This window comes from Momordica charantia, unplaced genomic scaffold (genome assembly GCF_013281855.1).
Source record: "Momordica charantia cultivar OHB3-1 unplaced genomic scaffold, Mcharantia_2.0 BLBB01000129.1, whole genome shotgun sequence".
Classification (NCBI taxonomy): domain Eukaryota; kingdom Viridiplantae; phylum Streptophyta; class Magnoliopsida; order Cucurbitales; family Cucurbitaceae; genus Momordica; species Momordica charantia.
In genome coordinates this window covers 1-51,507 of record NW_028275285.1, presented here as the reverse complement: position 1 = coordinate 51,507, position 51,507 = coordinate 1, and the positions used below count along the sequence as shown (strand labels likewise).

Here is a 51,507-nt window from a genome sequence, read left to right as displayed (position 1 = left end):
CTTTCCTCGTTGAATCGAGCTACATAGTCGTGTAGACTCTTGCTTAATAGTTAAAGATAAGCCACGGATCGGCTCCAACACGGGTCCTCAGTTTGCTCCCTGCACTGTTTGTTGACTCCTTAGTCCTCGCTTTGTGCTGGGCCCTTCCCTTTTCTTGGGTCTCTGAACAAGGGGTACCTCATCGGGCTCTTGTTGCTCGATTGTTGAAGAGATTGGGTCATGCGTTGTAACATGCCCTCTACCTTGTCTTCCAAGGCCACGAACAACTTTTGGAGCGGCTCAGGGGTCGTTATTGCATGCGCCTCGGGCAACCCTTCCTGACACCGAGTTCGATCGGTGGTCCCATCCTCGGGGTCGTCCAAGTTCAACTTCCTCTTGGCAGAGCATTATCATTAGAGCATCAGGGACTCCTTTCTGGTGGGCGCCATTGTTGAGTGTGGGATCTCGGTTCTCCGGTTCTCCTCCTCGCACACACCTAACTTGATTATTCGGGACTGATACCTACAAAACCAAATCGAACTAAACCGGTGGACTCTAGTCACACGGGCTCCGATGCCTAAGTTAGCAAGGGAAGTGGGAAAGTAGTAAACTCGAGATGTCGCCTTACCCTCCAGGGTTGGACCGCTACTTATAGCTGTGAAGATAATTCCAGAACCTTCCGTAGCTAAACCTTAATTCATAGTTGCAGGGCCTGAGGGAAATCTTTAATCGCGGGCGGGAGACTCACGGGCTAGGCCATGGGCCAAGCCCAGCTCGAGGCCGAGCAGGGGTCGGGGTCGAGCAGGGGTCGGGACCGAGCCCTTCTCGGCCCAGTTGGTTCTCCTTCGATCGCTTACTCTTGATCTTAGCTGGCTATTGTCGATTTCTGTTGCATAACAAAGTTCATTAGAGAAACCATGGATAATTGAACTCGTTTAAGGGTTTGCTCGTGAAAAAGTCGTTGATGAAGCCTTGTTTAAATGTCATTGGTTTTCTGGAAAAGTTTGGGTTTTGAGAAAAGATGAGAAATAGGGATTGTCCTACGGACGTACTAATTGTTCACACGAGATTTTTGGAGAAATTGATTCGTGGAGTTAATATACAGTTACAATAAGAGTAAACAGGTCAGATCTTGTCATAATTACAAGTAACAAATGTAAATAGAAATGGGATTTATAAATCCATAAACGAGAGGTAAACTACCTCAACGATATTTGCACTTAGCTAAATATGCATAAAACCAAGCAAATCAAATACTGAGAGCTAATAATCATAAGTAAATCCATGAAGAATGATTCAAAAATTATTTACTTAATCTTCTTCCTCATCCATAAATCTAGAAATGAGAACCGTAAATATCTATTAACAAGAATAATTCCATAAATCTAAAAACAAGAGGTAAATATGCATAAATCGAAGGAAGCAAAATAATAATGCAAAGTTCTAAAAACTAGTTTATTCAATTTTGAAGAAGCATAAGTTTATTCTCCATTTTCTAATAGAAGTAACGAAGCGTGTTTCTTTCGAAGGATTTTTAGAGGAGGTTATAGCAGTGACCTTTATTCGTGAATCACTTCAGTTTTAATCTTAAAAATGATTCTGGTATAGATTTACATAAATTACGCAGTTCGAAACTATTTTATATAGAAGTTAAATAATAAAAAATTTACATTTGACGTGGTATGCATAAAATATAAATACACATCTTAAAAATGAGGAAAGAGGTGAGTGAATATTAAAAAAATATAATTTTTTTTTTTTAAATGTAATCCCATTTAAATCTAGATTACAAAATCTCAGTTTGTAGATAAACCTACAGACAATCCACCATCAGCACACCATCTAAATAACTTGTCCGCGGGAAGAATGAAGGTCACGTTGGAAATCCTTGTCTGCGGGAAGAACGACTCGGTTTAAAGAATGAAGGTCGGACGGAGAGCGGAAGGAATGAGTTGGGCGGCGGTGGCTATTGCTCGGAGATGCAGAACGGTTACGGCCGAACCAGCAAACAGCAAATGCAACTGCAACACGATGGACCAGGATTGGATGCAGCTGTGAATGGAATGGCACAATACCCTGCAACTGTGATCTAAAAATTCATTCACCCTAGTTTTAAATTTTAAATTTTGAAAATTTAGAAATTTTAAACTTAGAACAAACTATCTTAGTATTAAATCTTTAGTTTCAAAATCTACCTTTTACTTAAATTTAGTTGTTTTGATTTGATTCTTCATTATTTTGACATGGTTCTTAAGCTCTCTTATTTGTCAGTTGTAGAAAAAAAAATCTTTCTTATAGATGTATATTTGTCAAAAACAATATTTAGGATTTATTTTGATCAAAGAAATATTGTCGTATGACCGAATTGACCAAGTTAATCTAATCAAATGGCCCTTGAAAAGACGTGTAGCATGATTGGAATTTGTCATTATTTGTCTTTCTATTTAAATTAGGGACATGTTAATCTGTCATTGCCCCAAATTCAATAGCATATATTTTGCCACGATGATGTTGGCAGTTTTTAATTGGCCAAATTTTATACTTCTACACGAACGTTTTTTTTCTTCACATAGTGGAGGTCGAATTATCCAACTTTAGAATGGAAGATACTTTATCCCACTGAGATACGTTTGGATTGGATTAACTCTATACAGACTTAGGTCAAAAAAATATATTGGTTGATTAAGATGTTAAAACTAGAGCTATGGAAGTGTGACTGCCCGTCCTGTAGGGCAATTGAGTGGCCAATGTTTTATTTTTCTCCGGAGCTTTAAAATGCTATTTGTGAGATTTCTGCATTCTTTTTATAGAATATATTTGTTTAGTTCAAAAATTGTAAGATGGGGATCGAAGCATCAATCTTATAAATAGTAATAGATATCTTATCCACTCCATCTACACTTTTGATGAATAATTTTAATTGGCACCGGAACAAAAGGCCTATATTGATAATAACATAAGCTTAGTCTTAATGAGCCTATAACAAAAAGCTACTCGGTATAATCACTCTTTTGAATATGTGAAAAACAATGTTAAATTACAAATTTGCTTCCTAGGATTTTGATACGGTTTAATTTAATCTCTTTGATTACATTTTTTTCAATTTATCATTATGGTTTGTAGGTTCTCAATTTGATCTTTATAATTTATTTGAATATAAAAATTGTTCCTATCATAACAAGATCTTATCACATTAAACACGTAATATGTTTTCTAAGCTAGTATATTAGTTAATTGTATCAAAAAGACTATTTGTGAAGATTTTCAGTGAATAGAAAATGATTTAGAGACCATTTGTGAAATTTTAACATAATCATATGAACTAAATTGAAAATTCTAAAATTACAAGGACCGAAATAAACTAAAACTCAAACGATTGAAACTTTATATCTAAATCAAATTTATAACTCAACGGAAAAGATCTGATCATTGTATTTTAAAAAGTACAAGAACTCAATCGTGAAACTAACCAATGTTATAATTTAATGTTGATACTTTTCAGAAGATTCCTGAAGCATTTGGAAGCCATAATTGAAGGTTGAAAATGAGAAATATCTATGAATATTCAATGGCCGAAAACAACTCGAACAAAACAATGGGCTAACGTGGCCTCTCCCACAGTCCCTCAAAGAAAGTTGCACCAAAAATGGCATTTAATTCCACTCGATCGTGAAGAAATGTTCCCTTTTTTTTCCTTTCTTCTCAAGAAAAATTCCCTGAATTCGCATGAAAACCCAACGCCCCAATTCGGCTCTATATATATATGTAATGGAACCGCCCTCTTCTGTATCCCCAAGTCAGAAAAAGGCAGCTTTTCCCCTCGATCTTCGGCCTTTCTTGAATCAAGCTTTCCCGGAATGGGCTTGAAGTGGATTCTGAATTCTGCGTTTATGCAAGTTCTGGGGCTCACGGAGAAGCAAAAGAATCAGGAGGAGGCGCGAGAAGGAATCAAGAATGTGAAGAAGGAGAAGGAGGAGGAGGAGGATTCTTATTATGATGGAGGTTTGAATTTCTCAGGTGGGTTCCGAATGCCCCTCCATTACCCCAGGTACACGAAGGGGGACTATGAGAAAATGGAGGAGCCCTGTTGGATTTGCTTCTGAAACAATATGGGCTCTGTTTTGATGGAACTCTTGAGGAGAAAAGGGCATTTGCTATGGGGACGTTCCTGTGGCCAGACCAACTCTGAATCCGCCCACCAAGTGTTTGATGAAATTCCCCATCCCCAAAGAGAAAAAAGGAACATATAGCTCTACTTTTTGAGCGTATAAATTTGAAGCTTGGTGTTTGTATAGTTACGTTATATGGATGTGATGCTAGTTTAAGATGCGGATATATTAGCTTAGTCCTTTTTTTTTCTTTGCTTTTTCAAGCTTTGTTTGGCTGGCTCTGTATCTGATGATCTTGGTGGGAATTTAGAGAGTCTTGTACAAATCTTGTACATAATGGTTTATTAAACACCCTTTACTTGCCTTCCTCATCTTTCTATCTTTACTGCGTTCTTTCTCGCTGTACAAAAATTTTGGTAGAACCAGGAGAATTTGGTGTTTGTTGTTTGTTGTTCTTCAAGAAACAGAGGAAGAAAGCAGTGAAATATTAACCATAGTCTCTCTACATAATCTTATTGCATTCCAAGCTCTCAATCTCCATAAGAATTGAATTTATTAACCAATCAATCTGAACCATCACCATCTATATTTAATAATCAATAATTTTGACCTTATTTGATACTTTTTTTTTATTTTTTATATTACTAGTTTCTCTTTCTCTCACCTTTTGTACTAAAAAAAATGATTATTGTACGTAATTTACTTGCTACAAGATAAAATATAACTACTCACTTATGAAAATAAATCTCAAGCTGAATCTGAACTAAAACGAATTGTATCACGTTAAGTAGTAAACATCACTATTAACTATTTGTAAAATAATCTGAGTCGGATGAGAAGCACTTTCATGATCCTAAAATTATGTTCTCTCCAAATGTGAGAAATATGTTGATGACAACGGTAACCCAAGTATAATTACAATAGTATGATATTGTCCGCTTTGAGCATAACCTTCACAGCTTTGCTTTTGGTTTCACTCAAAAGGCTCATACCAATGAGATAATTGTCCTCTCTCATATACCATGAATCAATCCATTCCCTAGCCAATGACGGACTTTGTTTGCATTTCCCTCATAAACCCAACAATCATCCCCTTAACTAAGTACCACCGAGTCTCCCTTGAACGAGAGTTTGCTCTTATCCAAGGCTTCCGCCATATCTTGATAGAACACACTCATGGATTACTTCATGACTAATACCTTCTGAGGCTCACCACTTCTTTTTTTTCGGCACCCGAAGATTTCACTGATATAGCTAGATTTAGACCATGGCTCTGATACCACTTATTAAGGACAACGATACTTGAGTATCTCCACAATGGTATGATATTGTCCGCTTTGGGCATAACCCTGATGACTTTGCTTTTGGTTTCACCCAAAGACCTCAAACCAATGGAGATAATTATCCTCTCTTATATACCATGGATCAATCTATCCCTAGCTAATGTGGGACTTTGTTTGCATTTCTCTTACAACCCAACAAAATAGCTAGAGGTGGTCCAAGAAATTGTGTATACTCTATTTCTAGGTGAACAACCTAGCTCTACTAATGCGACAAATCCATGCAAGCTTGGTATCTTATAGGCAAATACGTCAGTCCATTGAGATATGATATGCTACGAGTGAATATTTGCGACCTGAAAATTGATGTGAAGAGCTCGTCGATGCAATCATACCTTAATACAATTTGCCAAACATGCACTCAAACGAAATATGGTCCTAAGTTTGAATCTCATCATAATAAAAAAACATACTCAATTGGAGTAGAAGACATCAAGGACATATAAAATCTCTAGTCCATAACAATCACGAATAGCCAACCAACTCAAAAAGAAATATTTAGGGATACAACCAACAAACAATACTAAGGCACCTAAGAGCCTGTAGAACGAAGGACACCTCAAGCATTGAGACAGAGAATAACCTCGAGTTCGAACCTAGATATATAATGTTATCATCATCAATCCATAGACGAAGGATCACAACTACCACATAAACTTGCACAACTAAAAAGATAAACGGAGATAAATATATGTTTATAAATGATTTTCAACCATTCCATCTTTTAATATAGTAAAGATTTAATTTCTATTCTCATCATAAAATTTTATACCTATTTTATTTTGGGAGTTCTCTAAACTTTGTATAAAATAATATTTATTCAAGTTTCGTTCATCATTTTAAAAATTATAAATTTGTGATATTTGATCTATATTGTATACTTATTCACAATAATTAATTGATCGGGTAAATCTACAAAATAAATGTCTAATATACTAGGTGTTTATTTTTTTATTTTATTTTATTTTTTAGTAGGGTGAGATTCGAACTTACAATCTCAATTATGGTTGAGCTTCGTTTTGATCATAAAATAGTTTATTAAAAATAATTGATAGCAAGGATAAATAATATTTTTAATGCAAAGTTAACCACTAAAACAAAGCACACATTCGGGGAACTAAAATAAGATTTAAACATGTTATTTATTTTAAGGATTTTTTACTAGGCATATTTATAAACATAAATCAAATCCAATATTCCAGAGAAAATAATGAGTGTTATAGTCAACCTTTTAAAATGGAAAGCTGTTGATTAGAAGTTGTTGATCTATATTTTTTGAATAGTTTCTTTTCCGTAATAGTTTTTTTGTTTGTTTTTTTTTCTTTTCCAAAATGCATCTGAAACTTAGTCAAAATTCAAAGATAGAATTAAAAAAAAAAAAAACTATTTACTATTATTATTTCAAAGATTAGGTTAGAATTTAAAAATGATTAAAAAAATGGAAAATGTACCCAGAAGAAATTATTAATAAATACTAATTTAAAAAAATGATTATTTTCCCCCATTTTTTCAGGTTTCAAGAGAAAATAGTGTAACTGTTATTATTATGATTCTACTTTTCTTCCTAGTACAACAATTTGATTGGGAATTCAAACCTATGATCTAATTACCGTTGAACTATGCTCATGTTAACTATTAAAACTATTATTTTTACTTGTAGTTAGAGTAAAGACATTTATGACTCATTTAGTGACGTTTCTGTTTCTTTCTGTTTTCAGTTTTTTAATTAAAAAAAAGAATTACATGGCCTCCAACTCCCATGGATTCAAGAATGATAAAACAAATCATTATTTGTATTGGAATAAATTGGAAACAGGAACAAGAAACAAAAAACTTGTTTGGGGAAGGGAATACCCTGGACACGTGGAGGACCCCTATTGGTGCTCCAAGATGGCTCATGAGTCATGCCCAGCTCGGATAGCCGAGATGGCCGCCACCAACGCCGACAAATGCTAAGTATGAGGCCGAGGTGAACCTGGCCCAGGTCTGACCTATCGGGAGCTCGGTAGGGGCCGAGATGAGCAACTGTCTGCGGCGTGATTATCGGGCGTAACCGTCGGTCCCGAGATTACCGGGTGTAACCGACGGTCCCGAGATTGCCGAATGTAACCGTCGCTAGATTAGGGGACCACCACCCATAAGTAGAGGACCTCACTCCCGATCAGGTACGATGATTTCTGGCTTCGAACTAAACTTGGAATCCGACCTATACTGATTTGATCGTCGGAGTGCTCACCTTTTTGTGCAGGTCCGCCCAAGTGTTCAGGTCGGTCCGGAGGCCGAGTTCGAGCTACAATCAGGAACACACTGTTGTGCACATCTTTGCATAAACATTTGGCGCCGTCTGTGGGGACGACTGACAATCTAAGTCATCCCAATTCCTTTAAACCAACACGCGAGCGAACATGGTTCAACCAGCGAATTCGACCAATACGACAGATCGAAGGACTCTAGCTGCCAGCGATGCCCACCAGAGGGAGGTCGGAGCAGCGGCGGTAGAGGGGCAAGGTCACGACGGCCTAGCAACGGAACCCCTCCGCAGGTCGGCACGGATCACCGCGCCTGCCCTACCGCCTGCGCACCCGAGGACGTCCAAGGCCACCCGTGGTCGAGGTGGGACCTCTAAGAAGGGCGCCCGGGGTCCAGCCCCGGCTCCAACAAGCGAGAACTTTGATGCGCTCCAGAGAGAGATGGAGGCAATGCGCACACAAATGCGCTCCATGGAGGCAATGTATAACGAAATGGTGCTGGCTGCAGGCGCAGGGTCCCGATCTGAAATCGAGTGACGCGCATGGACGTACGCGAGCAAAGGGGTTCCCACCTCGGCCCAGCCGAGGAAGAACGTCCCGAAGACAACGAGAGTGAGGGGTACACTCGCCAGAGGGGAGACCTCCGTGAGCATCTCAACAGAAAGAGAGGCTCGTCTCTCCGAAAAGGGCAGTCACCATCTCGCTCCCGCAGGAGCTCCAACCAGCAGGCTGAATCCTCTCACAATCCCGCAGGGATAATCACAAGGGAGGAGTTTCGACCAGCTGAGGGGGGAGTTCGATGCTCAGGTGGAGGCCTTAAAGGCCAAATGTGAGCAGAAAGACGATTCACTGAACGATGGCGACTTGGGAGAATCGCCTTTCACCTCGGACGTTTTGGAAGCACCAATCCCTCCGAAGTTCAAAGCTCCTACCGTGAAGCTTATGACGGGACGAAGGACCCCAAGGACTATGTTGAAGTCTTAGAAGGCCTCATGGACTTCCAAGCGGCATCAGACGCAATCAAATGTCGCGCTTTCAGATCGCGCTTACTGGCAGCGCGCGATTGTGGTACCGGAGACTGCCAGCCAGGTCGATCTCGACCTACTCTCAGCTGAGAAGGGAGTTCCTCGCCCAGTTCTCTTCTCGGCACTATGACAAAAAGACAGCGACCCATCTCGCCACCATCAGGCAGAAGAAGGGTGAGACGCTGCGGGAGTATGTCACCAGATTCCAGGAGGAGCAGTTGAAGGTTGCACACTGCTCCGATGAATCGGCCATGTGCTATTTCCTCACCGGTCTAGCCGACGAAGCCCTCACGGTGAAACTTGGAGAGGAGGTCCCGCCACCTTCGCCGAGGTGCTCCAGAAGGCGAAGAAAGTCATCGATGGACAGGAGCTCCTCCGAACCAAAACCGGCCGACCTGAACGAAAGATCGGCCGGTGCAGAAGTGAAAAGATGAAAGGGCAGATCCCAAGTCCAAGGACAAGGGATCCTTCTCCAGCGGCCGAGCTGAGTATCGAAGGGCAGAGAACGGACCTACCAGGAGCCGACCTTACGAGCGCTTCACCCGAACCACGATTCCAATTTCCGAGATCCTAACGAACATCGAGGATTCTGGAATGGAAAGCTACTCAAGCGTCCGGAAAACTTCGGGGAGCCCCGGAGAGGCGCAGCAAGGACAAGTATTGCCGCTTCCATCGGGAGCACGGCCACAACACGTCGGACTGCTGGGAATTGAAGCGCCAAATTGAGGATCTAATTCAAGACGGCTACTTCAAGAAGTTTTGTGGGAAAGCCCAGGACCAGCTCAGCAGAGAAAAAGGAAGAGCGAAAGCGTTCAAGGACGCCACCCCGGCGCACCGACCGACCTGCGGTCATCAATACCATTTTTGGAGGGCCAAGCGGGGGTCAATCCGGACATAAAAGAAAGGAGTTAGCCCGTGCAGCCAGGCGCGAGGTGTGCATCATCAGGGAGCAGGGGCCGACCTGCCCAATCACCTTCGACGGTGCAGACTTGGAGGAGGTCCACCTGCCCCACAATGATGCCCTTGTGATTGCTCCCTGATTGATCATGTGGTGGTCAGGAGAGTGCTGGTAGACGGGGGCGCATCCGCTAACATCCTGTCCTTACCGATCTACCTCGCCTTGGGCTGGACGAGGTCGCAATTGAAGAGAAGCCCGACGCCGCTGGTTGGGTTCTCTGGAGAATCAGTCATCCCGAGGGTTGCATCGACTTGCCGGTCACGCTGGGGCAGGACCAAACTCGAGTCACTCAAATGGCCGAGTTCGTGGTAGTTGACGGTAGATCGGCCTATAACGCCATCTTTGGGAGACCCATCATCCACTCATTTCGGGCCATTCCCTTAACACTTCATCAAATTTAAAAAAATCATGCTATTTTCTTTGGACAGTCGTTGTGTCAGTCGTTGTTTCAAAAAGATAAGGTGTTATTTATATTTAAAAAAATCATGCTATTTTCTTTTGAAAAAGAGTCAGTTGGAAAGAAAGAAAATGTTGAAAAAGCACTTAGCTAAAAAAAAAAGAAAAAAAAAACGAAAGAAAAAAAAAAAAAAAAAGTTGCAAAAGAGTAAAAAGAGTCTTGTTGAGAGAAAATAAGAGTGGGGAAAAGACTTGTGTTAGAAAGAAAAGAGTGGTAAAAACATTGAGAATTAAAGAAAATGTATTTATGATTCCCGAGTCCTACTGTAGACACCCATTTAGTTTTAGGTTGGGTGTTGACTTTGAAAATAGCAGTAAGGATGGTGATAAGTGACTTCGTGTTTCTCATTGTCGTCGTTTTATGACCTAGCTGTTAGTTCAAAGTCTTTCTACGAGTAGCTGTGGTTGAAACCGATGTTAGTGTGTGGAAACCTCAGGGGCTAGTAGCCGGTCTTTCAGATGTAAAAGTCTTAGTGTAAGGAGGGAGTGTGCAGATTCCTTAGGGGTATTTGAAAACGTTTTCTGTTTTTGAAAGAGAAAAAAGATTTTGAAAGAAAAAGTTTTTATCATTTCAAACTTGGTTTATAGTGACTAAGTTTACAAAGGCAATAGAATGGTAGGCTTTGACATCTTTTCCCTGAGACAATTTATGATTGAACATCTCGGTTGCTTTTGCTTTTCCTTATCCATGTGTTAGAAAGCTGATTAAAGTTGCTAAGTTTTGCTTGAGGACAAGCAAAAAGTTAAGTTTGGGGGTGTGATTACGCTTGTTTACATGCGTAAAAAGAAGGTTTTAGATGCTGTTTTTACTATTTCAGCTTTGTTTAGGATTTTTCTCGATCGTTTGAGTTCCAATTCATGCAAAATTCATATACTATGGTTTGTGGATGGCTTATATGGTATTTATGACATTTTAGGACCATTGGGAGTGCAAATTAATCAAAAGAAGCAAAAAGACGGAAAAAACCTTCATGGAGGCGCCAGGCGCCTGGGAAGCCTGCAGAAAACAGTTTTTCTTCCAACTTTGCCCTTAATGAAACGCGTCTTCCAATGCGTTTTGGTGGTTCCAACCGATGCATACGTGTAGAAGAAGTGTTCCACTATCAGCTTGAGCACGATTTGGTCAGTCAAAAGAGTTGGAAATGGGTGATTCACCATCGTTTTAGGACCTACCTAACCAATTCTGCACAGCTATAAATTCCAGCAACTTCTCCACCAAATTCATCAAGCCTTGCTTCCTTCTCTTGATCATTTTTAGTGTTTCTTTGTTGCTTTCTAAGTACTTTTGAGTTGCTTTCATTAGTTACTTTTGGTTTTTAAATCCCGAGCACTTTACATTCTTTTATTGAGCTTTGTTTTGTTTCCATTTGTACTTAGTCATTTTCTACTTATTCAAATATATAAAAATCTAGCACTTTGCTTATCTTCTCTTTGCCTTTACTTTATTTTTAGTTAAGAGAGTTGTGTTTTTGGAGGAAAGAGCACGTGACACTCTCCCTTGCTTGAAAGAGAAGGGCGAAGCTCTCAATCCCGATAAAAACTCTCCGTTAGTTAACTTTCGTTTTTCACACATGCATTCCACATTCAACCATTTTACTTGCTGTATTTTCTTCAATATGTCTTTCTAAATTCCCGTCTCTAGCCGGTTATGGATAGTTAGCCTTTTATGTCTAAAAAGGGTTGCTAAGAAGTAGTGTTTTTACTTTCCATTCATTGCTCAACATGTTTTCCCAAAAAGTTAGGATTTAGAGAAGGCCACTGTAAGTCTTAACAAGTCAATACTGAAAAGGTTGCTTATTTGCATTGTTGAGTGGTTTAAACCGAGGAGAGGAGCGCCTTAGACATAAGGGTTCCGCTTAAGTAGCCTAGACATAGGACCTTAACCCGAGGTTGCGACTATTTCCATCCTAAAACTAAGATATATCTCATAATAGACATATTAGGGAATGTCTTAGGACTTTGAACTTGCTTAGATATAAGTAAAGTGAGAAGCGTAGTCGTTAGTTTCTAAAGTAAAACGCATATTGTCCTTAGCATGTCCTTGATTCTTTGTTGGCTAACTTGAAGTAATTCGGGCTAGGTTTTATCATTCTAAGTCCAAATCCCAAATCCAAACCATTATTTGTGACCACTTCCCATTTTACAAGAATCACTCATTCCAACATTCACTATTCTTTAAAACTTTAGAGTTTGGAAATTGTTTAGAAGTCCTTGAGGATCGATACTTGGATACTCCATCCATTTTATATTACTCTGACAGGTGTGCGCTTGCATCTATATAATTGTTACCACGCTTAGCGCGTGCGTTCAGCATAAACGCCCAGTCAAGTTTTGGCGCCGTTGCCGGGGACTTTAGTTTTAAAATTATTTTCAAATTCTTTTAGTTTTTATTTTTGTGAATTGTTGTTGGGTGTAATTTCCATCCACCGTTTTTGTTCTATATTTTGGTCGTTTATCTCACAAGGGTACGTTAAAGTGCATGAGCACAAGATCTTTTCTTCTACCCCTTGACCCTGAGATTGAGCGGACCCTTCGAAAAACTCGAAAGGAGCAAAGACTTCGAAAACAACTAGAAAAGCAAAAAGAGAGAGAAGGTGAAATCAGTCCTGAAAGTGAGGTAGAGAGTACAAGCACATCAATGGCAGATATTCCACCTCGTGATCCGGTTGATCCACCTGCTGTTAACGGTAATATGAGGGATCATGCAAGAAATAATGAATTCAACCATATCCAGATGGCGGACAACAGAGACGTGGCAATGCGAGAATATGCCGCCACGGCTTTTCAGAACTTTGATTCAGGGATAGTCAACCCTATTCCAGCCCACGCAAACTTTGAGCTTAAACCAATGATGTTCCAAATGTTGCAGACAATTGGACATTTTGGAGGGCAGGAACATGAGGATCCACATGATCATCTGAAATCATTCATTCAAATTGCAAATGCATTTCGATTACCTGGTATAACAGACGATGCTCTGAGCTAACACTTTTTCCATTTTCTTTGAAGGACCAAGCTAGAGCATGGCTCAATGCATTTCCACCGGGATCCATCACCACATGGGGGTCGTTAGTGGAGAAGTTCTTAACAAAATTCTTCCCACCTACTCGCCACGCTGATATCAGAGAGGAGATCATCTCCTTTAGACAGTATGATCGTGAACCTGTTCACGAGGCGTGGGAGAGATTTAAAGAACTAATCAGGAAATGTCCGAACCATGGCTTACGGCATGCATCCAGATAGAACATTTCTTTAGAGGTTTAGATCATCCTACTAAGATGATGCTAAACAATGCTGCCAACGGAGCCTTTACAAAGAAGACATTCAACGAGATAGTTGACATCCTAAATGACTTAGCTTCACATAACGAACTATGGTGTTCGCAAAGATCTAGGGCAGCACCAAAGAAGCAAGATCCAGCTGAGTTTTGGCTCTGGACATTGCGAGCTCGATGCAAAAAGAGATGGTTACAATGAACCAGAGGCTGAAAGAGATGGCATTGGGAATAAAAAATCCATTAGCCACGCCGATACAACCTGTGCAGTCGGATTATTGCACTCCTGCCCCTGTTTGCCAAGTCAACGATCTCATTTGTTCATTCTGCAGTGAAAACCATATTTATGATAATTGTCCACATAACCCTGCTTCTGTTTTTTATGTAGGACATGGGAACAATAGGAACTTTAACCCATATTCGAACACCTACAACCCAGGTTGGAGGCACCACCCTAATTTCTCATGGGGAGGACAAGGAGGTTCGAGCGGTTTTAATCAAGGGCAGAGCCAGCAGAACAAGCAGCCCTATGTTCCACCTACACAGCAATACATCCCACCACCGCAACAGCAGTATAATCAGAGAACACAGACTCCACCAGTTCAAAATAACAACTCAAATCTTGAGAATATGATGAAGGAGTACATGGCCCGAACCGACGCAGTGATACAATCCCAAGCGGCATCAATGAGGAATTTCGAGACCCAATTGGGACAGCTCGCCAATGAATTGAAGAATAGACCACAAGGTTCTTTTCCAGGCCATACTGAATTACCAAAACGAGAAGGGAAAGAACAGTGCAAAGCTGTCACCCTCAGGAGTGGACTGACATATGATGGACCAACAATGCCAACAACAGATGTACAGATTCCGTCCACTGAACCAATTGTAAAGATACCAGAAAATCCAACAACACCAGAAAAAGAAAGTATTAGAAAAGGTAATGAGGACACCCCGAGTGTTCCTCCACAGGTACAGCCTTCTTTTACCCCTACTCCCCCGTTTCCACAAAGATTAGTAAAGAAAAATAATGATTCCCAGTTTAGAAAATTTTTAGATATTTTAAAACAACTGCATATAAATATACCATTAGTAGATGCTCTAGAACAGATGCCAAATTATGCTAAGTTTTTGAAAGATATAGTTTCTAGGAAGAAAAAAATAGGAGAGCATGAACTGGTAGCCATGACAAAATGTAGTAGTGAAGCTGTAGGCAGCCCGCTACCCATGAAATGTAACGATCCTGGCAGTTTTACCATTCCATGTTCCATAGGAGGAAAAAACTTAGGTAGGGCATTATGTGATCTAGGCGCTAGCATTAATCTTATGCCATTATCAGTTTTCAAATCTTTAGGCATAGGAGAAGCTAGACCTACTACGGTTACCCTCCAACTAGCAGATAGATCTATCATAAGACCTGAGGGAAAGATAGAAGATGTTTTAGTCCAGGTGGACAAATTCATTTTCCCTGCGGACTTTATCATCCTAGATTGCGAGGCAGACTTAGACGTTCCCATTATTTTGGGAAGACCATTTCTAGCCACTGGGGATACAGTTTTTAATGTGAGGAAGGGAGAAATTACAATGAGGGTAAATAATGAAGAAGTTTAATTTAACGTTCTAGACGCCATGAAATTACCAGGAGACTTTGAAGAGTGCTCTGCTATAAATAGCTTGAATCCTACTATGTTTGATGAGTTTTATGACTTATTAGTTACAGAGATTGAAGAAGAGCTTGATAAGATAGCAGAAGGACCAGAAGATATGGCTAATCCTATTGGAAAAATACAAAAAGAAGAATGCAAGTCGTTACTTCCGTCCATAGTGGAACCACCCACGTTGGAGCAGAAGCCATTGCCGTCGCATTTGAAATATGCGTATCTAGGGGATAACGACACTTTACCAGTTATTATAGCTTCCAATTTATCACCTACTAATGAATATTCTTTATTGCAGATTTTGGAGAAGCACAAAAAGGCCATTGGATGGACGATAGCAGATATCCGAGGGATAAGCCCGGCCTTTTGCATGCACAAAATTCTATTGGAAGAAGATGCTAAGAACTCTATTGAGAGTCAAAGGCGGTTGAACCCGAAGATGAAAGAGGTTGTAAGGAAAGAAATTCTCAAATGGCTTGACGCCGGTGTTATATACCCAATATCTGACAGCAGCTGGGTAAGCCCAGTACAGTGTGTACCAAAGAAAGGGGGTATAACCGTGGTGGCCAACGAGGAGAATGAGCTCATCTCAACCCGAACTGTGAGCGGGTGGAGAGTTTGCATTGACTATCGCAAACTCAACAAGGTAACAAAGAAAGACCATTTTCCTCTCCCGTTTATTGACCAGATGCTCGACCGTCTGGCAGGTAAGGATTTCTATTGTTTTTTAAATGGATATTCGGGTTATAATCAAATTACTATTGCTCCAGAAGACCAGGAGAAGACAACATTTACGTGTCCGTATGGTACGTTCGCTTTTAGGCGAATGCCCTTTGGACTATGCAATGCACCCGCGACTTTTCAGAGGTGTATGATGGCCATCTTCTCTGACATGGTAGAAAATATTCTAGAGGTTTTTATGGATGACTTTTCTGTTTTTGGAAATTCTTTCGACGCATGTTTAGTTAATTTGGAGAGAGTATTGGAGAGATGTGAACAAACAAACCTAGTCCTAAATTGGGAGAAGTGTCATTTCATGGTACAAGAGGGTATTGTTTTGGGTCACAAAATTTCCAAGCAAGGAATAGAGGTAGACCACGCTAAGATAGACATCATTTCAAAGCTACCTCCTCCTACAAATGTCAAAGGGATTAGAAGTTTTTTAGGGCATGGGGGATTTTACCGCCGCTTTATAAAAGACTTTGCTAAAATTTCTAAACCCTTGTGTCAATTGTTAGAACATGATAGACCATTTGTTTTTGATGATGACTGTTTAAAATCATTTGAAATGTTGAAAGTTGCTCTAAGTTCAGCTCCTATAATTATCGAACCTAATTGGGATTTACCTTTTGAGCTCATGTGTGATGCTAGTGATTATGCAATAGGAGCTATGTTAGGACAACGTAAAAACAAGATCTTGCATCCTGTGTATTATGCTAGTAAGACTCTGACCGGTGCACAACTCAATTACACTACTACTGAAAAGGAACTGTTAGCAGTTGTGTTCGCCTTTGATAAGTTTAGGTCTTACTTGATAGGCACAAAAGTCATTGTTTTTACTGACCATTCTGCTTTAAAATATTTATTTGCTAAAAAAGATGCTAAACCACGTTTGATACGGTGGATTTTGTTACTTCAAGAGTTTGATATTGAAGTTAGGGACAGGAAGGGTACTGAAAACCAAGTTGCTGATCACCTGTCTAGATTGGAATCCCCGCTCTGTGATGATGGAACTGTTATTCGTGAACAGTTTATTGACGAGCAACTCTTGCGAGTTGATTCAGTTCCGTGGTATGCCGATATAGCAAATTATTTGGTAAGTCGAATAGTTCCTTATGAGTTCAACAAGCAACAGGTAAAGAAATTTCTAAATGAAGTTCGATGTTATCGTTGGGATGAGCCTTTTTTATATAAGCTAGGACCTGACAATATCTTACGCAGGTGTGTCGCAGAAGAAGAGCACGAGGCGATATTAGACGCTTGTCATATGTCTCCATATGGAGGACATTTTGCAGGACACAAAACCGCAGCCAAAGTTTTGCAAAGTGGGTTCTTTTGGCCCACTCTGTTCAAAGATGCACATAAGTTTGCCCAGGTTTGTGACAAATGCCAACGGACAGGTAATATATCTAAACGCCACGAAATGCCTCAAACCCCGATCCTGGAGATTGAAATATTTGATGTGTGGGGTATAGATTTTATGGGTCCATTTCCATCTTCTAATGGTAAGCTTTATATATTGTTAGCAGTAGATTATGTTTCGAAATGGATAGAAGCCATTGCAACTGCTACCAATGATTCCAAAGTTGTCATTCGTTTTCTGCAAAAGCACATTTTTACGCGTTATGGAACCCCGCGTTGTCTGATAAGCGATGGGGGGGCTCATTTTGTGAATAGGTCTATGCAAAAGTTGCTGACTAAATACAATGTGCGTCATAGGGTTGCAACAGCATATCATCCTCAGTCGAATGGGTTAGCCGAAATATCTAATAGGGAGATAAAAAACATTTTAGAAAAAACTGTAAATCTTAACCGTAGGGATTGGTCTTTTAAGCTTGATGATTCACTTTGGGCATATAGGACAGCATTTAAGACTCCCCTCGGCATGTCCCCCTATAGGCTAGTTTTTGGAAAAGCATGTCATTTGCCTCTTGAGCTAGAATATAAAGCATTTTGGGCTACTAAGAAATTAAATTTTGATTTGTTGGCTGCAGGTGAAGCGAGGAAGTTACAATTGTTGGAATTAGAAGAACACAGGCACTTTTCTTATGAGAATGCTAAGTTGTTTAAGGAAAAAACTAAACAGTGGCATGATAGGCGTCTTCGGCCGAACAATCTTCAAGAAGGTGATCTGGTTCTGTTATTCAACTCTAGGTTGAAACTTTTCCCTGGAAAACTTAAGTCTAGATGGTCTGGTCCCTTTCAAATTTTTAAAGTCTACCCATATGGGGCAGTGGATCTAGTTGACTCTAAGGGAAATGTTTTTAAAGTAAATGGGCAGAGACTTAAGCCGTATTTTGGAGAACCAGTGGATAGAGGAAAAACCTCTATTCAACTTTCAGGTCAATAAATTTTGCGAAAAATGTTTTTCCTTCTTATCCGTTTGGAAAGAACAAAAGTAAAGGAAGGAAATTTTGTATCTTACATTCTTTTTGTCTAATTATAAAAAGTTTTGCTTATTAAGAATGTTTTTGGAAAACGTTGAAAAACAAAAAGAAAGAATGAAAAAAAAAAAAAAAAAACATTGAAAAAATTTTACGCAGGCGCCTGGCGCCTGCCCTTTGCGAAAATAAATCACGCAGGCGCCTGGCGCCTGCCCTGTTTTCCAGCAGTTCGAGTTTCGTTTTCCTTCACGGTTTGGGTTTTAATTTTCGATAGCATGGGCTTTATTTTGGGTCAAACATTAATCCTCTATGATTTAGCTTTAAGAACTTCTCTTCAAACTCAAATTTTGTTTCCCTAATCCTATTTTGTATTCAAATTTGTTTTCTTTTCCTTTTAGGTTTAGGAAAACTTGGTTGAACTTAAATGTCAATCCCTTTCCATTTAGGATTTAGTTTTGGGAAAGCTTTAAATAGACCCATTGCCTAAGCTTTACAACTCCACCAAAACCCACACAACTCTCTTCTTCCCCTTGTTTTTTCGAAAAAAAAAACCACTCCCTTCATCACCCTTGTTTTCGATTTTCAGCCACCAAAGAGAAGAAGAAATTTCCAGCATTTGCTTACATCTATGGCTTCCTCTTCTCAACATACTTCACTTCCTACCTCTTCCACTCAAGCTCCAAATGCCACAAGCATTCCTTTTCCACCATTGGAGAACTTCCAACAACACATGGGTTCAGATTCTAGGCTAGCTGCTGTTAGGGGAGGAAACCCGCTTCAAACATTTGAATGTCCTCCATCCCAAGCTCCTACACAACATCCTATAATGAGCCCACATGGTTATGTTAATTTTCAGCAACTACCCACCTTTAATATACCTCAAAACAGTGAGTTTAGGGCTGAAAATCCTCAACAACTTCCTCCAATGATCAATCCGGGTATGTACCAACCGTTTATGTTTAACCCGGTTCCTTCATATCATTTTCCCTTGTCCCAAATGCAAATTCCAGCTAGTGTTCATCCTTATGGAATGCCAAACCCATCTACTCTATTTCCTAGCCTTCCACCTTATTATGGAATGGGTCATTGGGTACCTCCAACCAATTATGGGATGCTTTCACCTAGGGTTCCCCCACCACCTCAACTTCCATTCCTAGAAAGAGGACCTCAAGCACCCCAATTGAACCCTAACATATCGAGTACCTTCAACATGGGACAACTAAAACCCTTAGAGCCTCCTAGGATGCCAACCCCAATCAATATGCCAATGGATGCAGGAGATGAGCATGGAGGAGAGCAAGAGAAGAGCCACAGCCATAGGCTAGAGCCGGGGTTTCGATAGGGCAAAAGAGGAAGGGCAAGGAGGTGATGATAGACCCAGAAATTGAGGAAGATGGGAGTAGTAGGCGTCTGACGCCTAAGGATTCATCTATGGAGAACAGGGACGAGGAGCAGTTTTATTCATCTCCATTGATTATTACACCGGAAGATGGTAATGATGATTTTCTACTGGTTTCACGAGGACATTGTTCAAATATGCCGGAAACAGAGGATACCGAGAACGAAGTGGTGAGAACAGATACTCAGGAACCTTCCCCATTGGATACACCTACAGAAGGAGCATTTTGTAGTCACCAAGAGTTGCCTACTGGGGCAACTGGATCTACTCCGTTGGCAACGGATGAGTATGTCACACCGATGGCCACTCTACCAGGGGTAAGGGATGCTCACACTATTCCTTCTAATACAGTTAACCCGCTTGGGTGTGATACAGGTAGATCCAAGGTTGGGGAGAATAGTACTCAAGAACCTACCAACGAAGAAGATCTTGAGGACACGCAGACGATAAGGGAAATGTTTCAATACAAGAGGCGGGAGAAAAAGAGTTCAAAACGACGTGCAGTTCAGGCTAAGAAGCCAACAGTGCCCATGAATGAACCTAAAACGAGAGCTGCGAAAGCTAAAGCAGCTGAAGCTAAGAAGAAGGTAGTGGCACCTGGGCCAGTTGATACAATTGAACTGGACTTGTCTGAGGGAGAGGAGGTCGAGACGAAATGGAACGCAGCAAATTTAGCCACTCGAATTCATTAATGAAATCCCGTAAGATTATGACAGAATTGGGATTTAATCTCACCCTAGGAGATGTGCCTGATGATTGGAGGGAGACCGCTAGAGACAAAGAGTGGAGACCACTCATTCAGCCCATACAATGTGAGACTTTGGAGTTAGTCAGAGAGTTCTATGCTGCTGTCCATCCCCAGTCACATATAGCCATAGTGCGCGGGAAGGAAATACGGTTTGATGCCACTCAGATCAACTACACCTTCAACATTGAGAATATCAGAGACGCTGTGGGCAATAAGATGTTAGTGACTCCGACTCTGGAACAGCTTGATGAGGCTCTAGAATGTGTTGGGAAGTCCTCTGCCACTTGGGATTTGACTACTCATGGCAAGGTACGACTAAAACCCGAGGATGTTTCCCTAGCTGCTGCAGGATGGTTATACATAGTCAAAAACAGAATTCTGCCAACGGAGCATGATGAGCATGTCACTCAGGATAGGGCATTGCTGGTTTATGCCATGCTAAAGGGCATAGATGTGAATTATGGAGAATTGATCAATACTAGTATCCATGAGTGTGCCCACCGAACACGTGGTAAGCTTTATCACCCACGTTTGGTCACTTCTTTATGCTTACGACAAGGTGTACAGCTCCCTGAGGATCAAATTAAGAGAGATGCCCCAATTGTGGAAGAGAAGAATATTCGGCGTATTATCGCCCATGCGTTACAAAGAAGGGAAGGTACTGGGATGTCTCCTACATCGGAGATCCGTCGTCTTCGAGAGGAGAACCAACAGCTGCGAGATCAGGTTCGAGAAGTCGTGCAACATATCTACAACTTAAGGACTTCATTGGATTTTGCGGTTTTACCTTCATGGCCTCCAGCGCTAGCTGCTATCCTTGGTCATCCATCTCCCAGTACTGACACTGATCCTAGTCCACAACCTCCGACTTCATGAAGGGGAGGTTCCTTCTTTGCTATTTTTTGTGTTTTATTCTTTTGGTTAATGACGTAGTTGCATATTCTAGCATTACTACGCATGTTTTTTTTGTATTGATTATGTTTCGAGCTCAGTTGAAGCATGAATAAATTAGTATCGTTTATCTTCTGATCACTTAAAGTATGCCTTCACTTAACCTTAGTTTAGCTTTTCACATGCCTATTTTGAAGCATCTGTGCTGTGCATGTGATTTCATGTCGATGATGATTATAAGAGATTGTTGAGTTTTCTGTTCTATGCCTGACTAAGCTTTGAGCTATTTCCTTTGTTTATGTGATAAACTCATTTTCTTTTATGTCTTTTTGATCTTTACAGACTTTAAGCTTTTTCTTTGCCCTTATATAGGAAGTCCTTGTCCTTTTTACTGTTAAGCCTTTTTTCATCCGATGCAAACGTCTTTCCCAGTGAGGACACTGTCTCTCTTAAGTTTGGGGGGGACAGTCGTTGTGTCAGTCGTTGTTTCAAAAAGATAAGGTGTTATTTATATTTAAAAAAATCATGCTATTTTCTTTGGACAGTCGTTGTGTCAGTCGTGTTCAAAAAGATAAGGTGTTATTTATATTTAAAAAATCATGCTATTTTCTTTTGAAAAAGAGTCAGTTGGAAAGAAAGAAATGTTGAAAAAGCACTTAGCTAAAAAAAACGAAAGAAAAAAAAAAAAAAAAAAAAAAAAAAGAAGTTGCAAAAGAGTAAAAAGAGTCTTGTTGAGAGAAAATAAGAGTGGGGAAAAGACTTGTGTTAGAAAGAAAAGAGTGGTAAAAACATTGAGAATTAAAGAAAATGTATTTATGATTCCCGAGTCCTACTGTAGACACCCATTTAGTTTTAGGTTGGGTGTTGACTTTGAAAATAGCAGTAAGGATGGTGATAAGTGACTTCGTGTTTCTCATTGTCGTCGTTTTATGACCTAGCTGTTAGTTCAAAGTCTTTCTACGAGTAGCTGTGGTTGAAACCGATGTTAGTGTGTGGAAACCTCAGGGGCTAGTAGCCGGTCTTTCAGATGTAAAAGTCTTAGTGTAAGGAGGGAGTGTGCAGATTCCTTAGGGGTATTTGAAAACGTTTTCTGTTTTTGAAAGAGAAAAAAGATTTTGAAAGAAAAAGTTTTTATCATTTCAAACTTGGTTTATAGTGACTAAGTTTACAAAGGCAATAGAATGGTAGGCTTTGACATCTTTTCCCTGAGACAATTTATGATTGAACATCTCGGTTGCTTTTGCTTTTCCTTATCCATGTGTTAGAAAGCTGATTAAAGTTGCTAAGTTTTGCTTGAGGACAAGCAAAAAGTTAAGTTTGGGGGTGTGATTACGCTTGTTTACATGCGTAAAAAGAAGGTTTTAGATGCTGTTTTTACTATGTTTCAGCTTTGTTTAGGATTTTTCTCGATCGTTTGAGTTCCAATTCATGCAAAATTCATATACTATGGTTTGTGGATGGCTTATATGGTATTTATGACATTTCAGGACCATTTGGGAGTGCAAATTAATCAAAAGAAGCAAAAAGACGGAAAAACCTTCATGGAGGCGCCAGGCGCCTGGGAAGCCTGCAGAAAACAGTTTTTCTTCCAACTTTGCCCTTAATGAAACGCGTCTTCCAATGCGTTTTGGTGGTTCCAACCGATGCATACGTGTAGAAGAAGTGTTCCACTATCAGTTTGAGCACGATTTGGTCAGTCAAAAGAGTTGGAAATGGGTGATTCACCATCGTTTTAGGACCTACCTAACCAATTCTGCACAGCTATAAATTCCAGCAACTTCTCCACCAAATTCATCAAGCCTTGCTTCCTTCTCTTGATCATTTTTAGTGTTTCTTTGTTGCTTTCTAAGTACTTTTGAGTTGCTTTCATTAGTTACTTTTGGTTTTTAAATCCCGAGCACTTTACATTCTTTTATTGAGCTTTGTTTTGTTTCCATTTGTACTTAGTCATTTTCTACTTATTCAAATATATAAAAATCTAGCACTTTGCTTATCTTCTCTTTGCCTTTACTTTATTTTTAGTTAAGAGAGTTGTGTTTTTGGAGGAAAGAGCACGTGACACTCTCCCTTGCTTGAAAGAGAAGGGCGAAGCTCTCAATCCCGATAAAAACTCTCCGTTAGTTAACTTTCGTTTTTCACACATGCATTCCACATTCAACCATTTTACTTGCTGTATTTTCTTCAATATGTCTTTCTAAATTCCCGTCTCTAGCCCGGTTATGGATAGTTAGCCTTTTATGTCTAAAAAGGGTTGCTAAGAAGTAGTGTTTTTACTTTCCATTCATTGCTCAACATGTTTTCCCAAAAAGTTAGGATTTAGAGAAGGCCACTGTAAGTCTTAACAAGTCAATACTGAAAAGGTTGCTTATTTGCATTGTTGAGTGGTTAAACCGAGGAGAGGAGCGCCTTAGACATAAGGGTTCCGCTTAAGTAGCCTAGACATAGGACCTTAACCCGAGGTTGCGACTATTTCCATCCTAAAACTAAGATATATCTCATAATAGACATATTAGGGAATGTCTTAGGACTTTGAACTTGCTTAGATATAAGTAAAGTGAGAAGCGTAGTCGTTAGTTTCTAAAGTAAAATGCATATTGTCCTTAGCATGTCCTTGATTCTTTGTTGGCTAACTTGAAGTAATTCGGGCTAGGTTTTATCATTCTAAGTCCAAATCCCAAATCCAAACCATTATTTGTGACCACTTCCCATTTTACAAGAATCACTCATTCCAACATTCACTATTCTTTAAAACTTTAGAGTTTGGAAATTGTTTAGAAGTCCTTGAGGATCGATACTTGGATACTCCATCCATTTTATATTACTCTGACAGGTGTGCGCTTGCATCTATATAATTGTTACCACGCTTAGCGCGTGCGTTCAGCATAAACGCCCAGTCAAGTTTTTGGCGCCGTTGCCGGGGACTTTAGTTTTAAAATTATTTTCAAATTCTTTTAGTTTTTATTTTTGTGAATTGTTGTTGGGTGTAATTTCCATCCACCGTTTTTGTTCTATATTTTTGGTCGTTTATCTCACAAGGGTACGTTAAAGTGCATGAGCACAAGATCTTTTCTTCTACCCCTTGACCCTGAGATTGAGCGGACCCTTCGAAAAACTCGAAAGGAGCAAAGACTTCGAAAACAACTAGAAAAGCAAAAAGAGAGAGAAGGTGAAATCAGTCCTGAAAGTGAGGTAGAGAGTACAAGCACATCAATGGCAGATATTCCACCTCGTGATCCGGTTGATCCACCTGCTGTTAACGGTAATATGAGGGATCATGCAAGAAATAATGAATTCAACCATATCCAGATGGCGGACAACAGAGACGTGGCAATGCGAGAATATGCCGCCACGGCTTTTCAGAACTTTGATTCAGGGATAGTCAACCCTATTCCAGCCCACGCAAACTTTGAGCTTAAACCAATGATGTTCCAAATGTTGCAGACAATTGGACATTTTGGAGGGCAGGAACATGAGGATCCACATGATCATCTGAAATCATTCATTCAAATTGCAAATGCATTTCGATTACCTGGTATAACAGACGATGCTCTGAGGCTAACACTTTTTCCATTTTCTTTGAAGGACCAAGCTAGAGCATGGCTCAATGCATTTCCACCGGGATCCATCACCACATGGGGGTCGTTAGTGGAGAAGTTCTTAACAAAATTCTTCCCACCTACTCGCCACGCTGATATCAGAGAGGAGATCATCTCCTTTAGACAGTATGATCGTGAACCTGTTCACGAGGCGTGGGAGAGATTTAAAGAACTAATCAGGAAATGTCCGAACCATGGCTTACCGGCATGCATCCAGATAGAACATTTCTTTAGAGGTTTAGATCATCCTACTAAGATGATGCTAAACAATGCTGCCAACGGAGCCTTTACAAAGAAGACATTCAACGAGATAGTTGACATCCTAAATGACTTAGCTTCACATAACGAACTATGGTGTTCGCAAAGATCTAGGGCAGCACCAAAGAAGCAAGATCCAGCTGAAGTTTTGGCTCTGGACATTGCGAGCTCGATGCAAAAAGAGATGGTTACAATGAACCAGAGGCTGAAAGAGATGGCATTGGGAATAAAAAATCCATTAGCCACGCCGATACAACCTGTGCAGTCGGATTATTGCACTCCTGCCCCTGTTTGCCAAGTCAACGATCTCATTTGTTCATTTGCAGTGAAAACCATATTTATGATAATTGTCCACATAACCCTGCTTCTGTTTTTATGTAGGACATGGGAACAATAGGAACTTTAACCCATATTCGAACACCTACAACCCAGGTTGGAGGCACCACCCTAATTTCTCATGGGGAGGACAAGGAGGTTCGAGCGGTTTTAATCAAGGGCAGAGCCAGCAGAACAAGCAGCCCTATGTTCCACCTACACAGCAATACATCCCACCACCGCAACAGCAGTATAATCAGAGAACACAGACTCCACCAGTTCAAAATAACAACTCAAATCTTGAGAATATGATGAAGGAGTACATGGCCCGAACCGACGCAGTGATACAATCCCAAGCGGCATCAATGAGGAATTTCGAGACCCAATTGGGACAGCTCGCCAATGAATTGAAGAATAGACCACAAGGTTCTTTTCCAGGCCATACTGAATTACCAAAACGAGAAGGGAAAGAACAGTGCAAAGCTGTCACCCTCAGGAGTGGACTGACATATGATGGACCAACAATGCCAACAACAGATGTACAGATTCCGTCCACTGAACCAATTGTAAAGATACCAGAAAATCCAACAACACCAGAAAAAGAAAGTATTAGAAAAGGTAATGAGGACACCCCGAGTGTTCCTCCACAGGTACAGCCTTCTTTTACCCCTACTCCCCCGTTTCCACAAAGATTAGTAAAGAAAAATAATGATTCCCAGTTTAGAAAATTTTTAGATATTTTAAAACAACTGCATATAAATATACCATTAGTAGATGCTCTAGAACAGATGCCAAATTATGCTAAGTTTTGAAAGATATAGTTTCTAGGAAGAAAAAAATAGGAGAGCATGAACTGGTAGCCATGACAAAATGTAGTAGTGAAGCTGTAGGCAGCCCGCTACCCATGAAATGTAACGATCCTGGCAGTTTTACCATTCCATGTTCCATAGGAGGAAAAAACTTAGGTAGGGCATTATGTGATCTAGGCGCTAGCATTAATCTTATGCCATTATCAGTTTTCAAATCTTTAGGCATAGGAGAAGCTAGACCTACTACGGTTACCCTCCAACTAGCAGATAGATCTATCATAAGACCTGAGGGAAAGATAGAAGATGTTTTAGTCCAGGTGGACAAATTCATTTTCCCTGCGGACTTTATCATCCTAGATTGCGAGGCAGACTTAGACGTTCCCATTATTTTGGGAAGACCATTTCTAGCCACTGGGGATACAGTTTTTAATGTGAGGAAGGGAGAAATTACAATGAGGGTAAATAATGAAGAAGTTAAATTTAACGTTCTAGACGCCATGAAATTACCAGGAGACTTTGAAGAGTGCTCTGCTATAAATAGCTTGAATCCTACTATGTTTGATGAGTTTTATGACTTATTAGTTACAGAGATTGAAGAAGAGCTTGATAAGATAGCAGAAGGACCAGAAGATATGGCTAATCCTATTGGAAAAATACAAAAAGAAGAATGCAAGTCGTTACTTCCGTCCATAGTGGAACCACCCACGTTGGAGCAGAAGCCATTGCCGTCGCATTTGAAATATGCGTATCTAGGGGATAACGACACTTTACCAGTTATTATAGCTTCCAATTTATCACCTACTAATGAATATTCTTTATTGCAGATTTTGGAGAAGCACAAAAAGGCCATTGGATGGACGATAGCAGATATCCGAGGGATAAGCCCGGCCTTTTGCATGCACAAAATTCTATTGGAAGAAGATGCTAAGAACTCTATTGAGAGTCAAAGGCGGTTGAACCCGAAGATGAAAGAGGTTGTAAGGAAAGAAATTCTCAAATGGCTTGACGCCGGTGTTATATACCCAATATCTGACAGCAGCTGGGTAAGCCCAGTACAGTGTGTACCAAAGAAAGGGGGTATAACCGTGGTGGCCAACGAGGAGAATGAGCTCATCTCAACCCGAACTGTGAGCGGGTGGAGAGTTTGCATTGACTATCGCAAACTCAACAAGGTAACAAAGAAAGACCATTTTCCTCTCCCGTTTATTGACCAGATGCTCGACCGTCTGGCAGGTAAGGATTTCTATTGTTTTTTAATGGATATTCGGGTTATAATCAAATTACTATTGCTCCAGAAGACCAGGAGAAGACAACATTTACGTGTCCGTATGGTACGTTCGCTTTTAGGCGAATGCCCTTTGGACTATGCAATGCACCCGCGACTTTTCAGAGGTGTATGATGGCCATCTTCTCTGACATGGTAGAAAATATTCTAGAGGTTTTTATGGATGACTTTTCTGTTTTTGGAAATTCTTTCGACGCATGTTTAGTTAATTTGGAGAGAGTATTGGAGAGATGTGAACAAACAAACCTAGTCCTAAATTGGGAGAAGTGTCATTTCATGGTACAAGAGGGTATTGTTTTGGGTCACAAAATTTCCAAGCAAGGAATAGAGGTAGACCACGCTAAGATAGACATCATTTCAAAGCTACCTCCTCCTACAAATGTCAAAGGGATTAGAAGTTTTTTAGGGCATGGGGGATTTTACCGCCGCTTTATAAAAGACTTTGCTAAAATTTCTAAACCCTTGTGTCAATTGTTAGAACATGATAGACCATTTGTTTTTGATGATGACTGTTTAAAATCATTTGAAATGTTGAAAGTTGCTCTAAGTTCAGCTCCTATAATTATCGAACCTAATTGGGATTTACCTTTTGAGCTCATGTGTGATGCTAGTGATTATGCAATAGGAGCTATGTTAGGACAACGTAAAAACAAGATCTTGCATCCTGTGTATTATGCTAGTAAGACTCTGACCGGTGCACAACTCAATTACACTACTACTGAAGAGGAACTGTTAGCAGTTGTGTTCGCCTTTGATAAGTTTAGGTCTTACTTGATAGGCACAAAAGTCATTGTTTTTACTGACCATTCTGCTTTAAAATATTTATTTGCTAAAAAAGATGCTAAACCACGTTTGATACGGTGGATTTTGTTACTTCAAGAGTTTGATATTGAAGTTAGGGACAGGAAGGGTACTGAAAACCAAGTTGCTGATCACCTGTCTAGATTGGAATCCCGCTCTGTGATGATGGAACTGTTATTCGTGAACAGTTTATTGACGAGCAACTCTTGCGAGTTGATTCAGTTCCGTGGTATGCCGATATAGCAAATTATTTGGTAAGTCGAATAGTTCCTTATGAGTTCAACAAGCAACAGGTAAAGAAATTTCTAAATGAAGTTCGATGTTATCGTTGGGATGAGCCTTTTTTATATAAGCTAGGACCTGACAATATCTTACGCAGGTGTGTCGCAGAAGAAGAGCACGAGGCGATATTAGACGCTTGTCATATGTCTCCATATGGAGGACATTTTGCAGGACACAAAACCGCAGCCAAAGTTTTGCAAAGTGGGTTCTTTTGGCCCACTCTGTTCAAAGATGCACATAAGTTTGCCCAGGTTTGTGACAAATGCCAACGGACAGGTAATATATCTAAACGCCACGAAATGCCTCAAACCCCGATCCTGGAGATTGAAATATTTGATGTGTGGGGTATAGATTTTATGGGTCCATTTCCATCTTCTAATGGTAAGCTTTATATATTGTTAGCAGTAGATTATGTTTCGAAATGGATAGAAGCCATTGCAACTGCTACCAATGATTCCAAAGTTGTCATTCGTTTTCTGCAAAAGCACATTTTTACGCGTTATGGAACCCCGCGTTGTCTGATAAGCGATGGGGGGGCTCATTTTGTGAATAGGTCTATGCAAAAGTTGCTGACTAAATACAATGTGCGTCATAGGGTTGCAACAGCATATCATCCTCAGTCGAATGGGTTAGCCGAAATATCTAATAGGGAGATAAAAAACATTTTAGAAAAAACTGTAAATCTTAACCGTAGGGATTGGTCTTTTAAGCTTGATGATTCACTTTGGGCATATAGGACAGCATTTAAGACTCCCCTCGGCATGTCCCCCTATAGGCTAGTTTTTGGAAAAGCATGTCATTTGCCTCTTGAGCTAGAATATAAAGCATTTTGGGCTACTAAGAAATTAAATTTTGATTTGTTGGCTGCAGGTGAAGCGAGGAAGTTACAATTGTTGGAATTAGAAGAACACAGGCACTTTTCTTATGAGAATGCTAAGTTGTTTAAGGAAAAAACTAAACAGTGGCATGATAGGCGTCTTCGGCCGAACAATCTTCAAGAAGGTGATCTGGTTCTGTTATTCAACTCTAGGTTGAAACTTTTCCCTGGAAAACTTAAGTCTAGATGGTCTGGTCCCTTTCAAATTTTTAAAGTCTACCCATATGGGGCAGTGGATCTAGTTGACTCTAAGGGAAATGTTTTAAAGTAAATGGGCAGAGACTTAAGCCGTATTTTGGAGAACCAGTGGATAGAGGAAAAACCTCTATTCAACTTTCAGGTCAATAAATTTTTGCGAAAAATGTTTTTCCTTCTTATCCGTTTGGAAAGAACAAAAGTAAAGGAAGGAAATTTTTGTATCTTACATTCTTTTTGTCTAATTATAAAAAGTTTTGCTTATTAAGAATGTTTTTGGAAAACGTTGAAAAACAAAAAGAAAGAATGAAAAAAAAAAAAACAAAACATTGAAAAAATTTTACGCAGGCGCCTGGCGCCTGCCCTTTGCGAAAATAAATCACGCAGGCGCCTGGCGCCTGCCCTGTTTTCCAGCAGTTCGAGTTTCGTTTTCCTTCACGGTTTGGGTTTTAATTTTCGATAGCATGGGCTTTATTTTGGGTCAAACATTAATCCTCTATGATTTAGCTTTAAGAACTTCTCTTCAAACTCAAATTTTGTTTCCCTAATCCTATTTTGTATTCAAATTTGTTTTCTTTTCCTTTTAGGTTTAGGAAAACTTGGTTGAACTTAAATGTCAATCCCTCTCCATTTAGGATTTAGTTTTGGGAAGGCTTTAAATAGACCCATTGCCTAAGCTTTACAACTCCACCAAAACCCACACAACTCTCTTCTTCCCCTTGTTTTTTCGAAAAAAAAAACCACTCCCTTCATCACCCTTGTTTTCGATTTTCAGCCACCAAAGAGAAGAAGAAATTTCCAGCATTTGCTTACATCTATGGCTTCCTCTTCTCAACATACTTCACTTCCTACCTCTTCCACTCAAGCTCCAAATGCCACAAGCATTCCTTTTCCACCATTGGAGAACTTCCAACAACACATGGGTTCAGATTCTAGGCTAGCTGCTGTTAGGGGAGGAAACCCGCTTCAAACATTTGAATGTCCTCCATCCCAAGCTCCTACACAACATCCTATAATGAGCCCACATGGTTATGTTAATTTTCAGCAACTACCCACCTTTAATATACCTCAAAACAGTGAGTTTAGGGCTGAAAATCCTCAACAACTTCCTCCAATGATCAATCCGGGTATGTACCAACCGTTTATGTTTAACCCGGTTCCTTCATATCATTTTCCCTTGTCCCAAATGCAAATTCCAGCTAGTGTTCATCCTTATGGAATGCCAAACCATCTACTCTATTTCCTAGCCTTCCACCTTATTATGGAATGGGTCATTGGGTACCTCCAACCAATTATGGGATGCTTTCACCTAGGTTCCCCCACCACCTCAACTTCCATTCCTAGAAAGAGGACCTCAAGCACCCCAATTGAACCCTAACATATCGAGTACCTTCAACATGGGACAACTAAAACCCTTAGAGCCTCCTAGGATGCCAACCCCAATCAATATGCCAATGGATGCAGGAGATGAGCATGGAGGAGAGCAAGAGAAGAGCCACAGCCATAGGCTAGAGCCCGGGGTTTCGATAGGGCAAAAGAGGAAGGGCAAGGAGGTGATGATAGACCCAGAAATTGAGGAAGATGGGAGTAGTAGGCGTCTGACGCCTAAGGATTCATCTATGGAGAACAGGGACGAGGAGCAGTTTATTCATCTCCATTGATTATTACACCGGAAGATGGTAATGATGATTTTCTACTGGTTTCACGAGGACATTGTTCAAATATGCCGGAAACAGAGGATACCGAGAACGAAGTGGTGAGAACAGATACTCAGGAACCTTCCCTATTGGATACACCTACAGAAGGAGCATTTTGTAGTCACCAAGAGTTGCCTACTGGGGCAACTGGATCTACTCCGTTGGCAACGGATGAGTATGTCACACCGATGGCCACTCTACCAGGGGTAAGGGATGCTCACACTATTCCTTCTAATACAGTTAACCCGCTTGGGTGTGATACAGGTAGATCCAAGGTTGGGGAGAATAGTACTCAAGAACCTACCAACGAAGAAGATCTTGAGGACACGCAGACGATAAGGGAAATGTTTCAATACAAGAGGCGGGAGAAAAAGAGTTCAAAACGACGTGCAGTTCAGGCTAAGAAGCCAACAGTGCCCATGAATGAACCTAAAACGAGAGCTGCGAAAGCTAAAGCAGCTGAAGCTAAGAAGAAGGTAGTGGCACCTGGGCCAGTTGATACAATTGAACTGGACTTGTCTGAGGGAGAGGAGGTCGAGACGAAATGGAACGCAGCAAATTTAGCCACTCGAACTTCATTAATGAAATCCCGTAAGATTATGACAGAATTGGGATTTAATCTCACCCTAGGAGATGTGCCTGATGATTGGAGGGAGACCGCTAGAGACAAAGAGTGGAGACCACTCATTCAGCCCATACAATATGAGGCTTTGGAGTTAGTCAGAGAGTTCTATGCTGCTGTCCATCCCCAGTCACATATAGCCATAGTGCGCGGGAAGGAAATACGGTTTGATGCCACTCAGATCAACTACACCTTCAACATTGAGAATATCAGAGACGCTGTGGGCAATAAGATGTTAGTGACTCCGACTCTGGAACAGCTTGATGAGGCTCTAGAATGTGTTGGGAAGTCCTCTGCCACTTGGGATTTGACTACTCATGGCAAGGTACGACTAAAACCCGAGGATGTTTCCCTAGCTGCTGCAGGATGGTTATACATAGTCAAAAACAGAATTCTGCCAACGGAGCATGATGAGCATGTCACTCAGGATAGGGCATTGCTGGTTTATGCCATGCTAAAGGGCATAGATGTGAATTATGGAGAATTGATCAATACTAGTATCCATGAGTGTGCCCACCGAACACGTGGTAAGCTTTATCACCCACGTTTGGTCACTTCTTTATGCTTACGACAAGGTGTACAGCTCCCTGAGGATCAAATTAAGAGAGATGCCCCAATTGTGGAAGAGAAGAATATTCGGCGTATTATCGCCCATGCGTTACAAAGAAGGGAAGGTACTGGGATGTCTCCTACATCGGAGATCCGTCGTCTTCGAGAGGAGAACCAACAGCTGCGAGATCAGGTTCGAGAAGTCGTGCAACATATCTACAACTTAAGGACTTCATTGGATTTTGCGGTTTTACCTTCATGGCCTCCAGCGCTAGCTGCTATCCTTGGTCATCCATCTCCCAGTACTGACACTGATCCTAGTCCACAACCTCCGACTTCATGAAGGGGAGGTTCCTTCTTTGCTATTTTTTGTGTTTTATTCTTTTTGGTTAATGACGTAGTTGCATATTCTAGCATTACTACGCATGTTTTTTTTTGTATTGATTATGTTTCGAGCTCAGTTGAAGCATGAATAAATTAGTATCGTTTATCTTCTGATCACTTAAAGTATGCCTTCACTTAACCTTAGTTTAGCTTTTCACATGCCTATTTTGAAGCATCTGTGCTGTGCATGTGATTTCATGTCGATGATGATTATAAGAGATTGTTGAGTTTTCTGTTCTATGCCTGACTAAGCTTTGAGCTATTTCCTTTGTTTATGTGATAAACTCATTTTCTTTTATGTCTTTTTGATCTTTACAGACTTTAAGCTTTTTCTTTGCCCTTATATAGGAAGTCCTTGTCCTTTTTACTGTTAAGCCTTTTTTTCATCCGATGCAAACGTCTTTTCCCAGTGAGGACACTGTCTCTCTTAAGTTTGGGGGGGACAGTCGTTGTGTCAGTCGTTGTTTCAAAAAGATAAGGTGTTATTTATATTTAAAAAAATCATGCTATTTTCTTTGGACAGTCGTTGTGTCAGTCGTTGTTTCAAAAAGATAAGGTGTTATTTATATTTAAAAAAATCATGCTATTTTCTTTTGAAAAAGAGTCAGTTGGAAAGAAAGAAAATGTTGAAAAAGCACTTAGCTAAAAAAAAACGAAAGAAAAAAAAACGAAAGAAAAAAAAAAAAGAAGTTGCAAAAGAGTAAAAAGAGTCTTGTTGAGAGAAAATAAGAGTGGGGAAAAGACTTGTGTTAGAAAGAAAAGAGTGGTAAAAACATTGAGAATTAAAGAAAATGTATTTATGATTCCCGAGTCCTACTGTAGACACCCATTTAGTTTTAGGTTGGGTGTTGACTTTGAAAATAGCAGTAAGGATGGTGATAAGTGACTTCGTGTTTCTCATTGTCGTCGTTTTATGACCTAGCTGTTAGTTCAAAGTCTTTCTACGAGTAGCTGTGGTTGAAACCGATGTTAGTGTGTGGAAACCTCAGGGGCTAGTAGCCGGTCTTTCAGATGTAAAAGTCTTAGTGTAAGGAGGGAGTGTGCAGATTCCTTAGGGGTATTTGAAAACGTTTTCTGTTTTGAAAGAGAAAAAAGATTTTGAAAGAAAAAGTTTTTATCATTTCAAACTTGGTTTATAGTGACTAAGTTTACAAAGGCAATAGAATGGTAGGCTTTGACATCTTTTCCTGAGACAATTTATGATTGAACATCTCGGTTGCTTTTGCTTTTCCTTATCCATGTGTTAGAAAGCTGATTAAAGTTGCTAAGTTTTGCTTGAGGACAAGCAAAAAGTTAAGTTTGGGGGTGTGATTACGCTTGTTTACATGCGTAAAAAGAAGGTTTTAGATGCTGTTTTTACTATGTTTCAGCTTTGTTTAGGATTTTTCTCGATCGTTTGAGTTCCAATTCATGCAAAATTCATATACTATGGTTTGTGGATGGCTTATATGGTATTTATGACATTTAGGACCATTTGGGAGTGCAAATTAATCAAAAGAAGCAAAAAGACGGAAAAACCTTCATGGAGGCGCCAGGCGCCTGGGAAGCCTGCAGAAAACAGTTTTTCTTCCAACTTTGCCCTTAATGAAACGCGTCTTCCAATGCGTTTTGGTGGTTCCAACCGATGCATACGTGTAGAAGAAGTGTTCCACTATCAGCTTGAGCACGATTTGGTCAGTCAAAAGAGTTGGAAATGGGTGATTCACCATCGTTTTAGGACCTACCTAACCAATTCTGCACAGCTATAAATTCCAGCAACTTCTCCACCAAATTCATCAAGCCTTGCTTCCTTCTCTTGATCATTTTTAGTGTTTCTTTGTTGCTTTCTAAGTACTTTTGAGTTGCTTTCATTAGTTACTTTTGGTTTTAAATCCCGAGCACTTTACATTCTTTTATTGAGCTTTGTTTTGTTTCCATTTGTACTTAGTCATTTTCTACTTATTCAAATATATAAAAATCTAGCACTTTGCTTATCTTCTCTTTGCCTTTACTTTATTTTTAGTTAAGAGAGTTGTGTTTTTGGAGGAAAGAGCACGTGACACTCCCTTGCTTGAAAGAGAAGGGCGAAGCTCTCAATCCCGATAAAAACTCTCCGTTAGTTAACTTTGTTTTTCACACATGCATTCCACATTCAACCATTTTACTTGCTGTATTTTCTTCAATATGTCTTTCTAAATTCCCGTCTCTAGCCGGTTATGGATAGTTAGCCTTTTATGTCTAAAAAGGGTTGCTAAGAAGTAGTGTTTTTACTTTCCATTCATTGCTCAACATGTTTTCCCAAAAAGTTAGGATTTAGAGAAGGCCACTGTAAGTCTTAACAAGTCAATACTGAAAAGGTTGCTTATTTGCATTGTTGAGTGGTTAAACCGAGGAGAGGAGCGCCTTAGACATAAGGGTTCCGCTTAAGTAGCCTAGACATAGGACCTTAACCCGAGGTTGCGACTATTTCCATCCTAAAACTAAGATATATCTCATAATAGACATATTAGGGAATGTCTTAGGACTTTGAACTTGCTTAGACATAAGTAAAGTGAGAAGCGTAGTCGTTAGTTTCTAAAGTAAAACGCATATTGTCCTTAGCATGTCCTTGATTCTTTGTTGGCTAACTTGAAGTAATTCGGGCTAGGTTTTATCATTCTAAGTCCAAATCCCAAATCCAAACCATTATTTGTGACCACTTCCCATTTTACAAGAATCACTCATTCCAACATTCACTATTCTTTAAAACTTTAGAGTTGGAAATTGTTTAGAAGTCCTTGAGGATCGATACTTGGATACTCCATCCATTTTATATTACTCTGACAGGTGTGCGCTTGCATCTATATAATTGTTACCACGCTTAGCGCGTGCGTTCAGCATAAACGCCCAGTCAAGTTTTTGGCGCCGTTGCCGGGGACTTTAGTTTTAAAATTATTTTCAAATTCTTTTAGTTTTTATTTTTGTGAATTGTTGTTGGGTGTAATTTCCATCCACCGTTTTTGTTCTATATTTTGGTCGTTTATCTCACAAGGGTACGTTAAAGTGCATGAGCACAAGATCTTTTCTTCTACCCTTGACCCTGAGATTGAGCGGACCCTTCGAAAAACTCGAAAGGAGCAAAGACTTCGAAAACAACTAGAAAAGCAAAAGAGAGAGAAGGTGAAATCAGTCCTGAAAGTGAGGTAGAGAGTACAAGCACATCAATGGCAGATATTCCACCTCGTGATCCGGTTGATCCACCTGCTGTTAACGGTAATATGAGGGATCATGCAAGAAATAATGAATTCAACCATATCCAGATGGCGGACAACAGAGACGTGGCAATGCGAGAATATGCCGCCACGGCTTTTCAGAACTTTGATTCAGGGATAGTCAACCCTATTCCAGCCCACGCAAACTTTGAGCTTAAACCAATGATGTTCCAAATGTTGCAGACAATTGGACATTTTGGAGGGCAGGAACATGAGGATCCACATGATCATCTGAAATCATTCATTCAAATTGCAAATGCATTTCGATTACCTGGTATAACAGACGATGCTCTGAGGCTAACACTTTTTCCATTTTCTTTGAAGGACCAAGCTAGAGCATGGCTCAATGCATTTCCACCGGGATCCATCACCACATGGGGGTCGTTAGTGGAGAAGTTCTTAACAAAATTCTTCCCACCTACTCGCCACGCTGATATCAGAGAGGAGATCATCTCCTTTAGACAGTATGATCGTGAACCTGTTCACGAGGCGTGGGAGAGATTTAAAGAACTAATCAGGAAATGTCCGAACCATGGCTTACCGGCATGCATCCAGATAGAACATTTCTTTAGAGGTTTAGATCATCCTACTAAGATGATGCTAAACAATGCTGCCAACGGAGCCTTTACAAAGAAGACATTCAACGAGATAGTTGACATCCTAAATGACTTAGCTTTACATAACGAACTATGGTGTTCGCAAAGATCTAGGGCAGCACCAAAGAAGCAAGATCCAGCTGAAGTTTTGGCTCTGGACATTGCGAGCTCGATGCAAAAAGAGATGGTTACAATGAACCAGAGGCTGAAAGAGATGGCATTGGGAATAAAAAATCCATTAGCCACGCCGATACAACCTGTGCAGTCGGATTATTGCACTCCTGCCCCTGTTTGCCAAGTCAACGATCTCATTTGTTCATTCTGCAGTGAAAACCATATTTATGATAATTGTCCACATAACCCTGCTTCTGTTTTTTATGTAGGACATGGGAACAATAGGAACTTTAACCCATATTCGAACACCTACAACCCAGGTTGGAGGCACCACCCTAATTTCTCATGGGGAGGACAAGGAGGTTCGAGCGGTTTTAATCAAGGGCAGAGCCAGCAGAACAAGCAGCCCTATGTTCCACCTACACAGCAATACATCCCACCACCGACAGCAGTATAATCAGAGAACACAGACTCCACCAGTTCAAAATAACAACTCAAATCTTGAGAATATGATGAAGGAGTACATGGCCCGAACCGACGCAGTGATACAATCCCAAGCGGCATCAATGAGGAATTTCGAGACCCAATTGGGACAGCTCGCCAATGAATTGAAGAATAGACCACAAGGTTCTTTTCCAGGCCATACTGAATTACCAAAACGAGAAGGGAAAGAACAGTGCAAAGCTGTCACCCTCAGGAGTGGACTGACATATGATGGACCAACAATGCCAACAACAGATGTACAGATTCCGTCCACTGAACCAATTGTAAAGATACCAGAAAATCCAACAACACCAGAAAAAGAAAGTATTAGAAAAGGTAATGAGGACACCCCGAGTGTTCCTCCACAGGTACAGCCTTCTTTTACCCCTACTCCCCCGTTTCCACAAAGATTAGTAAAGAAAAAATAATGATTCCCAGTTTAGAAAATTTTAGATATTTTAAAACAACTGCATATAAATATACCATTAGTAGATGCTCTAGAACAGATGCCAAATTATGCTAAGTTTTTGAAAGATATAGTTTCTAGGAAGAAAAAAATAGGAGAGCATGAACTGGTAGCCATGACAAAATGTAGTAGTGAAGCTGTAGGCAGCCCGCTACCCATGAAATGTAACGATCCTGGCAGTTTTACCATTCCATGTTCCATAGGAGGAAAAAACTTAGGTAGGGCATTATGTGATCTAGGCGCTAGCATTAATCTTATGCCATTATCAGTTTTCAAATCTTTAGGCATAGGAGAAGCTAGACCTACTACGGTTACCCTCCAACTAGCAGATAGATCTATCATAAGACCTGAGGGAAAGATAGAAGATGTTTTAGTCCAGGTGGACAAATTCATTTTCCCTGCGGACTTTATCATCTAGATTGCGAGGCAGACTTAGACGTTCCCATTATTTTGGGAAGACCATTTCTAGCCACTGGGGATACAGTTTTTAATGTGAGGAAGGGAGAAATTACAATGAGGGTAAATAATGAAGAAGTTAAATTTAACGTTCTAGACGCCATGAAATTACCAGGAGACTTTGAAGAGTGCTCTGCTATAAATAGCTTGAATCCTACTATGTTTGATGAGTTTTATGACTTATTAGTTACAGAGATTGAAGAAGAGCTTGATAAGATAGCAGAAGGACCAGAAGATATGGCTAATCCTATTGAAAAATACAAAAAGAAGAATGCAAGTCGTTACTTCCGTCCATAGTGGAACCACCCACGTTGGAGCAGAAGCCATTGCCGTCGCATTTGAAATATGCGTATCTAGGGGATAACGACACTTTACCAGTTATTATAGCTTCCAATTTATCACCTACTAATGAATATTCTTTATTGCAGATTTTGGAGAAGCACAAAAAGGCCATTGGATGGACGATAGCAGATATCCGAGGGATAAGCCCGGCCTTTTGCATGCACAAAATTCTATTGGAAGAAGATGCTAAGAACTCTATTGAGAGTCAAAGGCGGTTGAACCCGAAGATGAAAGAGGTTGTAAGGAAAGAAATTCTCAAATGGCTTGACGCCGGTGTTATATACCCAATATCTGACAGCAGTGGGTAAGCCCAGTACAGTGTGTACCAAAGAAAGGGGGTATAACCGTGGTGGCCAACGAGGAGAATGAGCTCATCTCAACCCGAACTGTGAGGGGTGGAGAGTTTGCATTGACTATCGCAAACTCAACAAGGTAACAAAGAAAGACCATTTCCTCTCCCGTTTATTGACCAGATGCTCGACCGTCTGGCAGGTAAGGATTTCTATTGTTTTTTAAATGGATATTCGGGTTATAATCAAATTACTATTGCTCCAGAAGACCAGGAGAAGACAACATTTACGTGTCCGTATGGTACGTTCGCTTTTAGGCGAATGCCCTTTGGACTATGCAATGCACCCGCGACTTTTCAGAGGTGTATGATGGCCATCTTCTCTGACATGGTAGAAAATATTCTAGAGTTTTTATGGATGACTTTTCTGTTTTTGGAAATTCTTTCGACGCATGTTTAGTTAATTTGGAGAGAGTATTGGAGAGATGTGAACAAACAAACCTAGTCCTAAATTGGGAGAAGTGTCATTTCATGGTACAAGAGGGTATTGTTTTGGGTCACAAAATTTCCAAGCAAGGAATAGAGGTAGACCACGCTAAGATAGACATCATTTCAAAGCTACCTCCTCCTACAAATGTCAAAGGGATTAGAAGTTTTTTAGGGCATGGGGGATTTTACCGCCGCTTTATAAAAGACTTTGCTAAAATTTCTAAACCCTTGTGTCAATTGTTAGAACATGATAGACCATTTGTTTTTGATGATGACTGTTTAAAATCATTTGAAATGTTGAAAGTTGCTCTAAGTTCAGCTCCTATAATTATCGAACCTAATTGGGATTTACCTTTTGAGCTCATGTGTGATGCTAGTGATTATGCAATAGGAGCTATGTTAGGACAACGTAAAAACAAGATCTTGCATCCTGTGTATTATGCTAGTAAGACTCTGACCGGTGCACAACTCAATTACACTACTACTGAAGAGGAACTGTTAGCAGTTGTGTTCGCCTTTGATAAGTGGTCTTACTTGATAGGCACAAAAGTCATTGTTTTTACTGACCATTCTGCTTTAAAATATTTATTTGCTAAAAAAGATGCTAACCACGTTTGATACGGTGGATTTTGTTACTTCAAGAGTTTGATATTGAAGTTAGGGACAGGAAGGGTACTGAAAACCAAGTTGCTGATCACCTGTCTAGATTGGAATCCCCGCTCTGTGATGATGGAATGTTATTCGTGAACAGTTTATTGACGAGCAACTCTTGCGAGTTGATTCAGTTCCGTGGTATGCCGATATAGCAAATTATTTGGTAAGTCGAATAGTTCCTTATGAGTTCAACAAGCAACAGGTAAAGAAATTTCTAAATGAAGTTCGATGTTATCGTGGGATGAGCCTTTTTTATATAAGCTAGGACCTGACAATATCTTACGCAGGTGTGTCGCAGAAGAAGAGCACGAGGCGATATTAGACGCTTGTCATATGTCTCCATATGGAGGACATTTTGCAGGACACAAAACCGCAGCCAAAGTTTTGCAAAGTGGTTCTTTTGGCCCACTCTGTTCAAAGATGCACATAAGTTTGCCCAGGTTTGTGACAAATGCCAACGGACAGGTAATATATCTAAGCGCCACGAATGCCTCAAACCCCGATCCTGGAGATTGAAATATTTGATGTGTGGGGTATAGATTTTATGGGTCCATTTCCATCTTCTAATGGTAAGCTTTATATATTGTTAGCAGTAGATTATGTTTCGAAATGGATAGAAGCCATTGCAACTGCTACCAATGATTCCAAAGTTGTCATTCGTTTTCTGCAAAAGCACATTTTTACGCGTTATGGAACCCCGCGTTGTCTGATAAGCGATGGGGGGGCTCATTTGTGAAAGGTCTATGCAAAAGTTGCTGACTAAATACAATGTGCGTAGTAGATTTTACGAACTTAATAAGGCATGTACGAAAGATTGCTTCCCACTGCCGAGGATTGATCAGCTCGTGGACGCCACAGCCGGGCACGAAACTGCTCACCTTCATGGACGCCTACTCTGGGTACAACCAATCAAGATGCATGTCCCAGATGAAGGTCATACCGCTTTCATAACAGACCAAGGTCTGTATGCTACAAGGTCATGCCCTGGGTTAAAGAAAGCAGAGCGACCTACCAGAGAATGGTGAACAAAATGTTCGCCAAGCAGATCGGCCGGAATATGGAAGTGTATGTGGACGACATGCTTGTCAAGAGCAAGCAGTCTAAGTCGCATCTCTCGACCTGGCCGAAGCTTCGAGGTTCTGAGGGCATATCAATGAAGCTCAACCCGACTAAGTGTGCCTTTGGAGTTCCTCGGGAAAATTCCTTGGCTTCATGGTAAAACAACCGGGGAATCGAGGCCAACCCCAAAAAGATTAAAGCCGTGATCGAGATGGAGGCACCTAAAAACCTGAAGCAGCTTCAGTGCCTCAATGGCAGGATTGCGGCCCTGAACCGGTTTGTTTCAAGGTCGACAGATAAGTGCCTCCCTTTCTTCAAGGTCTTACGAAAGAAGGGCCGTTTGAATGGACAGCGGAGTGCGAGCAAGCGTTTCAGCAATTGAAGAGCTACCTCTGTTCGGCACCCTTGCTTGCCAAGCCCATGCGGGGGACAAGCTCCAATTGTACCTAGCAGTGTCTGACAGTGCCGTCAGCTCAGCCCTAATCAGGACAGGGAGAGAAAGCGCGGCAAAACCCGGTCTACTACACAAAGCAAGGCTATGACCGAAGCCGAGACTAGATACCCTCGATGGAGAAGTTGGCTCTCGCTTTTGGTCACCTCGGCCCGACGACTTAGACCATACTTCCAAGCCCATACGGTGGTGGTGCTCACTATAACTTGCCCTTAAAAGTATCTTCCACAAGCCGGAAGCTTCCGGACGCCTAATGAACTGGGCAGTAGAGCTAAGTGAGTACGACATCCAGTTCGAACCCAGAACTGCGTTGAAAGGACAAGCAGCGGCAGATTTATAGCCGAGCTCACACCACCTTCCGAACTGAGCGAGTCCGACCTACCTTGGACAGTCTATGTCGACGGATCTCCAATGAGAAGGGGTGCGGAGCCGGGGTCCTCTTGTTCGGACCAGGGGGTGAGCGATTTGAGTATGCCTGCGGTTCAGCTTCCGGACTCTAACAACGAGGCTGAGTATGAAGCATTTATTGCCGGCTGCGAATTGCTCGAGCATTGGGGGCCTCTTGTGTTAAGGTCTTCAGTGACTCCCAGCTGGTGGTGAGCAGATACAGATCAAGGACGGAATACCAAGCCAAAGACCCGAATGGAGAAGTATGTGGGCAAGGTCAGATCATACCTCGCCAGTTTCGAACTTACGAGGGAAGCCGGATTCCGCGAGCAGGAAAGAAAAATTCTAATGCTGACGCCTGGCCAAGTTAGCATCGGCGTACGAGACCGACCTCGCCAGGTCGGTCCCCGTCGAGATCTAGATAATCCCTCAATATTAGAGCCAGATCTAATGGAGATCGGCGCTCCAGAATCCTCATGGATGGACCCGATCACGGACTTCATTAGGGGAACTCACCACAAGACCCCAAGGAGTGCATAAATTGGCAAGGCGGGCAGCTCGGTTCGTGGTTTGAGATGGTTGCATTGTACCGACGTGGCTTTTCCCTGCCTCTATTGAAATGCCTAACCCCTGAAGAGGGCCTGTACGTCCTCAGAGAGATCCACGAAGGAGTGTGCGGCAATCACTCAGGCGCCCGGTCGCTGTCAGCCAAAGTGATCCGGCAAGGATACTATTGGCCGACCCTCAGCCAGGAACGCCAAGAAGTTCGTTAGAACTTGCGACAATTAACAAATGCTACGGGGCCATAATCCACCAACCTCCCGAGCTGCTCACCCCCATCTCGGCCCCATGGCCATTCGCGCAGGGGGGTTAGATATCATTGGTCCTTCCCTTTGGGCAAGGGCCAGACCAAGTTCGCTGTGGTGTGGTGGATTACTTCACCAAGTGGGCCGAGGCCGAGGCGGTCTCCCACATAACGAAATCCAGGGTCACGTCCTTCATATGGACGAATATCATATGTCGCTTGTTATACCGCAGGCCATAGTGACAGACAATGGGAAGCAGTTGACAACGCCAAGTTCAAAGACTTTTGCAGCAAACTTGGCATAAGTCATCTCAGCTCGTCCCCCGCACATCCGCAAGCAAATGGGCAGGTGGGGAGCAGTCAACAAGATCATCAAGCGAGGCATCAAACTTAGACTAGACTCCAAGAAAGACAGGTGGGGCCGAGGAGCTACCAGAGGTTCTGTGGTCGTACCGGACCACCAACGAGAGTCGACGGGCGAGACTCCGTTCTCCCTGGCCTTCGACTCCGAAGCGATTGTAGTCCGGTTGAGATCGGCATGCCATCTGACAGAGTAGAACATACGAGCCTACGACGAATAAGGATGAGCTGCTCCTCAACCTCGATTGTGGGAAGAAAAAGAAGCAATGGCCCAGCTACGTCTGGCAGAATATCAGGGCAGAATGGCCAGACATTACAATGCCCGCGTTCGACCTCGGGCCTTCAGGTCGGATATCTGGTCTTAAGGAGGGTTCAAACGCATGTGGGTGGCCCTTGATCCGGCTGGGAGGGCCCGTTGAGATCAAGGGCATAGTCCGACCTGGGGCGTACATACTGGCCGATCTGAAAGGAGACGTCCTTGCGCACCCGTGGAACGCGGAGCACCTGAAGCGTTATTATCCTTGAAATGACAAAAGGATTTTCAATGCATCTGTAAAGACTGTTCCAAAGAATTTATGATCGGAATAAATGGATGATTTAATTTCATGCTTCCGAGTTCGACAAGAAATTAATGGGGGCCACGGACTCCACGCGATCGCATTCCAGCAGTTGGTTCAAATTTCAATCATCGAAGCCTAAGGGTACGAGGTGCGATGCCAAAAACCATGACGAACTTAAAAATTAAACCTTCAAGGCAAAGGGGGCGGGATGTGGAAAGTTCAAAAGATCAAGCTCCGAACTTGGGGGTACGAGGAACGATATGAGAATAGCTACGGACTTAGGATTTTAGCCTTTACCTTTTAATTTTTTTAGTTAAGGGTGAAATGTTAAAAATCCAGAGTTGGTGCAATGTATTGAACATTAAGAGATTCAAACTCAAACTTTCAAATTATGTTAATTAAAGGCGCGACCTCAAAAGTAAGAGTGCGAGCTGACATTGGCTGCAGTTCAAAGGAAAGGCAAAGAAAAGAGGTTGCTAACAAACAAAGTAAAGCAAATGGGAGTCTCTTTATTGAATGAAGAGCAGAGCCAAGGCTTATAGACCTTGCATCTCTGCCTGACACTTACAAACAAAAAAGAAAAGGGGGGAGGGAGAACAGCGAAAAGCCTCGTGAAGGGTGGTTGCCTAAGAGCCTGCTGGGGGAGCGCCCTCCTGAGTGGAGCCGACCTGGTCCTCTTGGGGATCGGAGAGTCAGAGTCCAGATCCCTGACATACTGATCCACCAAGCTTGGGGGCCAGGGGGTGCCGCCAGGCCCAGACGCCCACTTCTCGGCATACCTCTTTTCAGACCGCTGAGATCGATCTGAAGGTCGGGCATGTCGGAAGCAATGCCCTTATGAGGAACTTGAAGCCGCGTCAGAAAAGTCTTTGGCAAATCCATCGAAGTCAGGATGTTGCCTAAACGATTCCTCCAGTAGGACTTCATGCTGAGGCGCTCACTTCGCTGTCTCCAGCTCGGCAGTCGCATGCTCTAGCTCCTTATCCTTCACTTCGAGCGCTGAAGCATGTCGTCCTTCTCCTTCAGGAGCTGGAACTTCTCCCTCTCCAGGCCCCTGGTAATAGCGTGGGCAGCCGGAGTGGGCCTTGCGCCTGTCCTCTTCTTTCTTCAGCAGCTCGGCTGGGACTCCACCTCGCCGGCCTTCAAAGTCTCACACCTCACGAGTGAGCCTCAGCAGCTCATCCTTCATGGTGTAGGAGAGCCTCCCACGGCAGCAGAGAGAACTCCTCTTTCTCCCTCGCTGCCAGAACTTCCCTCCCATCCAGCTCGGCCTTTACAGCCAGAGCCGATTGAATGGAAGCAACGAACGCCTGAGAAATGGTACAAGGAAAAAGTTAGATCGAACTACCTGTGGGTGAAATCAAGCAAAAATGGGGCACTAGTCTTACTCGGCGGCGTAGGCGAGTCGATGGTCCTCTGCAGAACGGACCCAGGGTCGCTCACAAATGTGGACGCGCCTCCTTAGGCAGCGGTCCAAACTTGCAGCTGAGATGCGGACACTGGTCCCTCACCCCGGGGAACTTGACGGCTCAATTCTGAATCGTGCCGTCACGTCGGACGTACCCGCTCCATCCTGGCCGCAGGATCGTCCACCCGATCTGCGAACTTGCAGGCCAGACCCTGCAAGCTCCGACCTCCGCGAGGGGGAGATCGCCTTCTTTCCTCCTTTTCGCTTCGGAGGGGCTTCCTCCTCGCCTCCTCGCCAAAGGCGGGGCGTCCGCCGCCCCTCGGTCTGGGCCACCGCTCGGGCTGATTGTCCATGGGGCGTCTCCCTCGAGGGACCCCCAGAAGTCTCCAGATCGATCACGGGGGCTGGATCTTCGAGGCAGGCCCTACACGGCAGGGGGGGTGGAAGGTTTCGAACTCTGGGCAGCCTCAAGAGCATGGGCTTGGCCCTTCGACTTGTGCTTCACGCCGCTTGCAAATCCGCAAACCATGGCTGCGAAACAAAACAGGGGTCAACACAAGGTTATAGGAAAAAGGGGGGAGGCAAGCTCGGCATTCCAAGTTCAGAGTTCGACCGTGAGGATTCAATGGGACGAACTGCAGGGGTTGTAATCTAGCAGCCCGGAACTCAAGCAGCAGTCTCAGTCACCAGGGTTCCGACCTTCCTACCCCTCGGAAAAGCGCCTTGTAGTATTTCAGCGTATCGAAGGAGGCTTGCGTAAGCTCGGGGACTGGTCGGATTGAAACTGCACGAAGACAAAATTCGAGTTAGACATGAAGAAAGAAAAAGAAAATTACGAAAAAGTAAGAAGACTACTCCACCTAGGTTCCCAACCTAGTGGGGACGAAAAGAAGGAACGACCTGACTCGTCCTTTGCGAGCCATTCCCCGGAAGCGTAGAACCCACTCCTCACCATCCCTTGATGGAGGTCGGCCCCTTAAATATACCGCCTGCGCCTTTCCTTGCGCACATTATGAACCGACCAGGCTTCTTAGCTATACTCTTCGCCTCGAAGCACGCGAGGAGCTGGGTCTACGTCCAACAGCTCGGCCTCCTCACTATCCCGAGCTCGTAGCAAAAAAAGAGAATGGCCAAAGCGAAACATAACAACCCCACCCATTGGGGGCCACTTGAGCGGGCCAACCCAGTCCGGAAGAGAAATCTTGGACAAAAGGGTGAAGGGGAAGTCTGAGGCCGTACTCAAACATTTTGAAAGTAGAGAGTGACCCATCCCTCTGGAGGATTGTCAGCTATCTCCCCCTCCTCCGGAAGCCTGAGGAGGATGTTCTCAGGGATAGCGAAACCCCTACGAAGGGATCCGAGGTAGTGCTCAGGTATCTAGAAGGATATTCCAAACCTGACCTGAAGTGGAGGCGTCACTATCCTCCCGTCATCGGAGATTCTAAAGTTTTCTATATCCTCGAGCTCGGACTCTAACCTACGAGCTAAATCGGATCCTAGGTTGCTGCGAATAGAGGACGACATGGCAATTACGTTCGAAAAGAGAGAGGGAAAGAGACCGACCTACCAAGGGTTCGAGCTTTGCCTTCAGATCGAACTCCAAGAATTCAAGGAACGTAAGGTATTGATCTGAAGATGGGGGGCATTTATAGCCCGTCGGAAGAATCCCCACCGTACACGTGTAATCAACGAGCGGTTTAGGATCCTCTCTGAGATCCGAAAGCGTCGGAAATTTGAATATCCGACGATAAATCTTCCGCGACGGTTGTATTTTCCCACGAATAGGAAGTCGCCACGTGTCCAAAGCAAGTCGAATGAACTTCTCTGCCAGGTCCGAGATCGGACCAGACAGAGAGGGGGCCAATGTTTGGGGAAGGGAATACCCTGGACACGGGATGACCCCTATTGGTGCTCAAGATGCTCATGAGATTGCCCAGCTCGGATAGCCGAGATGGCCGCCACCAACGCCGACAAATGCTAAGTATGAGGCCGAGGTGTGAATCTGGCCCAGGTCGTCTGACCTAACGGGTGTGCTCGGTAGGGGCCGAGATGAGCAACTATCTGGCGTGATTATCGGGCGTAACCGTCGGTCCCGAGATTACCGGGTGTAACCGACGGTCCGAGATTGCCAAATGTAACCGTCGCTAGATTAGCGGGACCACCACCCATAAGTAGAGGACCTCACTCCCGATCAGGTACGATGATTTCTGGCTTCGAACTAAACTTGGAATCCGACCTATACTGACTTGATCGTCGGAGTGCTCACCTTTTTGGCAGGTCCGCCCAAGTGTTAGGTCGGTCGGGAGGCCGAGTTCGAGCTACAATCAGGAACACTGTTGTGCACATCTTTGCATAAACAAAACTTATTTTTGTTGTTTCCAAAATTTCTATATAACTTTGAGATTGTTTCTAAAAAATGAGAAACAAGAAAACATGAATATTGCCAAATGCTTAGATTTCGTAATAAAATTAGAAACAAGAAATGACACTAATGATTAAGAATATGCCAAGATCACCTTTACATGATGTTTACCTGAATTCTTGTCATCCTGGGATTTGTACTCGTGGAGAAAATGTACCGGGAAAAAACACAGTGAACACCTTGAAAATCAAGTTAGTCTCAATCCAAAGTATTTGGCTCATGTCGAGCCACCAAATTCGGTGTATCTTTTGAATGGAGCTCACCTCTGATATTTATAAGTGACTGGAATGTGAATTGTTGTTGCCACTCTACACGTCCCATAAATTTCAATGGTTCAACGGTTGGGGTAAATGGGGAGTTAGGATTGTGTAGCAGTTAAAGTGCAATGGTCGTCTTGAGTTCGAGCTCCCTTTTGATTAGACTCTTTGGTCGGATCTTAAGAGTGTATCATTAGATCGGACGCGATGATTTCAAAGTGTTATACTTTGAACCTCACGTAATCTTCTCCGAACACATAACATGTTATATGTACACTTTGAACCTCACACAATCCTTCTCCGAACACGCATTAACATGTTATACATCCTCTAACATACGAGAATCCGTCTACGGACACACACATAACATGATACGTCCTCTAACATACGAGAAGAGAGGAGACATTTTTCTCAACGTAAAGTATTCTTAAATTATACCAGTGGTATAAGGTGAAAAATATCAATTCAAGAATCTACGTCTCTTCAGTAGAAGTTCCACAAAGGAAAAAAAAAAGGAAAAATGAAAAAAAAGAAAAGAAAGGACTCCTTGGATAAACTCAAGAGCTAAAGATGGTTAGCCACTTAGATATGCTTAAGAGATACTTATAAGATGAGGTACAAATATTTAACCCGCTTTGCAAGTGACATCACTTTTTAATAGGTACAAAAATAATTTATGGGGGTGTTTTGTAAGTAAAAAAATACTTAATCATGAACACAAATGTTTAATAACAAATTATTTTAATATTATCTACACTCTTACAAATATTCTAAATCTACCAGAATTGTTTTACAAATATTTAAGTTAATTAGACTTTTTCAAAATTACATGTTTACTCATAGATAGAGCATAAGACATTTAGTAACTTCAATTGATTATTGATCATTACATCTCATTTGAATGGTAATACACTAAAAAAAATCAAACCTCCAGAAGATGGCGTAGTGGTAAAAATATAGGATCTTATAATAGTACTAGGAGAACTTGCGTTGGAGCCACACGACATCGATTTAGATAAGAAAAAAAATTCTCAAAAATAATATCTTTGTAATAAAAAGGTAAAAAGAGTAATGGGAAGTGAAAAATAATGTGAGATAGAAAAATTGCCTCCCTAAAGCTAGTGGGGGTTTGACTATTTTAAATGGAATTGTCGGCTGCCTTTGAATTTTTTTTTAAGAAAAAAAAAAGTATCCAAGTTAATTAACTTAACCCCAGATCACATGGGTGAAAGGGAATGAATGGGAATGGGATATAGGTGGCTTTAACCAAAGTTTTGTTTGTTTGTGGGGGCAGATCATAACTCACATGTTCCACTAATCCAAGCTTTTAACCTTATTCCAAAATTCAATTATTTCATTCCACACCTCTCCCAATTAAATATGTTTGAGGGGTTAGGCTTGAATCTATTTATTTTTGTTATGTGATATTATTAGTAAACTACTACCTACTCGGTTCAAGATGACTTTTGAAGATAGTTTTTAAAACAAAATATTTTTTCTGATATTAATATTCATGGGATTCCATCTGAAAATCAATTGGTAATGAGAAGAGTAGTCCGTGTTTATTATAAACCATTGTAAAGTTCATTTTCTTTCCAATATGAGATCCTTAACATGCCCCTTCAAGATTGTTGCTCTTTTTGACTTAAGATTCATGAGGTTCCATCTGAAACAAATTTAGGAGTGAGTTTGAGACGAGTTTATATATATAGCTTTAGATAAAAGAATTTATCAAATAATTGATTAAATACTTCACTATTCTTAAGTGGGTAAATCAATAATATAGTTAATCGATTTTGTAGATTGATTATAGTAAATGGTGGGGGGGGAAAATGACCTGCCACGTGGAGAACTAGAAAAATATCGATATGCTAGATTTTTTTATCATAATCTCGAAAACATGTAGTGGCTGACCTTTGAAGCTCAACCAACGATGACCTGATAGCTCAATCATATCCTTGTTGATTGAAGGAAAACATATGCACCGAAGGAAACCAGCTAACTGATTTGTCAAGACCTAACAAAATGATTACATGAGCTCTACCACTTGACACCCTATAAATAGGAATTGAATGTCATTGCGACTCAAGTATGCAATATGATGTCTTGGCTTGAGACTTAAGATCGACCTTACTGACCTGAGTGTTGAAATGTTTGTTTTTTTTGGCAGGATTTTCCTCACTAAGCTCACTAGTAAAAATTCAGTTTCTCGTGACGTTTTTGACACCGTTACCTATACGCCCCAATCACGAAAAGTATACATGACGTTTAAAAAAACGTCATGAAAATTAGCACGCGTGACGCTTAAAGACTGTCATGCAAAATATAGGCTTCCGCGACGTTTTTTAAACGTCATGAAAAATGATTTTGTGACGTTTTAAGACCGTCACGATTAAGACTTTCATGACGTTTAAAAAACGTCACCGTAAATGAGTAATCGTGACGGCATTTGATTTTGTGACTGTTATAAAACGTCACGGAAAGACTTTAAGTAGCGAGAAAAGGTCATGTGACGTCATTTTGTGATGTTTTTAACGTCACCAAAAAAAATTTCATGACGTTTTAAAAATTGTCACAAAACACTTTTGTGACTATTTAAAACCGTCACAAATTATTTTATTTTGTGATGATAAAAAATCATAGAAAATGTATTTGATTTTGCTTGCAGATGTCGCGTAATATTTAAATATCATATAATTAAATGTCGATCGAAATCGCAAATACATTAATTTAGATAACAAAGTTGAAATTATAGTAGAAACAAGTATTCTCGAAATATTCTCGGACTTGCTAGTACATTATAGTAAACATGTTCAAATTCCTACAAACATAAATTATAGAATTAAACAAGTCTATACATACAACCCCAACAAGAAGCTCATCCATCAATTAGTTGCATCCCTAATTGTCGACTTCTTTGGCGCTTCGTGAAAGACCTAATGGAAAAAACAATACCCAAGTTAGATAAATGAATAACCAAAGATAAATAAGGGAAGAAAGTCACTTCTAAAGAACGAGTCTAGCTTATTAAATGTAACTTAAAATTGAATAATAAATGTTAAGACAGTCATGTAATTGCTGTCAATCTCCCAAATTTCTCTTTATTATTCTCATTATTATTTTGCCTTTTCTTAACCTTTTCTTTATGGTTTACTCACTAGTATAGAAAGAAATCATGTACAAATGGCACAGAATATTTGCCTTATTTATTTTCCTGTAGTATATATTGGTACTCAATGAATGAAAATTACTGCATCAGTTATCAATCCTTTCTTTACCTTAAATCTAAAATCAAACTATAAACCATAGTTAATGAACTTTGAAAAAAAAAAAAAAAAAAAAACTAGGAGTTACTCAAAACAAATACAAATCAATAACACTCATCCCTCCTTAAGCCAATTTCTTCTTTGCTGATCTGTCTTCAACTAAGAGAGAAAAGAGAGATGCATCGCACTTAAACAGCAAGAACACTTGTTCCCATAAGCCAATTCCATAAGTGCACTGTACACGAAAAATCATTTAAAACGTTAATTTGATGAGGTTGAAAATGAAAATCAAAGAAACTGACTTCGGCATAATCATCCTCCACTTTTAATACAAAAAGAGAGAATTCTAAGTACTCACTACTTTTGATGATCTAACTTGAAAATAAAGATTTTACACGCCATGGTTTATCATGTACGGGTAAGCTTGGATATTGCACGTCCTGTAGAAGAAAGTTTCATATATACTCAGACAAATCAAAATATGAGATTGAAATGGACAGAGAATACCCAATTTAAACTGGTTTGCTAATGGCCTCATTGCTATTAGTTTCTT

At 41.3% G+C, this 51,507-nt stretch overlaps 3 non-coding genes and 1 pseudogene across 3 annotated transcripts; 1 reads left to right on the top strand and 3 right to left on the bottom strand.

The window, feature by feature from the left end:
• Positions 1-3,836: 3,836 nt before the first annotated feature.
• Positions 3,837-4,168, top strand: LOC148207593 (uncharacterized; annotated as a pseudogene).
• Positions 4,169-13,233: 9,065 nt separating this feature from the next.
• LOC148207592 (small nucleolar RNA R71) lies at positions 13,234-13,340 on the bottom strand. Its single transcript, XR_015787789.1, has one exon. It is a non-coding gene; the product is annotated as a small nucleolar RNA R71 (small nucleolar RNA).
• Positions 13,341-24,880: 11,540 nt separating this feature from the next.
• LOC148207591 (small nucleolar RNA R71) lies at positions 24,881-24,987 on the bottom strand. The gene has a single exon (XR_015787788.1). It is a non-coding gene; the product is annotated as a small nucleolar RNA R71 (small nucleolar RNA).
• An 11,535-nt stretch (positions 24,988-36,522) lies between these two features.
• LOC148207590 (small nucleolar RNA R71) lies at positions 36,523-36,629 on the bottom strand. Its single transcript, XR_015787787.1, has one exon. It is a non-coding gene; the product is annotated as a small nucleolar RNA R71 (small nucleolar RNA).
• Between the last annotated feature and the right edge of the window lie 14,878 nt (positions 36,630-51,507).